At 36.6% G+C, this 72,089-nt stretch overlaps 6 protein-coding genes, 1 long non-coding RNA gene and 1 pseudogene across 8 annotated transcripts in view; 5 read left to right on the top strand and 3 right to left on the bottom strand.

Annotated features, from left to right (window-relative positions):
* Nucleotides 1–790, top strand: part of LOC140957620 (uncharacterized) — a 2,595-nt gene extending 1,805 nt beyond the window's left edge. Inside the window, exon 2 of the long non-coding RNA XR_012171654.1 lies at nucleotides 1–790. This exon is cut by the window's left edge and continues 140 nt beyond it. This is a non-coding gene — a long non-coding RNA (uncharacterized lncRNA).
* Nucleotides 791–14,510: 13,720 nt separating this feature from the next.
* LOC140957225 (uncharacterized) lies at nucleotides 14,511–20,129 on the bottom strand (annotated as a pseudogene).
* Nucleotides 20,130–23,393: 3,264 nt separating this feature from the next.
* LOC140957223 (uncharacterized) lies at nucleotides 23,394–24,286 on the bottom strand. The gene is made up of 4 exons (XM_073414358.1): nucleotides 24,123–24,286; nucleotides 23,888–24,014; nucleotides 23,675–23,796; nucleotides 23,394–23,556 (listed from the first exon to the last, which is right to left on the bottom strand). Exons 1-4 carry the CDS (start codon nucleotides 24,284–24,286, stop codon nucleotides 23,394–23,396), a joined length of 576 nt encoding a protein of 191 aa, XP_073270459.1.
* A 12,363-nt stretch (nucleotides 24,287–36,649) lies between these two features.
* LOC140957755 (transcription factor GAMYB-like) lies at nucleotides 36,650–40,896 on the bottom strand. Of its 2 annotated transcripts, none has more exons than XM_073415132.1 (4): nucleotides 40,228–40,896; nucleotides 38,694–39,050; nucleotides 37,265–38,231; nucleotides 36,650–37,100 (listed from the first exon to the last, which is right to left on the bottom strand). In XM_073415132.1, exons 2-4 carry the CDS (start codon nucleotides 39,039–39,041, stop codon nucleotides 36,826–36,828), a joined length of 1,590 nt encoding a protein of 529 aa, XP_073271233.1. In that variant the 5' UTR covers nucleotides 39,042–39,050; nucleotides 40,228–40,896; the 3' UTR covers nucleotides 36,650–36,825. The 2 variants fall into 2 exon arrangements, with proteins under 2 accessions (XP_073271233.1, XP_073271234.1); XM_073415133.1 differs by having other exon boundaries at nucleotides 36,864–37,100; nucleotides 37,275–38,231.
* A 1,956-nt stretch (nucleotides 40,897–42,852) lies between these two features.
* Nucleotides 42,853–52,497, top strand: LOC140956719 (zeaxanthin epoxidase, chloroplastic). The gene is made up of 5 exons (XM_073413576.1): nucleotides 42,853–43,203; nucleotides 51,543–51,607; nucleotides 51,690–51,750; nucleotides 51,927–52,073; nucleotides 52,204–52,497. The coding sequence occupies exons 1-5, from the start codon at nucleotides 42,969–42,971 to the stop codon at nucleotides 52,287–52,289; spliced, it is 594 nt and encodes a 197-aa protein (XP_073269677.1). The 5' UTR covers nucleotides 42,853–42,968; the 3' UTR covers nucleotides 52,290–52,497.
* A 1,307-nt stretch (nucleotides 52,498–53,804) lies between these two features.
* On the top strand, nucleotides 53,805–56,042 carry LOC140957581 (F-box/WD-40 repeat-containing protein At5g21040-like). Its single transcript, XM_073414896.1, has one exon. The coding sequence runs from the start codon at nucleotides 54,308–54,310 to the stop codon at nucleotides 55,952–55,954; it is 1,647 nt and encodes a 548-aa protein (XP_073270997.1). The 5' UTR covers nucleotides 53,805–54,307; the 3' UTR covers nucleotides 55,955–56,042.
* A 1,251-nt stretch (nucleotides 56,043–57,293) lies between these two features.
* On the top strand, nucleotides 57,294–59,240 carry LOC140957221 (uncharacterized). The gene has a single exon (XM_073414356.1). It carries the CDS (start codon nucleotides 57,294–57,296, stop codon nucleotides 59,238–59,240), a length of 1,947 nt encoding a protein of 648 aa, XP_073270457.1.
* A 496-nt stretch (nucleotides 59,241–59,736) lies between these two features.
* LOC140957220 (uncharacterized) lies at nucleotides 59,737–61,645 on the top strand. The gene is made up of 4 exons (XM_073414355.1): nucleotides 59,737–60,238; nucleotides 60,998–61,069; nucleotides 61,186–61,400; nucleotides 61,502–61,645. The coding sequence occupies exons 1-4, from the start codon at nucleotides 59,737–59,739 to the stop codon at nucleotides 61,643–61,645; spliced, it is 933 nt and encodes a 310-aa protein (XP_073270456.1).
* Nucleotides 61,646–72,089: the final 10,444 nt, after the last annotated feature.

The raw sequence follows: 72,089 nt of genomic DNA, 5'->3' as shown, positions 1-72,089 counted from the left end.
CATCGCAAGCTGGAGATCGACCCATCAAAATTCTGCATCAAGTTGTCAACGAAATATTGTTATAGCTCGTTGGCTCGTTACATTGAAGAGCATGTCTATATCACAGATGATGATAGTCTACAATTTATGTTTGAGTTGCCCACACTGGATTGCATGTACTTGTATGTTGATTCATCTCCAGTGTTACAGAACGTAAGTGATTACGATTTTGATGCAGTCATGCCAGTAATAAAGCAAGGTTTGGGAACAGTAGGTTTGAATGAAGCGGGACCTTCTATGTATCACGTCGATGAACAGTCAGCTCGTACATACTCTGGGATCGACACTGGTCCTTGGGATCACCATATCACGGCTCACACTAAAGAAGACTATGCATGGGGGATGAATACAACACGAGAATGGGATTTTACTTAAGGGGGTTGGGATCATCATATCACGGGTCCATCAGGAGTTGATGTCGCATGGGGTTCTAGTAGAACAGGTCAATTTGATTTAAATTAATGTGCTGATGATGAAAATACCACAAATGTTAGACATTTTGATAGTTCTATTGTGGATGCAAATATTCCCGAATCTATTATAGAACACATGCCTGAGCAAGATGATTTATTTGGGGACAGTTCGCATCATGTCATGAATAGCGATGATGATTTGTATGCTACATCAAGTGACGAAGAAGATGATCATCATGTTGACAATGCAAATGAAGGGACATCGGCGCGTGTGTTAATGTCTGGAGCAACAATTACAGAGAACATTCCTATTGCACCGGAGCAACATTTACATGAAATTCCCCAATTTTTCAATGAAGTCTATGACGAACAAATTCCCGATTCATTTGGTATTCATTCTGCATCACGAACAAACTTTTACAATCCTGAAAGGCCAGAGCTCGGTGTAAAAATGGTTTTTAAGAGAAAAGGTGATTTAATAGCTTCAGTGAAGGATTTTTCTGTTCGGGTTTTGAGACGTGAATATATCGTTGTCCAAATTTCTTCGACAATTTGGAAGGTCAAATGCAAGAACTGGTCCGAAGGTGGCAATTTTGGGTGGGGACTTCGAGCATCGTTAAAAAAAAGTTTAGGCTACTTTATGATCACAAAATATGGTGATGATCACACATGCATGTCTACCCAAGTCGGTATAGATCACCACAATCTTGACGTAAACATGATAGCCAGTACATTTTTGGGAATCGTGCGTTGTGATCCTGCATACGAGATCAAATATTTGCGATAAAGTATTAAAGGAAAATATGGGTTTGATATATTGTATGCTAGGGCATGGCAGAGTTTGAAACGAGCGATGTAGGTAATCTATGGCACATGGGAAAGCTCTGTAACTTTGCTTCCTAAATATATGGGAGCTTTGTCGAAGTACAATCCAAGAACTATTGTAGAATGGAAGCATATTCGACCGTATGACCATCCACATAAAATTTTGAACTTTGTGTTTTGGGCCTTCAAACCATGTATAGATGGTTTTCGACATTGTCGCAACATAATCAGCGTAGATGGTACCCATATGTACATCAAATATAAGCAAAAACTACTCATAGTAGTAATTTTGGATGCAAATAACCAGGTTTTGCCACTAGCATTTGCGCTCGTTGATGAAGAAAATTATGAGTCTTGGCATTGGTTCCTCAGTAATGTTGCACGACATGTTACCAGAGGGTGTAGTGGTGTGTGTCTTATATCTGATAGACATGCGGGTATAACAAATGCAGTGCAAGATCTCCCTGACTTCAAGCCTCTTCATGGTGTTCATCGTTTTTGTTTGAGGCATGTTTGCTCTAATTTCAACAGTAAGTTCAAAAACATTCACTTGAAAGACTTATGTTGGGAAGCAGGGATACAACACCAAGTAGCAAAATTTAATGCGACAATGGAGGCAATTAGAACAAATAATGCAGCAACTTTCACGTATTTGTCAAACATTCCAAAAGAAAAATGGTCATTGGCTCATAATGGTTGATGGAGACGAGGGATAATGACGACGAACATGTCTGAGTGTATTAATGGTGTATTGAAAGGGGTTCGACGTCTTCCAATAACTGCAATAGTGGAGCTGACATTACAGCGATGCGTGCACTATTTCATTCAACGGCGAGCGCGAAGTGATAAGATGCTGGAAAAAAAATCAACCATGGACCGACTATGCATACTCTAAATTTGATATGTGATCAAAAAATTCAATTGAACATCGAGTAGTAAGATTTGACCAAAGGGATAAAGCAGCATCCGTCGCGATAGGAGAAAGACCATGTCGTCAACATCATGTACAAGCTGTCTACATTTCTACGCGTGATTGCACATGTGGTAAATTCACAATATTTGGAATTTCTTGTTCACATGTTATATGTGCAGCGAAATAGTTTGGTTTAAATCCCGCACAACTTGTACAACCATGGTTTACACTGAGCGAATACTTGAACACATACGATGGAAGATTCTACCCTATTCATGATGAACAATATTGGGATGAACCTACATTCCAATTACAACACAATACTGTTCGTCGACAAAGGAGGCAGGCTGGTAGAGATCGCAGGACACGAATAAGAAACGAGATTGATCAACCATCATTGAGGGAGAGACAACGTGGGAGGTAAAAGATCTTCAATAACGTATTGTACCTTATTTTTAAACCATTACATGTGAAGTTATTAATGTAATTACAAATTGTGTATTTAAATTTTGTATGTGTTAATAATTCTTGTTCATTGCAGGTAGGTGCAGGTGAGAAGATCGAGTTATACTGCCAAATACTTATGTTTGTAACGTAGATTTTACAATTTAGTATTGTATTGTTATGACAATTCAATGTTGTATTGTTATGACAATTCAATGTTGTATTGTTATAAAGATTTTTTAATAACTAGTTTGTTAACTTATTTAACTTGATTTAGCAATTAAACTTATGTGTTTTCATTACTATAACTTTATCCGTAAATTTATTAGTAAAAGAATAAAAAATCACAATCAATACATTCCACAATTTTAAAAAGTCAATAATAAAAAAATTGTATACGAATGTTGAAAAAATATGTTGCAGCAACTTCTAATTAAAATAAACCGTATTGAAAAACATACAACAATATGATGTAAGTAACTGTGCATATCTAAATAAATAATTAATGATTATGGTAACGATACCCCCCAGTGCCACACGGTGGTCTTCTGATTACTCTACGTCCACGACCTAACATATGTTCAGCTTCTCTATGCGTACTTGTTTGGGCTATAAATTTACTGGTATCGGCAATGTTCCCACCAACCTCATACCCTTCTGTATCAAAATATTGTTCAAATTGTATGGGTGACGTGTTAAATGTAGGGCGACTCTCACTCATACCCGGTCGAAAGTTACTTTGTAAAAATTGTGTAAAACTAACAGCAAATGGAGTGTAGTAACCAGCGTCATACGATGGAAAGCTTGAAACCACTGGCGGAGAAGTGTATGCCATATTTGAAGATGATAATCCGGGTTCAAACTCATTTCCTGTCCACATCGGTGGATATTGAACATGAGCTGGGCGTGTCTGTGACATAGATGCATATGTTATTTAACATATATTTAATAAAATAAATTATATTCACGTACATATGTAGATAAATTGAACATGTCTTACGATAAATTGTCGGTAGTTTGCATCAACATGATGGTAGCCCATGATGTTTGAAGGTACCACTAGCGGCGAGAGCACTATTTCTGAAATGCGATGATACCAACCAACATAGTCCACTGTGACCTAATATATACTTAGATGATCTTTTACAAATAATGCTCATAAATAAATGACGTAGTCAAATAATGTAAAGTTCAAAGTAAATGACAAAAAATATATGAAAGTTCGAATTCAAAATCCTGCAACGTTTTCCTTTTTCCACTCAAAGAAAAAATACACTAGAAAACTTTGGTTTTACAATTTTGTAACAACCACTTCAGTTAGGACTTATCTACTGCCTAAAATGAAACTCCCATTACACACTTCAATAGAAAACACAAACAAACTGTCTGTTTGAACCCTAGGTATAGACAACAAAACACAACACTCTAACAAATAGCTTTAACAACTTGAGTTGGTTGTGCAACATATGATAAACTTTGATGATCAAATATGGATAATAAGTGTGTGCGTGTTAAGTTGAGCAGATTGATGATAGAAATAGTGTAATGCCCGAATTTTGAAAAAAATAAAATTGTGGCAGTAGTTGTGATGGTTTATGGCTTTATGTTATGGTATGAATGGTAATGAATGTTATAGAATGAAATAGATAATATATGTGTAGAATCAAAGGTGGAATTTGAGCTAAATAGATAATGGAAGTGCAGAAACGGTATGAAAAATGTTGCAGTAGTTGTGTTTTTTAGCATAATGTTTTGTATATTGATCTAATTGATGTGAGGCCACTAGAACTCGAAAAATTACTGCCATGCCTCTTAAATTGCTTGCCTCTAGCCTTGAACTGCTCTCTTATGTTGCCACTGTTACCGCCACTATTACCCTGTCTAAACTGCTGTCGGAATTGTGGCTGTTGGGATCGTTGTGAATACTGAAGACCTCTCTGCCTGATGATTCCGGTTTCAGCTCCCTTGGCTCGATCAAGAGCCTCAGCAAAGGTGTTAGGCCTTCCGGTATTAACCAAGGTAAAGATATCAGGGTTAAGACCATTTATGAAGTGATCGGCCTTAGCTTCTTCATCGGAAGCTACATGAGGAGCAAATCTCAGTAAATTCGAGAACTTAGCAACATAGTCCTCAATATTCAGATTTCCCTGTTTTAAATTTGCAAATTCGGCTCCCCTATCTTTCCTGTAAGAGGTAAGAAAGAAACGCTGATAAAATTCAGTTTTAAAAATATCCCAGGTAACAATCGTATCTCGACCCTCTAAAGCTTTCTTGGTCATGATCCACCAACTCTTAGCAACATCTAATAACTGATGAACAACTAATTTGATTCTACGATCATCTGGATACTCAAGAGATTCAAATAATTGATCCATATTCTCCAACCAGTTCTCACACTCTAATGCATTCTCGGTACCTTTCAACATCGGTGGGTGCAAAGACTGAAATCTGGCTCACAGTATCTCCATCGGAGTCGGAGTTATATCCATCTGAGTATGAGTAGCACTGCCCTGATCTTGTGCCACTGGTACGTTCTGTCTATGTCTACCACGACCTCTACCTCGAGTAGCCATGTCTGATATAAAATTGATCAAACACATATAAAATCACAAAATCACAATCATCTCAATCTTGTATCAATCATCTATGGCTCTCGAGACTCAACAATCTCAAAAATCTCGAATAAAACTCAACAATATAACATCTCAATTTAAATCATGTATTTCACATCATAGCACAATGAAAATGCTAACAAATATATCACATGATCAATCAATTCTAACTGACTCGATCTACCATGTTCCCAAATATTTTACGCTCTGATACCACCTAATGTGGGGCCCCGAGTCCGACATCTGATATTAATAATTATAAATGTAACAAACCAAATGATCGAGTAAAATACATAATTTGTGGTTCACAAATCCACATAAACATCGTCAAAATAATTTAATTGTCTCAAATTTTTGAAATATAATTTTCAACATGCCAAAATAAAGAAATCCCAACATCATAAAATAGCTCCTAAGACCCGAGAATCCCACTCTAACTCGTATAAGAGTAAGAGTTATCGAGATCTTGTTAAAGGTACGTGATAGAATGCTCTACTCGTCTATTTAATCTTGATTCATTGCCTTTATATGATTGAACATTTCCAACGTTCAAATTTTCTTGAACGAACAAAACTCTATGGTCGACACAAAAACATGTCTTTTGTCTGTTCATAGTAAGTCGCAATTAATACTCCTTGGCATGTATCCAAATATGACAAACTAACGTTTTCTGAAAAGTTGATTCATAAGAGAGAAAATTCTGCGCATTTTTTGTCTTATTAGGAGACATTCTTGAACAACTGGAGAAGTTGGACAATGTGCATTGATTGATGAAATAATTTTTTAACATGTCTGGCTGGTATGCATAGAGAATAACTTGATGCACGAGAATACTAGCTGGAGACCAATATGCAGCTTGATTACTCTTAAAAAATCGAAGTTCAATCTTGAAGCAGATCGAGCTAAAGAAGAATTATCCATCATGACTTAAAAAAAACTAATTGGAAGAAATGCAATCCTACTAAAGTTTTGAATAATAAGCAATACGACGTGAGTTCATGGCATCCAACTGAAAACTTGTAAATACAATAAAATAACAATTGGATCCTGAAATTTTTCGATGTTGTTTGTTATCCCCAAAACTATGGAATTTCAGTAGAACAATTTTTTTTTGATGATGACAAAACTAAGCTGCTAGACTCAACAAAATACATCAGAAACAATTCAACACTTAGAAAAAATAAAGAATGCATTTCATCGAGTAAATGAAATTATATTGTTACAAAGATTTGCATAAAATATGTCATATTACACATACAATCCTATGTCCATATTGTCCATTTCCACTACCATTTTTTCCACCACTACCTCATCTCTTTTGATGAAAGTCCATGACCTTCTGTTTGATGATTTTTTACTTCTTCTTCTGCTCCTTGTCTTTTCTTTTCTGTTCTTCCCCATATTTGGCATAACCACGTTGCATATAATCTATCATTTCTTGTAGCTGGCTGCCTAGGGTAAATTGCAAGTTGTCAATCTGGGCCTCTAAGTGTTGCTAAACTTTTTTGATCTGGTCGAAGAGCATACTACAGACTCTTTGTCATTCTTGATTGATTCAATACATTTGTAGTTCACTGTGACAACAGTAGAGAGAGAATAGAGTTCTTTTAACATCTGTTTCTCGAAAGGATCTGCTTGAGCTATATTGCAAGAATTAAGGTCTGGCTAGTCATCCATCTCAGCATTAGCTGCTAGAACTTTCAATGATTCACAAACAATTATAACAATTGGAGTGATATTGTAATGCCCGGTTACTCGTACAAATGATTAATAATGCATTTATATCATTTATTATGTGGTTATTTGGTTCATTATGTTTCATGTGTTGATTGAAGTATCGATAGATTGAATATGGTGACTATATTGAATAGTGACAGTAAGATGTGTGAATGAAATGGTATCATGAACATTGATATTGAAATGCACGAAAAGAAAATGAAAACTATGACACTTCTTACGGTTTTTAGCATAAGTATTTGAATATAAATCATATTAATATGAGGCCAATTTCATTAGAAATCCAATAAGTAGGGATACAACTTTGATGTTTTGAGTTTTATCCAAATCCATTGGAAAACAAGGCCAAAATCGTCCCGAAGTATGTAGTGTGTATCATCGTTCTTGCACTGACACATGTTGGGATAATAAGCATAACTTTTTATCCAGACCTCCAAATGACATGAAACTAATGGGAGATGCAAGACAAGACATAGGGCTACAACTTTCATGTTTACCACATTTTCAAATTATGAAAGGAATAGACGTTTTTGGAGTGATCTTTGATGAAACTGTGTGCAGAGACAGAATGTGTGGCGCCGAGCGGTAAGATATTACCGCCCGAGCGCCCCTGTACCACAAATGCAGTATGTTTACAGAAAGTTCCGCGCCCAAGCGGTAGAATATTACCGCCCGAGCGCCACTGCACGACATTTTCACTATTTTGGCAGAAAGTTCATTGCCCGAGCGATATGATGTTACCGCCTAGTATATGAAGGATAAATTTCGAATTTTCTAGGCATCTTCAACATTTCTCCAATTCACTTCACTGCAAAAACTTGAGAGAAAACAAAGACTTTTCCTCCAAATGCTCTTTTCTTCTTCTTATTCTTCTTCCTCATCTTGAAGCTAGAATTTCATTCTCCATCACAAAAATAACCTAGAGTGGTAAGTATTCAGCTCTTTCATGGTTGTTTCACCTAGTATAGACATAGTGATTGGCTTGTTGATGTATTTGACAGTATAGGAGCGAGAAACATCGTCCCAAACCAGTATTCTTACGCTTGGACTGTAAGTTGAAATGTTCTTGAAGTAATACATGAGTAATATTATGTATTTCAAATGCTTCCCATTGATTATTGCTATATGTACATTTTTAGTATGTTTATTGATGAAAACATAGCACCATATTCCATTGTTATATATTAAATAAGAAAAAAATCCATGAATATTGAAGATGGGTGCTATGTCATGAACATGAACATGAAAGAAAAAGAAAATGATTGATTTTTATATGATATATGAGCTTGTTGACATCATGGATGGTTTTAAGTTCACCAAACCTATTGGCAAATATATGTTCATGGGGCATGAGGTTGTCACAGGGCACCCTGACGTCCACAAAGTAGTAGCTATTTAATAAAGCAAGCACAGTGGTACAGGTCAAATAATGAGTGCAGGTCAAATAAAGCTATTTAATGTTGATTGCGACTTGATATGTATAATTCTTTGATGCATATTGATACGTATAAATGCCAACTTATTGAGTTTTATAAACTCACGTAGCTCATGCATTACAGGATCAGGTAATGATGATGCATAAGATGCCGGTTCACCAATGGATGCTTGTGATGTACCTTACCTCGACAAGAACTTGGACGTCTTGTTGTATAGCTTCCGCATATGTATTATAATTGATTTTATATAAGGGTTTGAAACAAAGTTTATAACTATATGTATAACGACACGGTGTATGTTTGTATATGAAAATATACTTATACGTATGTATAGATGTTGTTGCTTCGGTTTTGGCTTTTACAAAATGTAGGGACATCATGCCAAAATTTTTATAAACAGTCAAATTGATATCCCTTGTCTGAATTGCTTCATAATATAGGTATATCATTCAAACTCTATTTTGACTATGAGTATAAGTAGCACTAATCTTGTCAAGTATAAAAGAAGGGTGTTACATATATCATCATCTACATCATTAAGATCTCCGCTATCTTGAGCTATTGGAGGTGGTGAGCAAGGATTTATTGTAGCGTTTGAGATAGGCTCATCCTCATTGTGAATAATCTCCACCTCAGCCATATCAAAGTTTTGCATTGCACGAGGAGTGGCTAGCTGGGATGCATAAAAAATTCAAGATCATAAATATATAAGATCACATCATCCATTGAGCTCAAGGGAACATCAGGTAAGGGTACCATATGATGTTCAACAGGCTCAGGCAGCGAGGTAGGGGCATCGGTAGACATAGAAACTGTAGAGCCCAAAATCCAGTACACGTAAAACCCATGCACTTATTTAATTGTTAATTCATTTATTTGAATTTAAAAATGAGATTTAGCCATGCATGACTTATTTAAATGCATTATTTTAAATTAATCACGTTTATGTGATGCACGTTAAAATATTTTTCTAGAGTTTCTTGTTTTAGGCGATTATTCGAGGCGGGATCGAGGAAAAGAGACAGGCGACGCTTGTGGCAATTTTAAATGTGGTATTTATTTTAAGTTAATACTTGGGGTGTTTTAATTAATTTATTACGTTTCAGTATTTTAAAAGCCTAAATTATTTATTTAAGTTATTTTAGGATTTTAAAACTTTTAGAGTTGAGCATTTATGCATTTTATTTAAATTAGGGGATTTTATTGGAGTGTGTAGTAATTTACTATTTTGATTAACTTGTTAATTGAGTTAAAATTTTAAATTAGCTTGTAATTAGTAATTAAGCTAAATTTTCTCCTAATTATCACTAAACACACGCACACACCCTCTAACACACACACACATATCGGCTAACACACACACACTTCATTGTCCACTTTCATAATTTTTAAAAGAGAAAACCTAGGGTTCTAAAAGCTATAGAGGCCGCCCCTTTTCCTTCAGTTGTCCAACAAATTTTCGTGAGTCTCTCCAAGAGAAAAATCGAGCCACGAGCGTCCCGGATCAATCCTCGTGCCATCTCCGCTTCGGTATCGTCGGTTCGGTAAATTTTAACATCATAAGGCACATATATTCTGTTTCCTTCTGCGTCGATCATGTCATAGTATGCGTTGTAATGTATTTTGTATGAAAATCATGTGAATGATGTGTAGAAGTTTGAGCAATTATGTTTAGATCACTTTTGAAACCGTTTTTGGATCTAAAATCATGTTTTTTCTGTCTTTCTAAATATTGTGAATTTTTTGTCATGATTTTGAGAAAACTTTCAACACAAAAATCGTATAACTTTTTGATACTTTCGATATAATCGAAAATTTTGGATAAAAATTGAGTGCGTTATGGCGTTTTTCGTGAGACTGCTCAAACTGCGTTTTTCAGAAAATTATGTATTGATGTGTTCTTGAAGTTTATTATTGCAGGCTTCGTTGGAGATCGACGGATGATCACTGCTGCATATAGGTATATTGTTAATGATGTTGGGATGGTTATTGACGTTTCGTTTTGTGTCGTTAGGCACTTGGGAGAACGAGTAGTCGTAAAAACTATTTTTGGTGTCAAAATTTGAGGTTATGGTTTTATTATATTGCGTGAGGTGCGTCGTTTTTTTGGGAATGTTTGGGACGTTTTGTGGAGTCGAGTTAGTGCCATGGTGTCCTAAGATGAGTCTCGAGGCGTTGTTCATTGTCTGTGTAATCGAAGTTGGAGAAAATCAGCTTCTAAGTCGCGGGTCCAGTGCCCTCGGCGCCCGAGCGGTAATATAGTACCGCCCGAGCGCCACTCTTTCTGTCCGAGGGTAGCGTCCAGTATACCTGGCGCTCGAGCGGTAATATATTCCCCCCCGAGCGCGGCTCCATCTGTAGGAAATGTTTGGTTTTCACTTAGTTGTAGGTTCAAATAGTGAGTTCATGTTTTTTTTTTGTTGGGAAATGTTCACACGTCATTTTAGAGTTGTTTCGGGGTTTGATGTCATGGTTAGTATGATTAAACGAGATCAAGTCCCAGGTGATCTAGAATGTCATAAGCTACTTAGTCACTTTGGTGGTGAGCACAACGAATACGTCTAAGCTATGAAATATTAAGTGCGTGAATCATGTTAGTATGTGCAGCAGTGGCCCCAAAGCGAGCTCCAACAAATCCCTCAACGCCAAGTAAGTATGTTCGACGTGCAAAGAAAATATTTTCAAGTTTTTGAGGTATGCTAATTGTCTTGTGACCAAATTATGTTTAGGATTGGAAAGCGTTAAACTATGAACAGAGACCAATCCGCCCGTTAAATTATGAACGGGTTTAGATCGAGATTGGAAAGCGTTAAATTATGAACGTGGACCAATCACCCCGTTAAATTATGAACAGGGATCTCATGTATGTGGCAGTGAATACGTCTTTGTCATCTCAGTACTGTGGTTTAGTCTCATCAGGCGATTATGTTATGGGTCACTTGATTTGAAACATGCCTCTACGCAAAATGATGAAGTTATGTATGTTCTAGTATGTTCAAGTATGCAAGCATGTTTAAGAAAGTTTTATGTTGATGGCACGTCTATGTATGTATGTATGTATGTTCATGTTTTGTTATGCAAGTTCCAGTTTCATGTATGTACTCCTTATTTTAAAGTTGCATGTGGTTTTATTATGTAGTACTTGCTACCTTCCAGTTTATACGTGTTGAGTCTTTAGACTCACTAGACTTGATCGATGCAGGTAATGAGTATGTTGAGGAGGCTAGAGGTGGGGACCAAGGAGCTGGCTTGGACTAAGTTGAAGGCTAGACTCGAGGACCGCCCAAGTTTTTAAGTTTTTATGAAATGTTGAATATCTGATTTCACGCTACTGGATATGAAATTTCAAACAAATATTTTGTCAAACTTTAATTGGAGATGTTTTGTCCACTGTTGAGACGTACGGTTTTACGTTATCAAGTTTGAAGTTTGATTACTCTTTTAAGAAATTTTTAATTTTTCCGCAAATTTTAAGCAGAAAAAGTACGGTACGTTACAGAAACATCCACACCATGTGGACTAGTGGTGGAATCATCAACATAACAATTTTTTTAAAACAAGAAAGAATTTTTACCTCTGGATAGCAAGCTTGATCAGCGTCTTCATTGTTTGGTTGATCATGTATCGAAGAGTTTCCAGTTGAGTGTCTTTCTCAGGCATTTCAACTTCAATCACGAGTTGGTCACTAGCTTGATTTCTATTCAGATCTACCCCAACCCGATCATCATCATCAATTGTAAACTGGTCTTCGAATGTCTCTCTGGCTTGATAATCTTCATCCTCTTCCACATGCAACTCATATTCATGCTTTTTGATTTTGACTATCATGGAGATGGAGAGAGCATCCATCTCCAATTGCTAGATTACGATAGAGTCATCTTGGGCTGTCAGGTTGTGGGGGTCAAAGTTGGCAATATTTTTCTTAATGAACTCACGCAGAAGACTTTCACAAAGCTCCAACCCAATAAATTATCATCTCTCCAATGCCTCAGAGTTAAGATCATTTTCTACCCAACACAAAATTTCATCCCCAAGCTGGGCCACAACCTTTAGCTTCTTATCTTTTTTTATGAAAGAAAAATGGACCACAGTCTTGCAATCCACTCGATCTCTTTTTAACTATTTCATCGGACTGCTGGACAACTATATTGATAGCGGCTTAGGCACTGGTCAGCTTGGAGTCTCTTCAGTCAGCTTACCTTCGCCCTTGTCCTTAGAGTCAATGATTGTGTAGCGCCCTAACCCAACACACCTATATTAAAAAATTATAGCATGCAAATACTAATTGAACAAATCAAAATTAGAGTTTAATCATAACATGTGGATACTGATAAACAACAAGAAACATATATCATAAATGAATCCTCCGTAACACGCGTGGGAAAACTTGAATTAATGTATACAACCAAATCGATCTGTGTATCTAAACATCCAAAATAACGACAAAGGTAAAACCAAATCCTTGGCAAAGTCTCCCATGAAGGCATGGATCTGCAACGGCTCCCACTGGCTCGTCCTAGTCCGTCCAGCCTGAGACATATCTCGTGGAATAAGTTTTTCAATAGGAAAGCAAGGATGTGAGCGACAATTTTCTTAGTACATAATCTATAAGTTTAGAACATATATGCACATGCTTGAACCATGTATCGGTAATCATGGATCCAACTGGAACTCCTGTTCAGACAAGAAGGCACAGAAGAGTATGCAGCCTCGCCGTGGATTCCTCTCTAGTGACTCACATCTCAAAAAGATTTGGACCTACAGTATATGAGTCACCATAGCATGCTCTCTCGTCAAAATTGATTTCAACTAGTGCTTTATTGTCTACAAGGAAGGGGTGAGTGACCCTACCGAACTGATTATCTCAAGGATAGAAGCTCGGCATGATATGAAAATACTGCATAATATCATGACATAAAACATACATGTAATGACAAGTAAAATGAAACACATATGCATGCATAAGTTCGTCCATATCTCTAATCAAAGCTCTGGCCAAAAGGAACTCAACACAATCCCACCATCTCCTGATCAAACGTGAACCAATTATTCGGCACAACACTTCTTGAATGCCACCACCCAATATAATAATACATTGTATGATCATATCCTGCAAAAATATCAACTATATTATCCACAAAAAAGATTGAATCATCGCCTCCCATCACAATCCACCTCATGTCATGGTGTTCCTCCCTGAAAAGCTCAAGAATCCCATGTACCATCCTAAGCATGAGCTCAATACGAGGTTTAGTGTGTCGAAATAGTTAAGAGATGTTGTCGACTATTCGGTAAGTTGGGGAAGTTTGAGGCCATATATGGGAGAATATTAGGGGTCGGGGCCTGTCTTAATAGATGTAGCCTCTTGTCTTGTTTGGTCTCCACCAAGATTTTATTTATCCTCTTCTGTGACGCCATGTTTTCACAGATCCCAATATCCCCAAACCTATGTGGCTGCTATTGGTCGGAGATGGTCGTGGAAACGGGTGAATTATTGCGATGATAATCATTGTATATTTTTTCACAAATAGTAGCGCGATTCATAATAAATATGTAGCCAAAACAAACTGAAGTTAAATTATTTTATGGTGGTGTAGCGACGTTTTGAATTAAAACGTGGCTAAGTAGCGACGATATCTTATTCATCGCTATTTAGCAAAAATTTAAATTAAAAATTGTCGTTACTTAACGACAATATTAATTAAAAACCGTCACTATTTTGTGAAGAATTTTGTCGTCGCCATTTTCAACATTGATTTGTTAATATACGTCACAAATATTTTTTTTTAAAACATGATCTTTTAAATTAAATTTTTATATTTAGTATCAAATAATAATATTTTTCTTTTTTTTAAAAAAATTAATAATATATTTATATACTTATATTGTTAATCATTACTAATTCTTTATATAAACATATATTTTGAATAAATGAATTTAATATATATAACATTAATAAATTAACTAAAAAATTTCAACCAAATGACATTAATTATGAAATATGTATATTTGTCTAAACTAAAATTCATTATACCGTATATATATATGATTATACGATTTATGAAATAACATCGATATATGTAATAAAATCTTAAAGCGACTCCGTCTCGTCGACGTCGTAGTCGTATTCCTCCTCACTATCACTATTCTCATGTACGTCGTTATCTCTATCGTCGTAGTCCAGGTCGTGTGATGATCCGATGTATTGCTGTCAATAATCGCGTTCACGGAATGATCTATGGTCGTATGAGGGTCCGGTGGCAAAGCGTCCGTTGTGCGAGAAGTTGTGTGCGTGGACTGCATGACCGTAGAACTGCACAGATGATTGTATATGTGCTCCTTGAGACAATAATAAAATGTATACACAAAACTAATAATTATTTCCAAACTTAAAAAAATGAAAGTACTTAAAATGTACATATTAATTGACTAAAATTAAATTGTCTCTGCATGTTGGGATCGGGAAAGAGTTTAGAGATCTTATCTAAAATTAGTTTTCAATCGTTTTTTAAGGCGGTTGAAAATTCTTTCTCAAACGGTTGGAAACGTGAACCACTGATGAGTGCGGAAAACGGTTCAAACTTAACAAATTGCGGTTGGAAAAGTAAGAGCTTGCAAGAAGGAAATAACACAAGATTTTTATGGATGTTCGGAGATTGAATACTCCTACGTCATCCCTCCTTCCTTTTCCAGGAAGGATTCCACTAAAAGACTTTTGCTTTACAACGTATTTGCAACATCTCACTCCAACCAGAACTTATCACACTGTCTGTATTGGAACTCTTAGTGATCACTTTACACTTCTGGATATTAAGAACACTTAGTTCACAAGATACCAAGACTTGATCTAATAACCAAAAGGTTACTGATGAAATAAACGATTTGGAGTGAGTAGCACGAAAATGATCCTAAGATGATCAAATAATTTTCTGTTTAAAACGAGCTGATTGAGCGATGAAGTATGTAAACTTTTAAGGGCGCTCTAAGATCTTCTCAAGTATGCAAGCAAGCTATAGTAATTCGGTTGTCAATCGAGCTCTTTGTCTGCTAGCACACTCTTCCGTTAATATACACGATTTTCTTAACGATCGGAAAGGACATAGCAACGTTAACCTGATTCTCTGGNATGAAGAAAGATCTCTACAAGAATATTGGATGTTCAGATTCAAAATCGGACAAATCTATGACATCTNGTTCTGAAGTGCTTTTCCTTTTATGGTAACTGTTTTTAGCATCAGAACAAGAAGTCTATACTTGGTCTCTCTTCTTTGGGATATGATCATAAATGCGGATCATTCTTGGAACAGATATATATACGTTGACTTCAAGATGGTGTAACACTTTGAATGAATTAATTCGGTCAGAGAATGTCTTTGAGCAATAAATAGTACTTCTTAAATGATCCGGTTCTGATAAGCGGTTGAAACTCCTTTGAGCTTTGGCCGGTTAGAAAGATATTCCATTNTTTTGTAACCATGTTACTGTTTGCTTTAACAAAGCATTTACTGTTTATATTTTTAGTTGGAATCCGGGATTTCATGTCCGGCACTTTCATCTATTTATAAGACTATTCTGTGTTCTTAGAAGGAGACGGTCGAGTTTGCTCCCCTCTATTCTTCTCTTGTAAACAACTCTTCTTAATAAAAGCTTCAACCTTTTGTATACAAGTTTCTTCTTCTGGTTACAATTCTGTAAGTTTACTGTTTTATTTCTGTTTTTATTTTCATTTTTATTATATTACTAATATAATCAATATTAAATTATATTACTTAATATTAATATATAGACATAACTGAAAATAATAATAACGTACTTTTAATTATATATAACTTATTACGTAGTAAATATAAATTAATTAAAAAAACTAACATAAAAAAATAGACCATAGTGCATTTAGTTATATGAAAAAACCAAGTTGAAGCGTGGAGTTAAAGTTAAAAACGAGAACCAGACCTGTAATATTAGACAAAAAAACACAAGTTAGAATATAATTAAAATGCATGAAATTTGAAAAGAAGAAGCAAAAACTCAATCATATCAAAGGAAACTAATATCTAACCCGTGCGATGCACATGATGAAATTATTTATTATGCTAAATATTATAGATTTTTAAAATACAAAAAAAATGCTTATAAATTACACAATTAAGAAACAAATTATTTCACGTACTATGAAAAATTTAGTTAAATACAACATTTGTCTTTGATTTTTTTTGCTAATATCATTATCACATATCAAAATTTTTAGAACTTTGGGGTTTATAACTCTGGATACATCGACATACAACTGGCCAGTACTAAAACTACATGAGATAAAGACTACCCCTAACTTTTGTTGGTTGTCATTGCATATGATACAATCAAAGGAAATTGTCTTCGTTGGAAATTGAAAGGAAGTTTTGGATCAGAAGGAGTCGATGACAATCTTGGAATAATAACTTTATGACTCGCATTAGTTCCAGTTAGAATCTCTCCTTCCAAAACATGATTTCCAAGCCTTGTCAAAATCAACCTAGTTCCATTGCATAGTCCAAGAGAATGATCTATGTTCCGTAGCAACATAACCGAAGTTCCTACCTTTAAGTTTAACTCGTGATTTGGTACTCCAGAACACCTTATTGCATTTAAGAACTCAGGGGTATGCACATCATGTAATAAATCAATATTTTTATTTGAATGACACATTGTATCAGAACTTAGATACAATCTTCCCTATGAATGGTTCATTGAAATCATGTATTCATTTACTGACTGAACGACATCAAGAGTCGGGGCCAATATAGCTCTTTGCTGGAAATATGTTGCATCACTGACATTATTTCCAAACAACGGATATGTGCTCTCAACAATTGTTGCAATAGGATCATTGTAATTTTTAAGCAAAAGTTCGTCAGGAATATCAATTGTTGCATAACCATCATTTGCTTCTCCAATTTTTCCATTTCCTAAATTAGCAATCTAATCCGAAATTTTTTTCATTTTAGCATATGCAGAACCCAAATTCCGCAGTCTCATGTTTTTCGTCAATCACAAAACTTTGCAATGCCTCCAAAGGTACGATGAATTAATAGTGGCAAGAACAATATCCTGTCTACTACCTTTTGGAATAACAAGCAATATTTGTCGAAAATCACCGTCGAAAACAACTGTTTTCCCTCCAAAAGGCATATGAAGACTTGAAGGATTGAAAAATCTCATTATATCTTTCATACTTTTATCCAGAGCTTCAAAACAGAACTTGTGCGTCATTAGAGCCTCATTCCAAATGATAAGTTTAGATTTTATTATAAGTTCTGCAAGAGGACTTCCTTGCTTGATATTGCATGTTGATTCCTCAGTAGGATTAAATGGAATTGAAAAGCGAGAATGAGCAGTTCTTCCACCAGGGAGTAGAAGAAATGCTATACCACTGGATGCCACGTTCAAAACAATTTCTCCATTTGATCTCAAGCATGCAGACAGAGTTTTCCAAATAAATGTTTTTTCAGTACTTCCATATCCATATACAAAGAAAATCCCTCCCGTATTCGAATCAACAGCCGTCATAATCGTATTATATACTTGGCGTTGTTGATCGTTCAAATTATTTAGGAGATTATGATGTTCACTGAACAGAGCTCTTCTCTCAAACCGAATCTCATCATGTATTAGGCTATTTCGCGAAGATTGAAAGTATTGATCACTTGGAAATGGCATTGATTGAAATCCACGTAAACTCTTTCCATAGCTTCGCAATAGTTTCTCAATTTCCACCAACGCATGACTTTAATTTCATCCTCATTCAATTCCAATTATACAAAAGAAATTAAATTAAAATATATAAATGCATATAGCTTGCAAAAATATAATAAATTGAAAAAATACAGTGATATATTGATGCATACCTTGATGATGCAGCAAGTTACGTTGTTTGTATAAAATATCATCCGATAAATATGTCCAATAGGACTCCCAAACTACTTCAGGTCGACTGATATTGTCCGATGACAATAGAGTAGCAAAACTCTCAAGGATTGTGCTGAAGCCCAATGACTTGCCTCAATGATGCCATCATTGTCCTCCTTATCATCATTCAACAGCCCTAATGCATAGCAAGCATCACGAAATGTATGGTATTGAACGCCGTTGACAATAGATATATCATCATAGCACGTGGTACCATGAACTACATTGAGTAGACATCTTAAATAGTACATATCACCACAACCTGGAGGAACATAAAAAATACGTCCAATTGAAAATCTCTGTTTTCTAGGAACAAATTCTCGTGTATCTCTGTTCCAAACAAACTTCATTGGAAATTCAGCATATGTTAATTCTCTTGCCTCTGGATATTTCTGATTAGCTTCCATCCATGAAAGAAACATGCTTTGATTAACAGTAGGTCGTTCAAGAACAGTATCGATTTCATCCATATCAGAAAAAATAATATTTTGTTCATTCGGAAGATGAAAGCTCAAACACTCAACAGGTGGGTCTCTGTATTGAATCTCAAATCCAAAAATTCTCCATGCCGCCTCACACGGGGAAATGTATCTGCAGTCGTAATACATATTTACTTCATCAACAGTTTTTCCAAAATTGTCATTATCTGAGCTTTGATAAAACGATGCAGTCACACGATCATGTCCTTTATTTATATACTTGAACAAATATTTGATCGCTCGAGATTGGTTACACCATTTGACATTAATATAAGCTCCATAACGAATCAACAAATAACGATTATAAGGAACAACAAAATTGTTATCTAGATTAACACCATTCTTTAGAATTGTTCGTACATTATCTCTGCGTCTATAGACTGGGTATCCATCCTCATCAATTGATGTCACTTCAACAAACTTTTTCGGAAAATTCTTTGTGCAACGACCATCAGACATGCATGGGGATTTCTTTCTTGCCTCTCCACATGGACCGTGCATCATGAGATCACGTACTACATCGTAATAAACTGGATCATCTTTTTCGTCGGGTATTTCAGCAAAAATGATATCATTGATTGCCTCTGGTGTTGGATATTTGTCTTCTTTACAAAGGCAAAGCAAAATGTGGGTGTGCAGTAATCCTCGCTTTTGAAATTCAACGATATATATAACTGCAACAATTTAAGATGAATAATTAGTTATATTTAGTAAAATATTTAAATTTTCTAATATTCATGATAATAATAAATAATATATAGTTGCCAAAATTTAAATATTTTACCTGCCTTAACATTTCCAAAATTTTTTTTTCATAGATCTTTAATCAATGCATCTAAATTTATTTTAAAAATTCTGCAAACAATATCCGGACGGTCTTCAGGCTTCAACCCACGTTCCTCGACAAATCTCATAATTTCTGGCCATTTTGGGTTGCATGTAAATGTTATAAACAAATCTGGATAACTGTCCCATTTGCATATAGCCATCGCATCTTGATAGTTCTGAATCATATATCTTGCCCCCCCAGTAAACGTAGAAGGCAATATAATACGTTTTCCTTGAGTGGACAGATTTGTTTCACCGCGCAGAAGTGCATCATGAAGACCCTTGTACATCTCACATCTCAGCTGTTTTTGATTCATCAGGATATATGTCAGCCTTGAAGATTCAACCATTGTGTATGCATCGACAACAAATTGCTGAAAAAGCCTTCTTGAAGATAAAATAGTTGAACGTTCGTGTTGGATTGGGTGGCCCGACAGATCACCAGTTATGGTGTGCATCAGTCAGTCACTAATTCCACAATGAGCTGCAATAGCTCGTGTTCTAAGAATAATTACACCGATGAATTAAATTGAGTTTGGTATAAAACCAAGCGGAAGACACTCGAAGTAATCCTTCGTTAAGAAAAAGACTGATCCATTTTATATCTTGTGCAACTGAATAACTGAAATAGTGGAAATTAGTTAAGCTTATATATGTTCAGTTATGGACAGAACTGAACTGATATCAGCCGAACTGATCAACACAGTTAAGAACGAAATAAATAGTTAAACAGTTAAAAGACATAGGATATGTTTATGGATGTTCGGAGACTTCAACTGCTCCTACGTCATCCCTTCTACCTCCTCGGGTAGGATACACTATAAGACTTTGATTTATACAGCACCTTGTACAAACCCACTCAGCTAGGACTTACACTACTGCCTAAACTGAACTCCTAGCTACGACTGAAGGCAGCACCTTCCAGCCAACACTTGTTTAATGTCTATGTGTCAAAGACTACATACACAAGTTTAACGTCTTTGTGCAAGACTGTATTTGAGTGGTTGTGAGAGTGTTTGTGTGTGAGAACTGAACAAGGATGTTCTCACACACTGAGAGAAATAAGCTTCTACACTAAGCTGATAACACGTTGAAGTGTCCCTCTGGGCTGATTGCTTCTGAAAGCTGATTTGCAATGTGCGTGCCCTTTCTTTTCTCTCTTATTCTTGTTGAAGCTTCTTATCACTCTATATGTTGTTTGAATCTTCACTGATCTTCTCTTTATATAGGCGGAAAAAACTGATCGTACAGTGCGACTCATTTATTGTATCCGTTGCATCTTGAATTCGTTTCTTGGAATTTGAGTCTTCTACTTTTCGACTGCCCTTCTGAAACGTTTTGTCTTTAATGCTCTGATGCAACGTCCTTCTATTGTCTTTTGACTGGACAATGGCTTTGTACCTTCACACACAGCTGGAATCCACTGAAAGAGTTTGTCTTCATCTACAACTGAAAGATTCTGACTGATGATTCAGACTGGTCAGCTGAACTGATCTTCAGTTGGGCTGGTGAAATCAGTTGACTCGTCATTTGAACTGATTTAACTTTTCGTTCAGTTGAATTGATATTCCCCCTTGATCATTTTCCAGTTTGACTGATGAACTCATGGGAGTGCTTGCTGTTGAACATGATTCCATGCCAAATTTCTTGAGCAGCTCCTTCGTGTATTTGGTCTGACTGATAAATATACTAGTTTCCAGTTGCTTCACTTGCAGTCCAAGGAAAAATGTCAGTTCACCAATCATGCTCATTTCAAATTTGTCCTGTATCAACTTAGCAAACTTCTCTCATAATTTTGGGTTAGTTGACCCAAATATAATATCATCAATATAAATTTGAAGAAGTAAAATATGATCATTCTTAGAGAATTTGAATAAGGTCTTATCAACTGATCCAACTGAAAAGTCATGATCAGTTAGGAATTTTGAAAGAGTTTCATACCAAGCTCTTGGAGCTTGTTTCAGACCATATAAGGCTTTGTTCAAATGGTAGACATGATCATGAAAAACATGATTGATGAAACCTGGAGGTTGCTCTACATAGACTTCTTCCTGCAGCTGACCGTTTAGAAACGCACTCTTCACATCCATCTGGTAGACTTTGAAATTCTTGAATGATGCATAGGCAAGGAATATTCGGATAGTTTCCAGTCTTGCAACTGGTGCATATGTTTCATCATAATCAATTCCTTCTTCTTGCCTATATCCTTGTGCTACTAGTTTCGCCTTGTTGCGCACAACTGAACCATCTTCGTTCAGTTTGTTCCTGTACACCCATTTTGTACCTATAACAGTTTTTGAAACTGGCCTTGGAACTAATCCAGACATTGTTATGGGTAAACTGATTCAGCTCCTCTTGCATTGCATTTATCCAGTTTGGATCAGCAAGAGCGTCATCAGTTTTCTTTGGTTCCAATTGTGATACGAAAGCTGAATGAATAAATAAATTGAGCATCTGATTTCTTGTTCTTATCGGATCAGATGGATTACCTATCACCAATTCCGGAGGATGTGATTTCTTCCATCTGAGTTCAGTGTTTGTTGTATCCAAGTTAGTAACTGCTTCTGTATCAGTTGGAGCTGCATCAGCTGGTAATTGAATATTCTCAATAGACTCCTCCAACTGATTACCAGGAATAGCTTCATGTTCAACTGGTTGGTCTAATACTTCTGGCTCTGGTGTTTGGAGATTGTTGTGATTGATATAATTATCCTCTTCATCATCATCCTCCAAACTGATCTCTGTAAATCTATCAACTAGCTCAACTGGATCAGTTGGCTTATCAGTTAGAACGTTTTCTTCAAAAACAACATGGATAAATTCTTCAACATTCAAAAAATTTTTATTAAAAACTCTATATGCTTTGCTAACCGAAGAATATCCAAGAAATATTCCCTCTGCAGATTTTGCATCAAATGTTTTTAAATGATTTTTACCATTATCAAGGATAAAACATCTGCAGCCGAATATTTTGAAGTAAGAAACCACACTTTTTCTTCCATGCCAGATCTCATATGGTGTTTTCATATGATTCTTATTAATCATCGATCTGTTCTGAGTATAACACGCAGTGTTTACTACCTCTGCCCAAAACCTTTGAGATATGCCAGAATCAGCAAGCATTGTTCTAGTAGCTTCTTTAAGAGTCCGATTTCTCCTTTCAGCTACACCATTTTGCTGAGGAGTCCTAGCTGCTGAGAGCTCATATGTTGAATCATTGAAAACATCGCTTGAAATCATGGTCTTGACTGTTAATTTCAAAGGAGTTGTTACTTCATCTTCAGATGAACAAATCTATAATTTGAAAAAATGAACTGTCAGAATTTTGATGTTATGAAAGGATTTAAACTTTAATCTTTACCTCCTTTATGTCTCCAATGTCTGCACTTTTTAATTTGAAAAAACATCTGATTCCTATAGAACAATAAATATAATGCTGCATGTATTAGAATCTAGATGTCGCATGAGAAATATAAATTCTGACATGTTTAAAGAAATATCAATTTACCTGACTTTCAAAAATTTGTCCTCGATATTTTTCAATGGCAGTGGGGTCTACAGTGACTTTTATGACAGTATAGGTTCCAAAAAATCCATGAATCTGATTGGGTCGTACTTGTAATTTAAAAAGAACTTTGCGATCCACTAAATCATCAATTTCTTTAGGGATTTTTTTCTAAATTTGATAGCTGAAATATAAAATAAATTTAGCATAGCTTATGTTACATCAAAACAGAAGTAAAAAATAAATATACGAAAACCTCTTCCTTGACATCATTCCTCAAATCTATTGCTGTCTTCCCTATAAGTCCAACACATTCTCGATCCCAAAGTAAGAAAACAACGTTTCCAGTGTTGTCAACAACTCGAAGATGAATCTTAAACCTTTTTTTTCCCAAAATTGAACAGTAATCAATAAAGAATATATTTGGTAAAAAAACATAATTTAATTGAAGATTATTGATCAAACCTTAAATTTTTAGTAACATCGAAACAATCAAACCTTTCACAATAAAATTTATCACCCACTGGTGTCACTTTCTTGGGAAATTTCTTACGTGACAAATATGACCATTCACAAGAAGAATCAACACCTATATTTGCGAAAACCCAAAAACTTCCGACCTAAAAAATTACATGGAAAATGATATTAAATTTAAAATTTATCATTATAACTTTTTATTTTGTAATGTGTATATTTATGAAATTTTCTTACCTGTTTATCTTCAGAAATTTGTCCTATACTTCGAATATTATTTTTGGAAAGCTCCTCTAAAATTGTGTTAGTTGATGCCAATGAAATGGTGCTGATTGTTTTTGGTGTATTGATTTCGTTGACCAACCTAAATGCGTATCCAATTAGTTAATTTCCACGAAGATTTATATTATTGTTTTTTATTTAATACGTAATAAAAAATAATTTAAAGTAAATTTAAAAAATGGAAAAATACCTTTTTCGGAATTCAGTAATTTCATCTAAATCTCCATTGACTACCAAGTTTGTGATATGGTATACATTTGATATCCGTATTTCACCTCGAAGTTTTTTTGCTCGACACATTTGAAGAATAACAATCACACGTTCCTCACCAACATTTTTCAAATAGGTTGTCATTTTATCAACAAAATCTCCCCATAAAGTGCATGGTAACCTATTATTCCAAAATAAAATAGACATATTAGATGGTAAGTGAAAAAGGTATAAATATGAAAATTATTTTAATAATATTTACTCGGTGTCTTCTAAAACAATGTCAATAAGCTTTCGTGGACGTCCTTCGATTTCTTTGTTTTGTGGGGAATCTATTGCCACCAATCGTCCAATGACATCTATCAAAAAATTTCAAAAGTGTAAGAAAATAATATTAGTTCAAATGCACATGAAAATGAAACTATAAATTCTCATACCAAAAAGGGTTGTCTAGTGAGAAACCGCTTTTTCAGCAGCAGCTAGCATTTTCAGTAGCTAGCAATATTCAGCAGCAATGTGAAAATTCTAGCAGAAGATAGTAATTCCAGCAGCAACTAATATTTCAGAAGATGGCATTTTTCCAGCAGACATGTATTTTCCAGTAGACAGAATCCAGCAGCAGAAGAGTTCAGTAGCGAGATTCCAACAGATAGCTACTGATTCTGCTTATGACTTGTAACTGAAACATTTAACATGGATTAAAGGCTGTTAATGGCACATCATGGCAGATTATGGCCATTAATAGGGAGTCCAACAGTTAGAATTTTGCCTATAAATATCACCCTCAAAAATCTGAAATTGTTGTTACACAAATCTTGAGTGATCACTTGAATTTTCGAGCTAAGAGAGTGCTTTATTTGAGCTGTAAAATCCAGTAGCAAGAGCAACCAGATTTCCAGACTTCAACCGAAATCTCTAGCAAATTACGGTAAGTGGGCTTTGTATAAATATCTTGAAACCAGTTTGATGATTTCTGTTTTAAAGCAAAGTATAATTGTTCTTGATTTCTGATATCTGATTTTGAAGCACTGAAACCTAGTGAACTAATGGTAGGAATATATATTCTGAACATTACTGAATTCTGATTACTGGTTACTGGCCTCACCCCTTAGAGGAGAGAACATATAGGGGACTAATATCAGTTTAGCCATGAAATTCACTAACGTGCTCAGTGCTTGCTTACTTGTTAAACTTCTGATTTCTATTCTGAATACTGATTCATGTCCTGAAAATAAGAGTTTTCTTATATTATTTGTATTACTGTTTCTTTTGAAAATGGTTTTGAAAACTGGGAGTTATTCCCGCCCCCGCTTACTGAGTGACAACCATATCACTCACCCACCAAACCCATCTCAGATAAGAACGAGGAAGAAAGGTTAGAAGAAGAGGAACAGAATCAATTCTGGGGCTGGTGAAGAAGATCGTTATTTCTCAGTTCTAATTTATGTTCATTCCGCTGCATTTGTTAAGACATTATTATATTTGTTTTTACATTTCCGCTGTAATATATTATTATTTGAGTTTGTATCAGACAATGAATTATTCAGTATTATGAATAAAAAGATTGGTTTCTGAATTTTGTACTTCTGAGGCTTGTTGTTTTCGAATGTAAATTTGAGAGCAACGCCGATGTCGACCAACCCCGTCCCTGGGGCGTGACATTGAAGTGGTATCAGAGCAAACCAGGTTTCATAATCTGGGGAGGAGGAACTAGAAATAATAAGTTCTGATAGACTTCTGAAAATAAGTTCTGATATACTACTTGAGTTCGGAAAATAAACTACTGTAATAGACTACTGAAACAATAGACTAACTACGTACAGTTGGGAAAATCAGTAGAACTCTGAGTATTTCAGCAATATGTCTGAAATAAGTAGAATTGATTTCTGTAGACCTTTGTTCAGTAGAGATGAAACCAGTAACTCTGAAGTTAATATTTTGGAAATTCAGCAGCAAGTCTGAATCCAAAAAGAGAAGGAGAAAAAAAATTCAGTAGACAAAAACTAGTAGACCAAAACAAGTAGACCGAATAACAGTAGCATCAGAACCAGTAGTCTAAAACCATAACCAGTAGATCTGAATGCAGAAGATTGGTCATTAGACATGGAATGCAGCAGACTGGTTGTAACAGTGCCGAAAATCAGCAGACTTGATTGGAGTAGCATCAGAATTGCAGTAGCAAGTCAATTCCAGCAAGCGCAAGCAGTAGACCTTGCAAATTGTATGGGAAGTTGAGGTGTTTTTCGCGCAAACTTCAAATGGCCATAACTTTTTATCCATGAGGAATTTTTACTATTAAAAGATATCGTTGGAAAGATCTCGATGACGAGAACCTAATCTAGAACGAAACCTTCCTTCTAGCACCGTCAACGAACCCCAAATTCTTTCGTTTAGATAGTGATATCATCATTTTCGTAAAATTTTTCCAATTTTTGAAACTTTGAGGAATTTTCATTTCCAAACGGATCAGTATTTTTGCAACAAATTTGGTACACTTCATGTTCTTGATGTGAAGGATTTTTAGTAAATTTTTCACATGATTCTGAGATCGAAAAATTTTTGAGCTATTTTCTCCTTTTAAATATTATAGACTGTACTGATTTTGTTCATTCCAGTAATTGTCTATAACTCTTGAGATCATTTCTGAACCTTTACTCTCATGTTTTGGATGTAGATCATGGCTGATCAGAGTAGCTACATTAAGAGCTTAGAGAAGAAGATAGAGAAACTCAAGGGACAAAACTACTGTTTAGAGCTGGACAAAGATGAATTACAGCGTAGAGCAGAACACTTGAGATATGATGTTCAACGTTATGTTCACTATCTGCATGAAGCAGAAGAGAGGAATAGGAAGACTCAAGAAGAGTTTGAACCCTCCCAAGAGACTGTTGCAGAGTTGATTGAGTTACGTGATAACTTGGTTGAGAAGATATAAGTGCTTAAGGATAAAAAAACCAACTCATGCACCAGCATAATCAGTATTGTGAGCAGACTGATGCCCAGGTTCAAGAGTTGCAGAACACTGTTGAAGTTCTTAGTGACCAGAATGCAGTTCTGCATGGTCATATTGAACATCTGGAAACAGTAATAGCCAACCATGAAGACGAACCTGAAGAGGATCCCGAAGAAGAAGAAGTCGAAGAGGATCATATGGATTTGGATTTAGATTTGGGAGAAGTGATAGATTAGAACATCAGTAGTATTTCTTTGTAATAACACTTGTTCCATTTGCATTTCTGTTAGAATTTTTGAAGCTTAGTTGTAATTGCACTTTCATGGGAAATCAATAAAATTTATTTCTATCCATTGGCTTCATATTTAATTTTTGAGCAATTACACAATCATTTTGCTTCCCTTGTTTAGTCCATGTTCTGCCAAAAACCTTAGAACTTTCATATGTGTAGGAAATGGACGGAAGACATGTGAGAAATAATCGCAACCCTTGTTATAGAAACCGCAACAACAAAGCAACGATGAGGATGCACAACAACAACCACCACCACCAGTTGGCCTAAGTCAGGAGGATTTAATGGCTATAGCCACGATTATGGCAACCACACTGCAAGGGTTTTTCAACCCTAATGCTAATCAGCCACCGCCACCACCTCAAGCTCAGAATGGGACAAAGCAACACTATGAGTCTCTACGAAGAGCAAGAGTCCCAAACTTCGATAGAAGCTCCGATCCTGAGGTCGGACAAAATTGGATGAAGGAGGTGGAGAACCATCTTCAACTACTGGAGGTTCCACAAGAGATCAAAGTAGATGTGATTACACCTTTTCTTGTGGATAAAGCAGCCAAATGGTGGGAAGGAGTCTCGCCAGCTATGTTAGGGACGGGACATATCACTTGGCAAAGGTTCCGAGAGGCATTTCTGAGGCAGTACTTCCCGACAGCAATTCGAGTACAGAAGCTGTCAGAATTTGAAATCCTGGTTCAAGAACCAAACATGACAGTGGTGGAGTATTCATCCAAGTTCCACTCATTGGGAACTTACTCACCAACCATCATGGGAGACGAGGCCTTGAAGATACATCGCTTCAAGAAGGGATTGAACAGTCGCATTCAATCTGCCCTTGCGGTTATCGAGCCCAATAGTTTTGATGAATTGATGGGAGCCGCCATCAGGGCTGAGAATGACATCAAGAGGCGTGAAGGTGAGAACAAACTCAAATGTCCTCAGTCAAGCCAGTACCAATAGGGCCGACAATTCAAAAGGCCTAGGTTTTCAAGCAACCAATTCACCAGCGATCCAGCCAAAGGAACAACTTCTTCTCAATCAAGCAAAGATGGAGTCAATTGCCAAAATTGTGGATTCACTCACACTGGTGAATGCCGTAAGAATTCTGGAGCTTGTTTCTGTTGTGGAAAGATGGGACATCGCATTGCTCAATACCCTTTTCCATATCCAAGGAATGGTCCAGCAGGTGGAACAATTCCAAACAAGCCTAAGGAGAACAAGCCAAATGCTCGAGTCTATGCCATCACTCAAGAAGAGGCTGACAACTCAAATGATGTCGTAGCGGGTACCATTCTAATCGATAATATACCTGCTTATGTGTTATTTGATTGTGGTGCTACGCATTCATTCATGTCTAAGAGATTTGGCAAGAAGTTAGGAGCTAAGCCTGATAACCTAGAAGAACCATATAGAGTAGCAACTCCTGCAAATCGGATTTTAGAAACTCATACTCTATATCGGGATATTAGTGTTCTCATAGAAAATCAGAATTTCAAGGCAAACCTAATTCAACTAAACATAGTGGAATTCGATGTAATCCTTGGAATGGATTGGTTAGCCAAGAATCATGCTTTAATAGACTGTCATGGAAAGACGGTAACCATCCAAGCTCCACACCAAGAGAAACTTTTATTTCATGGTAAGTCAAAAGAACCGAAGACTATTCTTTCTGCTTCTCAAATTTGGAAGGCCATGAAAAGTGGAGAAGAAGTTTACCTAGCTATGTTAAGCGAGGTAAAGAAAGAAACCACACTTACACTAGAAGAGATTCCGGTAGTACAAGAGTTTCCGGATGTCTTTCCTGAAGAATTCCCTGGCACAATCCCCGACCGCGAAGTGGAATTTGAGATTAATTTGGTACCCAATGCTACACCAATCTCAAAAGCACCATACCGAATGGCTCCGACAGAGTTGAAAGAACTCAAAGATCAACTTCAAGAATTGTTGGATAAGAAGCAAATCCGACCAAGCGCATCTCCGTGGGGAGCTCCTGTCCTATTTGTAAAGAAGAAGGACGGAAGCATGAGATTGTGTATTGATTACAGGGAACTGAATAAAATCACAATCAAGAATAAATACCCACTCCCGAGGATAGATGACCTTTTCGACCAATTGAAAGGAACCAAGGTCTTTTCAAAACTCGATCTGAGGTCAGGATACCATCAACTGAAGGTCAAAGCGGAATATATCCCTAAAATAGCCTTTAGGACGAGATACGACCATTACGAGTTTATGGTAATGCCGTTCGGATTAATAAACGCTCCGGCAGCATTCATGGATCTCATGAACAGAGTGTTCAAACTGTTTCTTGACAGGTTTTTTGTGGTATTCATCGACGATATTCTGATATATTCTTCAAGTGAGGAAGACCACAAAGAACATATTCGTCTCACCCTCCAGACGCTGAGAGAAAAAGAACTGTACGCCAAGTTCAAGAAATGCGAATTCTGGCTAGAGAGCGTCACATTCTTGGGACACATAATATCAGCAGCAGGAGTAGCTGTGGACCCTAAGAAAATAGAAGAAATCTCAGATTGGCCTAGACCAAACACTGTGACAGAAATTCGAAGCTTCTTGGGATTAGCGGGCTATTACCGAAAATTTGTTGAAGAATTCTCTTCAATAGTCATACATCTCACCAAGCTCACAAAGAAAAACTCTAAGTTTCAATGGAGTGAAGAATGTGAGCAAAGCTTCGAGACTTTGAAGAAGAAGCTTACCTCTACGCCAGTGTTGGTATTACCTATGGAAGGCGAAGACTTCACCATTTACAGTGATGCATCTAAAGAGGGTTTAGGATGTGTACTCATGCAAGAGGGAAGGGTGATTGCATACGCGTCAAGACAGTTGAAGCCGTATGAACAGAATTACCCAACACATGACCTCGAACTAGCAGCAGTGGTTTTTGCACTAAAGATTTGGAGACACTATTTATATGGTGTTAGGTGTGAAATATTCACCGATCATCAAAGCCTCAAGTACTTGTTCACTCAGAAAGAGTTAAACATGAGACAGAGACGATGGATTGAACTCTTGAAAGACTACGACTTGACGATAAGCTACCACCTAGGCAAAGCCAACAAGGTAGTAGATGCTTTAAGTCGAAAGAATACGAGTAAGGTGGTCCTGGCATCACTTTCAGCACAACCTTGTCTTCGAGAGACAATCAAGATAAGTCAAGATAGAGATTCCGCTTTGGTGAAACTGAAAGAGCAAGCCAAAGAAGGGAAATCACCAGATTTCGAGACTGATAACAAACGAATCTTGTGGATGAAAGGACGATTGTGCGTACCAGACATCGATAACATTTGACAAGAAATAATGTCTGAAGCACATAAGTCAAAATTTTCAGTCCATCCTGGCAGTACCAAGATGTACAGAGATTTGAAGAAAAATTTCTAGTGGAGTGGAATGAAGAAGGACGTGGTAAGGTTTGTTTCTAAGTGTCATGTGTGTTAACAAGTCAAAGCAGAGCACCAGAGACCTAGTGGACTTCTTCAACCATTAGAAATCCCGGAATGGAAATGAGAACATATTTCCATGGATTTTGTAGTTGGTTTTCCGAAATCGAGACAAGGTCATGATGGAATCTGGGTAATCGTAGATAGACTCACGAAATCTGCGCATTTCTTACCTGTCCGCATGAACTATAATTTGGACAAGCTAGCTACGTTGTACATGAATGATATCGTACGATTATATGGAGTTCCAGCTAGCATACTATCAGACAGAGATCCTAGGTTTACATCTCGATTTTGGAAGAGCTTTCAAGAAGCTATGGGGACAAAGGTTACTCTTAGTACGGCCTATCATCCTCAGACCGATGGCCAAACAGAGAGGACAATTCAAACTCTAGAAGATATACTGAGAGCATGTGCTCTATACTTCAGTGGTAATTGGAGTGAACATCTGCCCTTAATCGAGTTCGCGTACAATAATAGTTACCACGGCAGTATTGGAATGGCACCATACAAAGCTCTGTATGGATGAAAGTGTCGATCACCACTATATTGGGATGAAGTCGGGGAAAAAGCCATCGTTGAACTCGAACTAATCCAAGAAACAGTGGATAAAGTTGCTATGATCAAGGAAAGATTAAAAACTGTACAAGATCGACAGAAAAGCTGGGCTGACCTGAAAAGAAGACCCGTGGAATTCGAAGTTGGAGAAAAAGAGTATGTGAAAGTGTCACCCATGAAGGGTGTGATGCGATTCAATAAAATTGGGAAATTGAATCCTAGATTTGTCGGACCATTTGAAATTCTTGAGAAAGTGGGAACTTGTAAGGCCCGAGATTATATCATTTTAATCCGAGATTATTTAATTTAAGAATTTTGGAATGATGAATTAGATTCCACGGTTTTTGTAATTAATTAGGATTGAAATTGAATTAAAAGATTGAGCGGGGGACGATTTGCAAATAGTGAAAAGTTGAGGGACTAAAGTGCAAATATGGAAATTTGAGTGGGACACTTGTCCTTGAGCCATGCAATTGATATATATATATACAATTCATTCTTCACGAATTCAGAAGCAAGATCAGCGAGAATTCCTNATTACTCATCTAATGCATGCTCCTATAAATCCATAGAACAGGCATTTTAATCAAATCAATAAACACAATAATAAAACATCAGAATAAGTATGTGATTTAGGGAAACTCAAATAGATCCTACTTGAGTCGATCTCCCAATCCACATTGACTTATACCTTTCGTTCGTAGGCTCGGTCTGAAACAATATTAGTTATGAACTCAAAACTGTCTCTGTAAATCTGAAACGATATATCGAGAATCATAATATCAATATTTCATTCTCAAATCAACACTGAATCTGATTAATCTGAATTAATTCAAATCAACGGCATAACGGCACAATCTCGATATCCCCGTCAATACAATATCACCAGATATCAATTACAAATCAGAACCCATTNTGGCTTGGTTACAAAATGTAATGGAAATGGGTTCTGATTTGTAATTGATATCTGGTGATATTGTATTGACGGGGATATCGAGATTGTGCCGTTATGCCGTTTATTTGAATTAATTCAGATTAATCAGATTCAGTGTTGATTTGAGAATGAAATATTGATATTATGATTCTCGATATATCGTTTCAGATTTACAGAGACAGTTTTGAGTTCATAACTAATATTGTTTCAGACCGAGCCTACGAACGAAAGGTATAAGTCAATGTGGATTGGGAGATCGACTCAAGTAGGATCTATTTGAGTTTCCCTAAATCACATACTTATTCTGATGTTTTATTATTGTGTTTATTGATTTGATTAAAATGCCTGTTCTATGGATTTATAGGAGCATGCATTAGATGAGTAATCTTGTGACAGAAGTACCTGATAGTGGCGAGATCACCACGGGCACATTGCACGATGTCACAAGATAGTGTATTGGCGATAGGGCCACAGTCTGTGACGGATAGGTCAGGACACTGAATGTATGGTTATATCGACGTGGATAGAATTGGAGTTTTTTTTCTATTCCTGTTGGTCGATATAGGAATACCAACATCTGGAAACCGGGATCTCTATACTAGGATTGCATCTAGTCTGAGTCGTGGAGTCACGAGCATTATCGACAGTTTGATATGGATTATGTTTCAGATTTTGATACATATTGCTGTTATATGTCCATGCTTTTATGTTTGTCATATGATTGCATGTTTCGTTGATTTATACTGGGATTATATTCTCACCGGAATTATCCGGCTGTTGTCGTGTTTTTATGTGGGCATGACAATAGGTGGGGCAGGTGCAGGGTCGAGGAGATGAGGAGAGATCGTGATTAGAGTGGAGACCACGGACTTGATGTTACTATAGATAGGGTTCGAACACTTGATAAGTAGATGAACCTTAGTTTGTATTGACTGTATGCTGTACAGGACTTGTACCTTGTAATATACTGATATGTATATTAGTATGATTTCCATTACGCATCCGCGTTTTTTTTTAAAAAAAAAATTTAGACCCTGTTTACTAATTGATTAATTAGTCCCAATGATGATTATGAACATGATTAGCGTCCGGGTCCCCACAGAACTCTTGCTTATAGATTATCACTTCCACCCGACATGTCAAGAATTCACAATGTATTACACGTTTCGCAGCTGAGAAGATATATTTCCGATCCAAGTCATATTCTGAAAGCTGGACCACTTCTGGCTGAAGGAAAGCTAAATGAAGAACAGAAGTATGAAGAAATTCCGATTCGGATTGTGGATAACAAAGACCAAGTACTGAGGCGACGGACTATTCCATATGTCAAAGTATGATGGTCCAACCACACCGAAAAAGAAGCTACTTGGGACTTGGAAGAAAAGATGCGAGAACAATACCCTTACCTCTTTGAGGATCAGGTATAGCCAAGTTTCGAGGACAAAACTTCTCATAAGGAGGGAGGGATGTGAGAAACCGCTTTTCCAGCAGCAGCTAGCATTTTCAACAGCTAGCAATATTCAGCAGCAATGTGAAAATTCCAGCAGAAGATAGTAATTCCAGCAGCAACTAATATTTCAGAAGATGACATTTTTCCAGCAAACATGTATTTTCCAGTAGACAGAATCCAGCAGCAGAAGAGTTCAGTAGCGAGATTCCAACAGATAGCTACTGATTCTGCTTATGACTTGTAACTGAAACAATTAACATTGATTAAAGGCTATTAATGGCACATCATGGCAGATTATGGCCATTAATAGGGAGTCCAACAGTCAGAATTTTGCTTATAAATATCACCCTCAAAAATCTGAAATTGTTGTTACACAAATCATGAGTGATCACTTGAATTTTCGAGCTAAGAGAGTGCCTTGTTCGAGCTGTAAAATCCAGTAGCAAGAGCAACCAGATTTCCAGACTTCAACCGAAGTCTCTAGCAAATTACGGTAAGTGGGCTTATGTATAAATATCTTGAAACCAGTTTGATGATTTCTGTTTTAAAGCAAAGTATAAGTATTCTTGATTTCTGATATCTGATTTAAAGCACTGAAACCTAGTGAACTAATGGTAGGAATATATATTCTGAACATTACTGAATTCTGATTACTGATTACTGGCCTCACCCCTTAGAGGAGAGAACATATAGGGGACTAATATCAGTTTAGTCATGAAATTCACTAACGTGCTCAGTGCTTGCTTACTTGTTAAACTTCTGATTTCTATTTTGAATGCTGATTCCTGTCCTGAAAATAAGAGTTTTCTTTATATTTTTTGTATTACTGTTTTTTTTGAAAATGGTTTTGAAAACTGAGAGTTATTCCCGCCCCCGCTTACTGAGTGACAACCATATCACTCACCCACCAAACCCATCTCAGATAAGAACGAGGAAGAAAGGTTAGAAGAAGAGGAGCAGAATCAATTCTGGGGCTGGTGAAGAAGATCGTTATTTCTCAGTTCTAATTTATGTTCATTCCGCTGCATTTGTTAAGACATCATTATATTTGGTTTTACATTTCCGCTGTAAAATATTATTATTTGAGTTTTTATCAGACAATGAATTATTCAGTATTATGAATAAAAAGACTGGTTTCTGAATTTTGTATTTCTGAGGCTTGTTGTTTTCGAATGTAAATTTGAGAGAAACGTCGATGTCGACCAACCCTGTCCCTGGGGCGTGACATGTCTCATCCGCTACATCTGATGCGGTTGATAGTGCAGGAAAAGACTTGAATTCATACATCAAATTGGTAAATGTATTTTCGAAAATTTCACAGACATTAGTGTTTGCAAAAAAAAATAATTTTGTATTTGTTCTTTGTGGTCTTGAACATCATTCCATTTTATGCAACTACCATATTTTTTATGGCAAAAACATGCTCTTCCCTGAGAATTGGTTTCAACCTTTGCATCACCTCATCCTTTTTAATGCTAGTATGTATGCGTGAACCCTGTCATATATGAGAAACTTTCATAATAGCTAATACAGAATAATTTAAATTGATGTCGAATAGAGAAATAAATATTCTTATTTCTCGAACATGAATGACGTATTCTAAACTATATGTGTCCTTTTGAAATACAGGTACTTCATAGCTTCGAACCGATCTGAGTTTAAGGCACCATTGTGTCTTCGTAGGGTTCACCTCAGAGATGGAGCTGAACAATGGAGGCATTTTTGAATTTGAGATTTGAGAATCGTGAGATTGATTTTGCCAGAATATGTAAAAATGACTAATATTTGATAAAATATTTATAGACGTTCTTTCTTAATTTTAGGCTCTTGGGCTGCCTTATTTGAATTCAAATAAAGGAGCCCAAAAGACTGGAATTAAGACTGCTGTCATAATTTATTGATTTATTATTGAAAAAAGATATTTTGTTTGACCTAATCTATTTAACAATGGGAAAGACAAATCATTTACTTTGAATCATAAAGGCTCAAGTCAGTAGTTTGAACCGAAATTAATAAATTAAAATCTATCACTTGTATTTCTTTTTTTAGCTAATCAATTTGGCTGGATATTTCTATATTTGGCAGAAACTGTGCTTTTATATATAGATAGATAGGTGAAAACCGCTGAAAAAATGAGGTGGTTTTAATAAGAGAGTAGCGACAGACTTGATAAAACTGTTGCAACTTTCCATTTGAAATTCAAATCTGCGATGGAAAGTAAAATTTAAATTTTGCTGCTGTTTAGTTGCAGCAATTTATCACAAACCATCGCTATATTTTGCGATGACTTGACCTTTTCCGTCGCTAATTTTTCCGTCGGTATCGTAAAATTGTGGTGATGTTTTAAGAAAATCGTAGGCAAATTCAAAATAGCGGCGGATTTAGAATGATGGTTATTCTAATTATTCTAATTCCGTTGCAAAACAACGCACTTTTGTAGTCGATGCCCATTTGATCAAGAAGCGATGAGGGTTTTGTAAGTTGAAAAGAGAAATGAGGACTTGATAAAGAATCAGGAGGGAAACCAGTACGGTTTTGCTGATGGTGAATAAATCACCGCTTAATGTTGGAAATGCCATTGATGAGATTTGAATCAATGAGAGAGATTGGAATTTGAATGTAAATATATTTTAAATTAATTTCTGCCATTTATAATTCATGTGACGCATCACATGCTGTTCATTTTCTTTCACCATAAACTGGGACTTTCCATGCAGCAAGTTCATCTAGCGTGTTTCGACTTTTTCAAGGAGTACAATCGCGCTGTTACACGAACAGTTGCAATTGTCTTGGGTTTTTTTTTTGGCAGTTTTTGAAATATGTTAAACTAGAAAAGCAGTGCAATCAATGTTTAAGGCGTTGAGTTTTTATAGTTGTGGTAGTTTTGTAAGTACATTGAAATAGAAAGACAGTCGCAAATTTGATACACAAGACAATCAATGGTACATTGCGCGCCCCTTAACATGGAAGCTTTTAATAACTGCAAATGAAATATTATGCATAAATCCAGAAATACTATTGATTCTGCAGAAAAAACTGTCAGAAGGCATGTTGTACAAGACGCAGCCTACCAAGCACAAGAATTGTACACGTGAACCTTACTTTGGTCGAGAGCTGATGAATCATTGCCAAGAAGCATTCCCAACTGCATGTTTTAAGCAAGGAACGGTCCTTGATATGGTTTTTATTAAGACCAAATGCAGCATTTGAGGCAAGTAAGAAATCTGGCCTCGAGAAAATCAAGTCGTTTGTTGTCTGTCCGTAGGAGTCGTGTGTCATTAATGCCAGGTGGGACACTTCTATAACTATGCATCCTTCAAATAAAAGAGAGATTGTTTTAGCACAGCTTAAAGCTAAAAACTGAAAAAAGGAAAAAAAGGAGAAATAGAAACGAAAACGTTAACAGGATATCTCCACGAGGAAATATATAAACTATGTTGAAGCCAAGAAGTCGATGTAAAAAATAAAGCATTGAGACCTGGCATGACCTCAAGAGATTGGAATTCATCCCATGAATTCCCATTGATGGGGGTACTTTCGGTGAACACGGCAGGAGAAGAATGGCCTAAAGGAGAAACTGTTTCACCATATGGTTCCCATCCCGTCTTTTGGAGATCCTTAGAAGAAATATCTACTATATCATCGTCCATGCCAGAAGCATGTGAAGTCTGCTGGTGGCTGTTCTTCGTCGAGATTTTCATAGCTTGTGATTCATACAGTACTGCATCCAGTAAGCCACTGTTTCGCGGTGATAGATTGCATGCCGGAGTGCACAATTCATATGGAGGATTTTGTATCAACGTGTCAACAGACTCAAGGGAAGGCAATGGGGTAGAGGGTGAGCCCCAACTACCCATTTCAGTTTGGAGTGAAGGGAGCTCCAGCTTCGTTGCCCAAGCAGGCTCTGAAGAAGAAGAAGGTTTGCCATTTAATATGGCTTGGCTGTCAGGAAGTGCACTTGAGGATAATCCATTATAAAAACTTGAATTGTATTCAAATGCAGAAGAGAATTGAAAAGAATGGGCAGTTGGCAAATAACCATCATAGTGATGTTGACTAACGTCTGGGGTGATGTTACTAACAACCGGATTTAAACCACGAAACAAAAATTCGGACCCTTGAGGGTGATTACATTGATGAGATGATGAGAAACGAGACTCTTTTGGTTGAGAAAAGTATTGCTCTTGTACTGGCTCGCTGTTGACAGAATACAACTGCTGATTGAGTTCAAAAACTTTGAATTCTGGAATCTCCGTATTAATTGGCAATAAATCAAAATTCGGTGCTTCCATCGATGAGAATGTATTAGTATCATCATTTTGTTGGTTCTCATTAAATGATTCCACGTGCAAATCAGGTGGATAGATTGGTAATCCGGCTCGTTGCCTTCTTTTGATTCTTGTGTTCCAGTAGTTCTTGATCTCATTGTCTGTGCGTCCAGGTAACTAAGAAGGAAAAGAATAGATGACGGGACGAGTAAAAACAAAGAAATCAGTAAAATAGCACTGAAGCTCTTCAGAAATAATGGAGCCATCATACTCAACTCATTTAAGGGAAAACATTAGCATATTAGCATTATCTATTGTATCACAGACAAAAGGGCAGAGTATCTGTATGACTAGAATGAAAATAACATAGATAAATGGATAACATGGCACCGTTACACTATAGCTCATCCAGAAGCACTGATTTATCATATTTTGCTCGTTTAATGCAAACCATTTGCATATTAGCATATATATCACGTCACACGTAGAGAGTAGCATATGTACATGACTAGAATGAAAAGACCATACACAAATAGATAACAGGGTACCATATCATAAACACGCATCAAATGTACATAACTTTAAACACCGGTAAATATTTTGTACTAAGTGAAAACATTACAGAGAACTAATGCATACCTCAGCAGCCATTTTAGCCCATTTATTTCCCATTTTGGCATGAAGTTCAATTATAATGTTCTCTTCCTCTAAAGTAAATGCACCTTTTTTCAAATCAGGTCTAAGGTGATTTGCCCACCTCAAACGACAACTTTTTCCACAGCGGGTAAGCCCCGTATGTTTCTGAATTGCATTCCAGTTCCCCTCTCCGTGCTTGGTAACATATTCAACCAAAATTGCGTCCTCATCAGTAGTCCAGGGACCCTTTTTAAGCGAAACATTTCCGCCCACATTTCCTCCATCATTAGCATCCTCTAATGGTGAATCTCCACCATTCATTGGCATCATGTCCTCACTGTCATTTGTCATACTAATCACCTAAATGTGTAGGGAAAATATCAATAATGGTATGCAAGGCAGCAGCTCATTGCGAAAGCTCAAATTCTAACAGAATATGATGCAATTGTTATAGAAATGTTGGGGAAGATAACAAAATCAAACAAGAATATATTAAAGACCATGAGAAAAATTTACTCCAGAAAAATGTAAAGCAGGCATACATGTTAACAAGATACGGAGATAGAAAGCAACATTTTCGAGTTATTTGACAGTATATCACATACAAAGAAATGTAGTAAAGTCACCAAAATAGCTAATGCACCAATCTTTAAATCTAAAGTCTAAACAAGGGAAACAAACACTTTTGTTTTATGGATCATCATCGAAACTAATCCTTGGAGGTCAAACTCACTATAATGTGGTTGTCAAACAAAGGTGTTACCCGAGTGAACAGATGCACAAGTCATAGAAACTTATCACTGCAAACAAGGTAGGCAATAAAAATTCAAAGCACATTTTGTGTGTGAGACCGCCTGTATATACAACACGAATGACGACTTAACTAAATAAATAAGAACCATCACTTTTAATCCTCAATTATACAACATTGCATAAATCTCACCAAGAATAGTACATAACTGCTGAGCTGCATCCTAACAGTAAGACATGCACGATAATTTGGCAAAATAACTTATACTCTTAAGAATATTACAGTTCACATTTGCAGTTAATTAGTTAGAAGAACAGTTAGCCAGTTGGTTAACCGATTAAGTTACATGCTCTTGTAATCGTAACACAAAAAAAGGAAGAACTTTGTATTGTATTTATTTTCTCAGTTGGAATGAATGAACAATTATCTTCCATATCGGTTATTCTCCCGTAATAATGAAAACACTAGCCTTCATCCCTGTACCGCACAATCGCATCCCAAAAGATGAAATCTCTCGATAAAACAAGGATCATCTACCACAATGACATCGAAAGCTGAAGGAAAAAGTTGGACTACTCGAAATAAGCATATTAATACAGATCAGCCACGCCCAAGATCTATCCAAGAAAAGTACAAATCAATTCAAGAAATTGTTCAAGTGCGGTACATAAACAGACCAATCTGCACCACAAAAATTAGAATGTATTCAGGCATGCAACACTAATCACGGAAATCGAAAAAAGCAATCGCGTATATAATAAAAAGTCTCATTCGTGTTCATTATACCTTGATAGCACAACTCCGTGGAAGGGGAATGCAACGCGCTTCCTCGCGACGAAATCCGTGAGCACAGGTTTTCAGAAATAATTTTTCAAATCAGGAAAAATACTACAACCTAAATCTGAGCCTGAATTAACTCTCACACACAATGAGCTGAAAATTCTACAAGGGCAAACAAATAAGAAGGATATGAGAAAACCAAAAAAAGCTTCGATCAATCTTTCTCGGTTCTACATTTAGATGACCCAGAACGTAGGAAAAACGAAATTCCAAGAACCCGGTCGTTTCAACAAGGGAAAGACGGCAACATCAACTTATCCAAAAAATCACTGATACAGAAACAAGTCGCGAGTCAATCGGAAACGGAAATCGAGAGGGAGAAAAAAAAAGGCAAACTAGAAGATCATTAGGCGGAAGAAGAGAGAGCATATAGGAGAAATTCGAACCCAGTTGCAGATTCATCAGCAAAATCCAAAAAGAGAAACTGAACAATTCCAGCTCCTTCTCCTTCTCCTTCTCCTTCATGAATTTCCTTGATCCGCCATAGTTGCATTGTTTCTGCTCACTCCAGTTAACTTGGCGTGGCGCGTGTGAGAAGACAAAAGAAGAAGGCGAAAACTAGCTCTCAAAACCAGGAAATTTAATTCCAATACTGTTTGATGGTCCTCGAATCTTATTGAAGTTAGATATATATATCGATGATTAATGACTAATATTTGGCTATATTTTACACAAAATGATATGAAGCAGAGAATTTTATTAGAGTTGGCTGAGGTTAGGTGTGTTAACCAGTGGCTGAGCCACATGAACCCGGGTAATCCAATTCTTTTTTATAAAATTTATATATAAATTTTGTATAATTTTGGAATAATATGATATTAGTCCGGGTAGATCAATTTAAAATATTAAAAGATTTTATAGTTTAAAATTCTAGTCCGGACAGAGCCATATTTCTGACTCCGTCACTGGTGTTAACGGTTCCGGGATTCCAGTTCCAAGACGGTCCAAACCGATTTTAGATCCACGGTGTTGGAACTGTTCCCGTTCCAAGATATATATACCTTGGAATCAATTCAATCCACTACATGTTCGATAGTGGATGGACAAGTTCTTTGCCGATTCCAACTAGTTCAGATTTCTGTTTAAATTTTAAAAATTGTTTTCATTTTTTTAAAAAACAATTCTAACCTGTTCTGATTTCTAATCGATCTGGTATCGGTCCACCCGGCTTCATAAGTGATGAGCCTATCTGATCCATTCACTAATGGATTCGGTTCGATTCAATTCGTTTCCATTCCGTTTGGATCTTTTAAACAGGTCTTTGTCTTGCTATGTTAAATACATGTACTCAGGCTTGTAAATTTGGTGGATGTACTTTTTAGCCACGTACGTGTAGTCTAATTCTAACTCCGGGGGGCCGTCCAACTGAACTATCAGTCAAGTACTTCAATTATTTACTTTTTATTGTCTCTTTTTATAATTTTAAAATATAATATAATATAAATATTTTGCAATGTTTGGGCCAAACGCATACGGTTTGGGCTTGATGAATTTAATTTGGAGCCCAAAAGAGTAATTTTAAAGATTGGATTCATAATGTCCCATGCTGAATACTCCACTGTTTAGGACACAAAATGCCGGAAAGCCCAAATCCGAAGGAAGGTTGGCTTAAATTTTTAAATTTCTAATAATAATGATATTATTACAATATTGATTATTATTCCTATAAATATGTTATTATTTTTAAAAATAAATAAATATGACAGTAAGTTCGATGTGTTGTTAAAGTTTCATAAATGCCTCCATTTTGCTATAAAAACAGTTTTTATAGTCAGTGGCGTAACAACATTTTATCGTTAAGCTATGCAAATTAAATATTAAAACTCATTACTTATTTATTTTTATTTTTTTAAAAAAATGCTTTTTTTAGATGTAGAATTAGTATTAAGATTTTGAACGGTTTCAGACAGTTGTGGTCGGTTTACGGTTTTTTTAATGAAAAATATTAGAACATATATTCTAATTTATTTGAAAACAAAAATAATATAGTGTTTTCAAACATAAAATATAGTTTAAATCATACAAAGATAAAACAATAATCAAGATTCAAAACTAAGTTAATAATTTAATATCACAACACACTCACAATAAAAATGACATTTACACTATTTTATTTTTTTTTTTTTAATTTCAAACTTCAAACAAAATATTGTAGACTTGTAGCCAAAGAAATAAATACTGTAATAAAAGACTAATATGAAGAATAATTAAGAAGAAGATAAGTTTTTTTTTAAAAAAATAATAATTTCGAAGAGAGTTGACTTATAATAAATGAAGACTTCTTTAATTGAATATGTTGTTTACAAATTATTAGAATCATATGCCAAATATTATAGCAAGCGGTTTAGGCGATGCGGTTTGATGCGGTTTTTGGCCAAAAAAATAACCGAACTACTTATGTGGTGCAGTTTATGATTACTATTTTTAATGATGGTTTTTATAAAATATTAAGAAAAATGGTGTTGTGTAATTCGGTTAGGACGATACGGACCGTTTATTAAAAAATTTGATCACTCCTAAGCAATATCATGGAAACAAGATTTTTTAAAAAAAAGTAAGTGCTGCGACACGTACGGTACACATGTGCCCATTCATCTATTTCGACCTCTTCTTCTATCATCCTCACAAAATCACAGCCGAGATATTTCTTAAGCTGATCTTCCTTGATAACCCAGAAAGAAGAGAGAATGGAAATGACTACCCAATGTTTTTCATATGCAAAGTCTAAATCTTTATTTCCATTCATACCACCCCAACCAACTGTTTTATCCCACAAGCCTGTTAATTTTGTGGGCTACAATTGCCTACCAAGAAAGTTAAAATGCAGCGCAAAACAGTTGAGGAACTTGGGTGCTGTAAGTGCTTCTGAATCTGATACCAGTCCAACTGATGATTCTGTACGATGGCTTCTTCAGCCTATAGGTTAGCAAGCTACCCGATTCGAATTCTTGTTTCTAGATCAAGGTTTTACAGTTGTGTTTTAATGTGTTCTATGGTTAGATTTGGTTAAGCATCAAAATTAATTGGACGGATGCAATATAAGGGCAATGCCGCCTGGAGTATATCATATATGTTCTGGCCAAGATTTTGATTTTTCTTAGCCATACGATCTCCCTTTAGACTTTGAACTGTGAATTCAGTCTTGAATCTTGATGGGTTTGCTACAATGAATTGTAGCATTCATGTAGGAATAAAAAAAATTTAAGTTTAGGCCGATGCACAGCATAATTCATGAACAAATCAACGAAGGTCGGGAGCGTAAAGATTATGCTTGTGAGTTATAGAAGATAGAGACTAAGTATGTATGGACCGTTTGATATAAACCTTCAACTAGATCACCATTGAGAAACACCGTTTAGCATCTATTTGTTGCAAGTCATGGTCAAATGTGCAACTAATGTCATTATTTGAAGAGAATATTTCTTAGGAACCGGAGAAAATGACTTAGTCTATTCATTCCCTTTGAGTAAATCATTTAGCAACGAGTTTTGCTTTATATTTTTCATTATTATCTGATGAGTCTCTCTTTATTTGAAGACTTTCTTTCATCCAATGATCTTTGCTCCATCTGGAAACCGAACAAGATCCCAGACTCCATTTATGTCATCAAATTCATTTCTTCCTTCATGATATCATATCATAATTTCGATTCACTACAACTTACGATTTGTGAAAACATTTCAAGATTATTTTCAGCTTCTATGTTGAAGTATGATTCTTGCAGATACACAGTATAGTCTTTAGGTATTGTTGATTTTTTTATTCTAGATCTTCTTAAGTTGCCATCTTGGGGAGTTTCTTGATCAATTGTTTGATCAACAATTATTTCTTGTTCCCCATTAACTGTTCAAGTGTTTTCAACGGAGCCGCTATGTCCCTTCTCTTTATGATGTGCTCTCGCACGCCTTTCACACTTGTGAGCCTTAATGAGGAGAACTCCATTATTAAGGGGCTGACAATGACTTTTTCCGGAGTTGCAAGTTGTCCGTTAATTGCCTTAAACAGGTCCTTGACTTTTCCACACCCTTCAATATAACCACGAATACAAATACAAATATCAGTCTTTATGGCCATAACGCAGATACGATTAGATCGCTCCGACTTTTCATAAAGATCAATCTCATTAGGTTCGCTGAATTCGTATATGGCAGGTGGTTCGTTTTTCGTTATGTCATAGTCAATATGTACCCACCCTAATTGAAGGAGAATGATTTCCTTCCAGACTTTGTAATTGTCACCCTTGAGTTCGGGGATATCACATTGCATATCACGAAAATTAACGGGTTGTACTGCAAATTTTAATAAACATGCTTATCACTTAAAATATTTTGAGGAAAATGTCATGCTTTACAATATATTAAAAATTTAGTGACATAAAACTTGTCTGCGAACTAAAGTTTTAATTCAATTAGCTTTTAGGCAAATTTATAATAAAACTATCAAAATAATTTTTCTTAACTCCTATGATTAAATAAAAAATATATTTTGAAATTTTATTCTAGTTAATCATATAAATATAATAAAAGTCCTCGTGGGTAAAATTTATCTTATTTACATAATTAATCATATTTTTTTGTCCATGTTGTGACCCAAATCCACTTGATGTATACTTTTGCATATTTAAGGTTTTTGTGACTAAACCTCAATTATTTAAAATTATACGGTGAACTGGACAAAATTTTACATAATTTTGAATATAATAATTATTAAATACACAATCAACATTTTACAACAGCGCTCCCAACCCGATCTGACCGAACTCGAAAACCCCAAACCCAAACTTGATTTTTTTCGGATTGAACCGTGTCGGGTTGATGGGTCGTGTCTGATTTTGACACTCCTAATTTCAAAGTTATGGTTTTTTTTTTAAATCCAATTTTGGTTGAATTTTGAATTTCGAAAATTAAAGAAATTTTTTTAAAAAAGTGATTTTTCTAAAATTTTTGCTGAATTGTATCAAGATAGAGATAAAATTCGTTCTGATACCAACTATATGAATTTATTCATGTTTACAACTTAATAATATGATACTAAATGCGGAAAATTGATCGAATCGTTACTTCCAGCTATTGAGTTTGGTGAACGCCTTAAATACCTCGTTGGATATCTTTAGTTGTTTGAGAGTTTTCTAAGTACTCCAAACCTTACTATAGAGGGTGTTTTACAACTTTTTGTGTGTGCGCATAGGGATCCTAAACGCCACTATTTATACAAAACTTATACCATCATCAAGTAAGTTTGAATTTATTATATCTAATCATTATGAGATATTTTGTATATCAAAAAGATGATAAATTTTTCAAGACAATTTATCAAAATATAATTTTATCGATGCAAAATTTTACGCATCTAGATCTTTACAAATCTATGGTCGATAGGTAAGATAAAGTGTGCGCATAATTAAATATTTTAATTATCATTGTATGGACACTTAATAGGATAAGATTCGATATCTTAATAAATCTTTCCAACAATACATACAAAGAGATCTGTTTTATATGTTGGTCTCACGTGCGATAATTTGAGATAATAAATATGAAAATAAAGAATAAACTGGACATCGAGATTTACGTGGAAAACTCCTAAAAATTATTAGGGTAAAAACCACGGGAAAGATAAAAAAAATTCCACTATAATATTTTATGGTGTACAACCCAATCACTGTGTTACCAAAGATAACACACTCTCTCTTAATACAGAAGAACAAACCCCTCACAAATATTATACAATGTTATAAGATGAGAGAAAACTCGAAGAATGGATGATTTCATATTGTCCGTGTCGTCTTCCATCTTCTATCTGAAATTTCCGCGAAATTTCCGCCAACCCACGTTTTTTCCGTTTTCAAATTATTTAGTCAAATTAATGCACCACACATTAATTGCATGTCAAATAATTTTTCTTTGATTGGCCCATTTTGCCGACATTTCTCCCACTTGGAGATTTGATTGAGAATCAAACACATCTCCACGCATCTTTTCAATTTTGCCATTCCNACTTGGAGATTTGATTGAGAATCAAACACATCTCCACACATCTTTTCAATTTTGCCATTCTCAGCTGCTTACGTTTCTGCTAGGCCACTTGAGGATATATACTACTCAAACTTATCAGTGTTCACTGGCTTGGTCAGAAAATCAGCTATGTTATCCTTTATATGGATCTTCTGCATATCCACGCTTCCTTCTTCTACTACTTCCCGTACAAAATAAAATTGGACTCCAATGTGTTTCGTCCTGGAATGAAAGGCTGGATTCCTTATAATGTGCAAGGCATTCTGACTGTCACAAAACAAAGAAACATTCTCTTGTTTGTCTCCGATCTCTTCCAATAACCTTTTAATCCATATTGTCTCCTTANAAAGAAACATTCTCTTGTTTGTGTCTGATCTCTTCCAATAACCTTTTAATCCATATTGTCTCCTTACAAGCTTGAGTAGCTGCCATGTATTCTACCTCTGTTGTAGATAACGTCACAACTGTCTGCAGTTTTGAAACCCAGCTTACTGCTCCCCTTGCAAGCGTAAACACATAATCAGTAGTAGATTTACTCTTATCAGGATCACCTGCATAATCTGAATCGACATAGCCTCTGAGTGTAAAATCCGATCCTCCATAACATAATGCAGCATTCGAGGTACCCTTAATGTATCTAAGGATCCTCTTGACAGTGCTTCAATGCTCTCGTCCAGGATTCGCCATATACCGACTAACTGCTCCCACTGCTTGAGAAATGTCCGGTCTTGTACAGATCATAGCANCTCTCGTCCAGGATTCGCCATATACCGACTAACTGCTCACACTGCTTGAGAAATGTCCGGTCTTGTACAGATCATAGCAAACATCAAACTTCCCACTGCTGATGCATATGGTACTCGAGACATCTCCATCCTCTCTGCTTTACTGTTAGGACACATTTCGGAGGATAACTTGAAGTTAACAGGAAGAGGGGTCGATATTGGCTTACTATCTTGCATGTTGAAGCGTTGCAAGACTTTCTTCAAATAATTTTTCTGGGAAAGCCAAATCTTTCTGTTACTTCTGTCTCGGTGAACTTGCATCCCTATAATCTTGTTTGCTGGTTCCAAATATCAAATTCCCTAGCTAACTGTGCCTTCAATCCTTGGACCTGATCTTTGTTGGGGTCTGCTACCAACATGTCATCCACATACAATATCAAAATGATGTAATCATCACCAGACCTCTTGAAATACGTACAAGGGTCTGCACTCTGTCTGTTGTATCCAAGGCTCGTGATATAGGAATCAAATTTCTTGTACCAACACATCGGCGCCTGTTTGAAACCGTACATAGATTTGTTCAACCTGCAAACTAAGTTCTCTTTGCTTTTTTCCGCAAAACCTTCTAGCTGGAGCATGTAAATTTCTTCTTCAAGATCTCCATGAAGAAATGCAGTTTTCACATTTAGCTGTTCTAGATGTAGGTCAAACACCACACACAATGCCAGCACCACTCTGACTGTTGTAAGCCGAACCACAGGAGAAAATATCTCATTGAAGTCAATGTCTTCTTTCTGAGCATACTTTTTTACTACCAATCTAGCACGATACCGCTCCACTTGGTTATTGTCATCACGCCTGATCTTATAGACCCATCTGTTTCCAATGACTTTCTTTCCTCGTGGTAGTGTAACAAGATCTCAAGTTTTATTCTTGTCTAAAGCCTCCAATTCTTCTTGCGTTGCTATCATCCACAAGGATATATCCGATCTTTGAGTAGCCTCGTGGAAACTCGATGGCTCACCCCTCTGATAATAAACAATATGTAATATTACTTTCAGTGACATAATCTGAAAGCCAACCTGGTGGTCTTCTGTCTCGAGTTGACTGTCTTACATTGGAAACCTCAAACTCAACATGTTCTTGTTTTTCGTGCTCTGGTATCGCTTCACAAGAAATTTGACCTTCGTTTGTCTTATTTTCCATCTGAAATATTATAGTTTCTGAATTCAGTGTGCCTTTGTCTCCTTTTACTTTATCTTCCTCGAAGATAATATCTCTGCTGATGACAAGCTTGTGAACAGTAAGATCCCACAAGCGAAACCTCTTTACTCTATCAGCATATACCAAGAAGATACATTTTCTGGATTTCGAATCGAACTTCGATTTTTCTTGCTCATTGTACAGAACGTACACAGGACTTTCAAATATATGCAAATGAGAATAATCTGTCGGCTTCCCAGTCCACATCTCCATCGGAGTCTTCAGATCAATCGCCACTGAAGGAACGATTGATAATATAACAAGCGATTTTGACTGCTTCCGCCTAAAATGACTTGTCTAGACCCGCAGTTCTCAACATAGCTCTTGTTCTGTCCAACGAGGTTCTATTCATACGCTCCGTCACTCCATTCTGTTGAGGTGTGTAAGCCGTCGTGAATTGTCTTTTGATGCCTTCATGTTGACAATATGCATCAAATTCGTCACTTGTATATTCTTCTCCATTGTCAGTTCTCAGACACTTGATTTTCTTTTCAAAATCAAGTTCAACACGTGCTTTGAAATCTTTGAAGATCTGGAAAACATCTGATTTCTTCTTGATTGGATACACCCAACATCTCTTAGAGAATCATCAATGAACGATACAAAGTATCTCGCTCCTCCTAGAGATACAACTGGTGCTTGCTAAACATTCGAATGGATCAGCTCCAATATGCTTTTGCTCCTGACAGTAGAAGTGCCAAACTTTAATCTGTGTTGTTTACTGGTAACACAATGCTCACAAAAAGGTAGTGACACTTTTGTAAGTTCCGGCAACAGCTTCCGTTTTGAGAGAATTTTCAACCCTCGTTCTGACATATGCCCGAGCTTTCTATGCTATAACACTGTTAATTCTTCTCCTGAACCAATTGATGTAACAGTTAGTTCCGCCTCTTTGTGTGTTTCTCCCAAAAGTACATACAGATTTGCAGCAACTTTTTCCGCCTTCATAACCACGAGCGCACCCTTCACACTTTTCATGATCCCGTTCTTGATACGAATTTTGCACCCGATATCATCCAATTGCCCCAAGGACAAAAGATTCTTCGTCAGTTCTTTCACATGCCGTACCTCATGTATGGTGTGAATGGTGTCATCAAACATTTTAATTTTGATAGTACCGACCCCAGCGATTTCCAAGACATGATCCTTTCCCATGAATACAGATCCTCCTGAGACTGGTTCATAATAATCAAACCATTCTCTCCGAGACGTCATGTGCCACGTCGCTCCTGAATCCATAATTCATGTGTCACAAAATTTGTGTCTGCCTTCTGCAATTGTTACTGCTTCGCTTAATAATATTTCACCACCGCCTGAAGAGAACTTTTCTCGATACTCGTACACTCTTTCTTGAAGTGCCATTTACCGCCACATTTAAAGCAGTAAATATTTTTCTTCTTACCTCTCGACTTTGATCTACCTCGTCTTTGGCTCCCACTGGAGTCACAGCCCATAAATCTTCCTCTTATCATCGGCAAAGCCTCTGTCTGCTTCGAAGTTACCGACCTATCTTCCTTGTTCTTGCGTCGGCTTTCTTCTCCGAGAACCGCAGTTAAGACATCGTCGAATCTTAGAAAGCCCATAAGAATATTGTTGGTAATGTTGATGATAAGTTGATCATATGAATCTGGTAGACTTTGAAGTAGAAGCTCCGCACGTTCATTTTCCCCTATTTTATGCCACATAGAAGTGAGTTGGGCAAATAGAGTATTTAGTGTGTTGATATGGTCGGTCATCGATGAGGATTCCGCAATCCGAAGAGTATAAAGCCTTCTTTTTAGGAAAATCATGTTGTGTAGCGACTTGACCTCGTACATCTTTGTCAGAATATCCCAAATAACTTTTGCTGTTTTTATCTCAGAGATACTTGACAATAATTCGTCTGCTATAGCCAAGTGTAAATTGGCAACAACATTATCATTCATCTCATTCCACTTCCATCATCCGTAATTTCCACTGGTCTATCTCCAATAGCCGCCAAGCAATTCTCTTTTCTTAAAACTACTTGTATCTTTATTTTCCACAGCATAAAATTGCTTCCATTGAGCTTTGCTATCTCATACCTGTCCGCCATTATGTCTACAACAATTTAGTAGACTCGACAAAATAATCCCGCCTTAAATAAAAAATCTCAAAAAAATCTTTTCTGATGTGGAAGATCAGTCTAGGCTGCAACCACATAGCATACTCAGAATTTTAAGATATTTTAAACCAAGGCTCTGATACCACTTGTTGGTCCCACGTGCGGTAATTTAAGATAATAAATATGAAAATAAAGAATAAACTGGACACCGAGATTTACGTGAAAAACACCTAAAAATTATTAAGGTAAAAACCATGGGCAAGATAAAAAAATATCCACTATAATATTTTGTAGTGTACAATTCACTCACTGTGTTTCTAAAGATAACACACTCTCTCTTAATACAGGAGAACAAACACCTCACAAATATTATAGAATGTTATAAGATTGAGAAAAAACTCGAAAAATGGATGATTTCATAATGAAAGAAGAGCTCTATTTATAGAGCCCCTTGTCCGTGTGGAATCTTTTATCTGAAATTTCGCGAAATTTCCGCCAACCCACGTTTTTTTCAGTCTTCAAATTATTTAGTCAAATTAATGCACTACACATTAATTGCATGTCAAATAATTCTTCTTTGATTGGCCCATTTTGCCGACAATATATGGTTCAGCTTTGCATGAAGGTCCAATAAAATAATGTAGTTCAATATAAGAGTTAATTTATACATGGCCAATTCCACTTGGAATTTTTAATAGAGGCTGACGTATTTAGTCTTGCGGGGCTGAAGCTAATAAACTTGAATTCAAAACTTGGACTCGTCATCTTTGATTTTATGAAGGACTAGCATCCAAAACCAATTCAAAGCCTTTGCAGAATGTCGTTTAGACGACGTAAATTTTGTTCTTTCAGTCAAGCCAAGATCTAGCATCTAGGCCATGATTTAATCTCGTGAAGTTTGTATTCAACAGAAAATGCCCGAGAAAATTGTTGGGGGATTCATTTAGGTCCCTTCATCGGAATTTTGTCAGATGTTCTAGGCAAATTGTCCCAGTAAATCAATAATATATTTGGTAGATTAGATTCTCATTTGAATACTGTCAACAATATGCCACTGTTGGCCTCGGGATGTGAAGTACTAATTCAGAGAGTCTCTGATCTAATTTTGAATTACGTTAGCGACTGTGTTCGTGCATTCATGTACTGAAATCTGCTCTAATATTGTGAATGTTTCAGGTGATGGAGACACAAAGCGCATTGGTTATAAGATTGCAATGCCTGGTGCATTCGAAATAGCTTCTGTACGTAATTCAAGATTTTCTTGAAAGTGCTAAATCAAGATAATGTTGAATAATAAATACTAAAATATTTTACACGACTTAGAGTGTAGTCACTGTCGGACGAGATCGTGAGAAAGCAGACATCGTGTTACCAGTTCCCACAGGTGCCCAATTTTATCTGATTATTCAGTTTGGAAAGTCTCGTATCAGCCTTCTGGATTTTCATTTCTTTGTTTGCTTAAGTTTCATGGTTCAGATTCGCGGTTGAAACTGTATTAATACAAGCATTCATATCATTTCTTGACATTTTTGTTTCTTCACCTGGTCGAACTCAATACAGTATCTGCTTTGCATGCTCGGATTCAGAAAACGGAGGATAATCTCTTGATAACAGATTTGGAAAGCACAAATGGCACATTTATTGGCGAAAAACGGCTTCAACCTGGAGTTGTATCTGCTGCATTACCTGGAAATCTTGTTACGTTCGGTACGCTAATATAAATTAATATATACACTACTGTACGACTGCGCTTGTCACCCCTTCAATCTTTCCCGATTTAAATGAGCTTTAGTATTGCTACCAGCTTCCCTTATTTGGCTTTCGTGATGATCACCAGGGGACACGAATTTGGCGATTTTCAGAGTTTATAAGCTCGAGAAAGAGGAGTCTAGTACCGAATCCGAGGAATCTGGAGATAAATAAGAAGATTGGCCCATAAGCAGATTAGGCTGCGAGATGTTTCTTGTATATTATGTAATGATGGTTTCTTGTAGGTCGCCAGTCTTGAACCACAATGCATGTAATAAACCAATACTATGATTGGTGACTCAAAATAAACAAAATGTAATGAAATTATTTATGTTGACAAAATAACCTTTTAAGTTAAATTAATGAAACAAGAAGTACAAAATGTATGTTCACTTTATTTTTATGATTTTTTTTTCTTTTTAAAAGTGAATATATTCTCAAAATGTGTTTGATAACGACAAAAAAGTTCAACTAAATATCAAATAACCAACATATTTAATAATGTACTGTTTATTTTCATAGAACAAAAATATAAAATGTTTCTAGTCATCACCCAAAATATGAGTCAATTGCTCTTTTATTTTTTCAAAAACTTCAGATATCATCATTGATAACAGCTTGAACAAACTGATTTTTTCTACTTCCAACATGCTAAAAAAACACTTCAATTAACTCATGAGATTTAGCTATATGACACACTGCTTTCATAATTTCTCACGTGCTAAGATTGGGAATATTTCTTACTTCAGAATTAATTTTTTGTCGCTTTTCTGAAATTTCGACATCAAATACAAAGAACGTCATTTAACACACACAGATCGTAAAGTACATAAAATTTCAACAACAACAAAAAATGAAGAAAGAAGATTTTATAAAGAGGAATTTAGGTATTAAATTTTAGAGACGGGAGGAAAAATAGAGAAAGTGGAGGCGGAGAAGTAAAATTTGATCATGTAGGAAAGATGCCGAAGATGATATAGATGATAAGAAGAAAATTGTGATTTTATTATGTTAAAAAAATAAAATCATGACGATAATTTTGGTAGATAAAAAAGGAGATAAAAGATGAAATATAATGATGACTCTTGATATCAACAAAGGAATCACTATTCCTATTTTATGCATTTAACAAGCATGCGATATGGAATGAGGTTTGGAATACTCATTTCATTCCTACATCATTTCGTCACACCAAGCATGATCTAAATTACTATTATATTTTTTGTTAACTTTTAGTTCAAAAAATAATTAAACATGTGTCTTGTGAGAAGGTCTCACGAATCTTTATCTGTGAGATGTGTCAACCCTACTCATATTCACAGTAAAAAGTAATACTCTTAGCATAAAAAGTAATACTTTTTCATGGATGACCCAAATAAAATATACGTCTCACAAAATACGATCCGTTAGACCATCTCATACAAGTTTTTATCTATGAAAAATGAGGTACATGTCAACTATCAGCTGATCTGTAGTTTATCTAGTACCAAAATTTATAATTTAAGACAAAATCTCGAATTTGAGATATTTACTTAATAAGAAAATGTTACTTCATTAGTGAGAAGGTATACCAAAGGTCCAAAAATATGTATTCCACATATTGACCCGCGAACCCTATCCAAAACTACACGTGGATCGTTCTAATATATTTGTTATTCCAGTCAAGCCCTACGAAATTTCCAATTTTGGAAGAAGTTTGTGATTTGCAAATAAATCAGATTTTTTTAGGTTTTCCTTTATTTCAGTCACACCCCAACCATTGAGGTATTAAAACTATTTTTTTATCTGAATCTTAGTAACACCTTAGCTTTTTCTGTTCCTTGCATTTAGGTTTTGTCAGATTTCATCTTGGGTACCTATAAATTTCCGATTTTTTCACGAAAAATATTTCCACTTCAGTTGAATTCAATTGGGTTATCATTCTTTTAATTTTACCCCTTCTTGAAGTAGATGAAATTTGTTTGATTTTTACTTTTGCGGATCTAGGGTTTGAATTGTTTGACTTGCTCTCTTGTTCTTGAGGGTGTGATTGAATTGGATTTTTCGTTATTTTTACGAGTACTTCTCCAATTTTGTCCCTGTTGTGCTGCCGAATTGTGCGTTTCTATCCTTGAAATAATAATTTGGGTTTGGTTCTGATAGTTCGATTTCTGGGTTGACTATCCTGTTATCAAATTTGGGAAAAGTATTTTATGGCATTTGAATGCCAGAAGGATACAGAAATTTTGTTGGAAGACACTTCTACAAGTTGCTCGGATAATCCAGTTGTAGAAAAAGGTGACTCAGATCAATTGGTCGAGATAAACAAGAAAATTTTTGGATCGTTCGACACTGAATACTCAAATACTGTGTCAAAATATAATGCCAGAATCGACACCCCTTTCGGTGAAGCTTTGCTGTCTCATAGTGGTTCATTTTCTGATCTACCTCCGGCACTAATTTCTGAAATTCTGAATTTTCTTGATCCCAAAGAACTCGGGATTGTTGCTTGTGTCAGCACATCTTTGTACAGGCTCGCATCCGATCACCAAGTGTGGAAGGATTTTTACCACGAGAGGTGGGGACATCAGATATCTCCTGTCAATTTAGGGCCAGAATATTCAGATAAGAAATCGTGGAAGGAACTCTTTGTGGAGAGAGAGTTCCGGAGCAAGAACTTTATGGGACGCTACAGCATTGACACCCTGTATGGGCATGCTGAAGCTGTTAGGACTGTTTTTCTGTTGGTTTCTAAAAAGCTGCTCTTCACCTCAGGATATGATCAGGTAGTAAGAATGTGGGACATGGAAGAAGGCCTTTCAATTGCATCATCTCGTCCTCTTGGTTGCACTATACGTGCGATTGCAGCTGATACTAGGCTTTTGATTGCTGGTGGTACGGATGGGTTCATACATGGTTGGAAGGTGGAAAATGGGAACCCTTACTTGTTTGATATTAGGTCACCTCATAATCAAAACATGGAATTTCGAGTTTGTGAACATGAGGGGCCTATAACTTGTCTTGCTTTGGATTTAGTTAAGATGTATAGTGGCTCTTGGGACATGACTATACGCATATGGGATCGCTCTTCTTTAAAATGTATGAAGGTCTTGATGCATGATGACTGGGTCTGGAACCTTGCTCCTCATGATACTACAATTGGGAGCACTGCAGGTTCTAGTGTTTACATTTGGGACACTATATCTGGGTGCCAAGTTGCTGTTATTAATAACACTCATGTTGGTAATGCATATTCTTTGGCACGAAGTCACACAGGGAAGCTTTTGTTTACTGGAGGAGAAAACGGTTCTATACACATGTTTGAGATTAGGAGTGTCAAGTGCCGTGCCCTAAAGGTTGCGACGTGGGTTCCTCACACTGGGCCTGTTTATTCTCTTGCATTTGAGTTCCCTTGGTTGGTCTCATGCTCCAGTGATGGCAAGATTTCACTTATTGATGTGAGGAAGTTGTTGAAGACAAGTCGGAGTTACTTTTCTGGTAATACTTCCAAGGGTTACTGTGTGCACCTAAATAATGTAGAACCCCCACAGAGAATGCTGCATGGGTTTGGGTGCAATCTGTTCTCAGTGGGAATCGGTTCTGATCGTATTGTTTGCGGTGGTGAAGAAGGTGTTGTCAGGATATGGAACTTTTCACAAGCTCTGGAGATTGAGCAGAGCGTCCGTGCTTTGAAGGGTATAAGGCTTGAAAACAAGATTAGGCGCCGTAAGCTCCAAACCGAAATTGGAGGTAAAGGTAGCAGAGGTGAGCAATGTTCAGTTGCTGCAAAGAACCAGATGAACAGCGATAAAAGTGGTTGGCATAGCAAGCGTAGAGTAAGCGGCAAGCTGAAAGCGTAGGCTGTAGATTGTAGTATCTAAGTGTTCCTTTTTCACAGTTATCATTTTAGTATTAATCGGCCAATCGTGTATGGACTAATCCTATATAGTCTTTATTGTTCACATGAAATTTTAATGTCAAACGAATATGGATCTTGCTTAAAATGTGGTCATTCTTCTATTCAGCATTTTCTCTGTTTGGCTATCACCTTTGTGCTCGTCTGCGTCTCTTTGAACATGTGCATTTGAGAATAGTGTGTATATATATATATATGTGTGTGTGTGTGTTATATATTTGCCCCTACTTATCTACAACAAATCAAAACTTAAAATTTACTTTTGACAATATTTATTTACCATGCTGAGGTTATGAGATACGCGAGCATTGTGAGATTCATGCAATGTAAAAGATGGTTTATAGAATATCATTTTAATTTTAATAAGTCAAGATAATGTTAACATCGTCGTCTCGAGAAAAATCTTCTGTATAATTCTTAGTTGAGGAGCGATAATTTCTTTAATTTTTCATAATCATACATAGACGATAAATTTCTTCTTACCGATATTTATATATTGTCAAAATCAACATTTAAATTTCCTAGGAAAAATTTAAACGGAAGATTTTAAATATCAATTTGAAAAAGTAATATGTTATTAATATTTCAATATAACTTAAAAGAGAATTATTAATTAAATTATGAAAAAGAATAGTACTATAGATACCGTTTTGTTCGTGGTATGAGACAAATAGTATGAAAATAAGTAATATTTTTTAATAATAAAATTTATAAAAATGATAGTTAATATAATGTTTGATTTGATTGATTAATTTGATATAATGTAATATTACAGTTTTGTCTTTTTGAACATATTAATAAAATATTTATAATATTTTTTATTAAGAGTAATATCGTAATTTCAATTCAATGATTTGATTGATGTGAGATAAATGATTGATAGACAGATAAATAATATAATCAAACATGATATTAAATTAAATTGAATAAAAATATGAATAAATAATATAATGAACCAAACTATTAATATTTTGTTAGTAAAAAAACCTCCCTTAATTTACAAATTAGAAGTGAAACATTTCAATCGAAAGGCAAAACCTGCCCGACCCGGTTTCGGGAAAACCGTTTCTTCCTTCTGAGACAAGCTATCCCTAACCCACAACCGCGGAGACCTTTCCTCTCACCAGGTACGGAAAACCCTTTCAAACTATCTCTTCAGACTCGCGTGCGTGTGCTTAGGATTGACTGATCCGATTTTTAGTGGATGAGATATTCTCTGGGTGAAATTTAAATGATTGAAACTGGGATTTCTTGATTTGGATGTTTTATGCGAGGTTCGATTAATGGGGGTTGTGGTGGAATATGTGCAAAATTTATGGCCCTTCTCTGTGTTTGTATTCAATGACTTGAGAGCATCAGATGGAATAGTTAGGAAGTTGCGGATCCCGGAAACCACGAAGCATTTTGTTTATGCGATTCCCGAACCTGAATCTCAGGCTGTGATATATGTGCTGTCTGTTCAGAATTTGTCTGAGAGATCAGCTTTGGATGCTGAGTGTCTGATTAAAGAGATTAAACCTGACGCTGTAGTTGTTCAAGTAGGGCTATCAAATGGTTTAGGTGGCAATGGGTTTTCGAATGGTGGAACTGAGTCAACGAAGAGTAGTAGTAGTAGTAGTAGTATTGTTGAGAATGGTCTGACAATTGACGAATGCAGTGTCCCAACATCGTCGTTTGAGGTGTTAAAGAGATGTTTTTTACATAAGATTAACAAAGAAAAGTATGAGGATATGGCAGGGAGTGTGGTGTTGAGGGAAATCTTCGGGGTGAGTTTTAACCAGCATTTTGTGGCGGCCAAGAAGGCAGCAGAGGAAGTTGGTTCTTCATTTTTCATTCTTGAGTCACCTTTTGCAAAATGCAGCACAGGTGGAGTTAGTGAGTGTGGTTTGGACACAGAGAACGAGGTTGCAAAGTCGAGTACTGGAATCCAAAATTCATTCGGTCTACAAACAAGTAACTTGGTTCCTGGAAGAATGGTGAGTTCGGTGGCCTCCGTGAATTCAAGGGCCTTTTGTGTCACGGATGATATTGAGTCTCGGATGGTTAAGTCGTTATCATCACATTTGGTTCACTTAAGTCCTGTTTCAAAGGTTGGTAGTGAAGTTGTTCAGCCTTTAGTAGATTATGATGTCCCGGAATTCGCAAAATCAGTCTATCCTTTACTTGTTGATTTGCATGATATATTTGTTGAAATTCCATCTATGAAGACGGCATTGGCATGTGCACAGAAAATGCTTTGTGATGTGAAAAAGGGGGAAACTATTGAGACTCGACTCCTTTCAGAAGTTTATGCATTTCAGATTGCAGTTGAGGGGCTGAGAATTGCCTTGAATAATGCAAGTCGAGTATCATTGGGCAAATTAAGAAATCCCATCTCTCCAAACACCAAATTTTCTGAACTTCCTCTGAAGGACATGTCACATGCTATTCTTGCTCAGGCTCTTCGAAGTCATACTAAGCAGTACAAATCATTAGTTGCTGTAGTTGATGCTAGTGCATTAGCTGGGCTTAGGAAACACTGGAAAACTGATGTACCAATCGACGTAAAAAACATGGTCGAACAACTCATCACTGATCTTGGAGACGAGGGTAAGCTCGATGACCATTCTTACAGAAAGCGGTTATTGGCGGATAAACCTGTGGTAGCAGTTGGGGCTGGTGCAACAGCAATTTTAGGAGTCTCTTCCCTCACCAAAGTTATTCCGGCATCAACACTTATCCACATCCCAGCTTCGTTGAAACTCTTGTTTGCTCAGACCCAAAAGGCTATTATTTTTGCTATTGGCAAGGCTTTTGGTCCTAGCAAAGTGATTGCTCATGGAATGGCAAGTTCTATGTTCAAAAGCTCCACCGTGAAAGCTGCTGCATCTGCTGAGAAAATACGTTTTGTGGCTCACAGTATGATAGCCTCGGCAGAAAAAACCAGCCTTTCTGCCATGAGAACAGCGTTTTATGAAATAATGAGAAAAAGAAAAGTTCGACCAATGCGAGCTTTACCCTGGACTACCTTTGGGTGTAGTATTGCAACTTGTGCTGGTTTGCTTGTCTATGGTGATGGAATCGAATGTGCTGCCGAATCATTGCCTGCGGCTCCATCGATAGCCAGTTTGGGCCGTGGAATCCGAAGCTTGCATGAGGCATCTCAGGCCGTCAAGCAAGTGGAGAGTTCCAGAATACAAAAATCAATAGAAACACTTCTGTACAAATTCAAGAACTTAAAAACTAAATAAAACAAACGTTTATGCACAATCTTAGTGGCTTCGTGGTCCATGACTCCTCGCTCAGATACTCGAGTCTGGTAACTCTCTCTGTAAATAACCCGAAGATATTACAGATTAGCTTGTGAGTTTCCTTGAATATTTTCCGTTACCCATTAGGAAATGGTATTTCTAAATCATTTTCTTTTCAAGTATTTCTTTTTATATCCACCCGATGTTTGTGTATTTTTTTATCAACCCATATTCATAATATGGCTGGTGGAAACCGAATATGTATTAAGACTTGTAATTTTCAAACTGCGGCATATGGTCTTCGATCTTGAGAAGGATGTTTATGGAAACTTTAGATGTTTCTTTTTGTTTAAGATTATCCTAATTCAATTTGGTGGTTTTATTTTACTTTATGACCCATAGTTTAGTCATATGAGATTTGAGGTTAGATTTCTCTTGTTAAACTTCTACTACATGGTCCAGGACATGCTAATGTAAGCTTGAAACTTGTATACTAATGAGCTCCAGATTAGAAGAAGACAAAAGCCTGCAGCAATGTCGTGCACGAAAGGCATTTATCAAACACGCACTTAACGGCAGGTGTTCTGTAGCATCAGCTCGTATTGCTTATATAGAAGAACTTAAAATCTTGGGTGTTGCTTTAAGGAGATTTGTGGAACTTGATACTCAAGTTGAATCTTTTGCCTATCCTTCAAGAAGTTGGACTCCTGAGCCGTCACAAATTGATGCCGCTGCGAATATGTCGCCATCTCTTACACCTCAAATGTCGAGTCATCGCAATTCTCATCATATGAAATTTTGTACTACATTGTCCAAGAAAGTTGAAGAAGAGCCTCCTGTGCCTGTTTCAGTTACAGTTACTCGACGTTCTACTGATGCATCTGAAACATCATTTGAAACTCCACCATGGGATTTTTTTGGCATTTTTAATCCGGTTGATGTTCATTTTTCATCTCAAGAAGGGAGAGGAATCGATGGAGGTTTAGACTATTCTGATGGTATGAAATAAAATTTTTTTGTCTCCTCAAATAGAAGAGTCTCAAGAATCAGAAGACAAATTTGAGGAACCCTCTTCAGCTACTCTTGTTCGTCGTTTCAAAAATATAACCAGGGAAGTGATAAATGATGTCAATCTTGATTCGCTACAATATGGCACCAGAAGTACCAGTAAACAAGTTACCGAGTTTTGATGTGAGCAAGGCCAAAGAATTCCTCGTCAATGAGGATTCAACCATTCCATCATCAGAAAGAGTAACATTAGAAACCAAATTTGTGAATGGGGAGAATAATTACTCTTCCGATCTATCACAATTTAAACAGATAACTTCAAGATTTGTCCATTTGAATGATGTAAACTAACACCTGTCAAAAGTGAATTTGAAGAAAAGATGGTAACTAAGGACATATTTTCTATCATGAAAAATATCGAACATCTTTTCTTCAAGGCATCTGAATCCGGTAAAGAAGTTCCCCAAATGCTTGAAGCGCATAAATTTCATTTCAGTTCAGTCTACCCTGGGAAAGCAAGTAAATATATATGTGTTCCTCTTACACATTTTTACATTTGCATGTTAGAGTGATAGTGTTATTTTAGGACAATAATGAGATTTCGATAGAGTTTTTGCAATGGGGCGATCATATATGTTGATCTTTGAGATATACTTGAAGCATAGAGGATCGTTAGTTCTTCAACTTTCTCAATGATTCATCTATGATATTATGGTGAAATTCAAAAAAAATCTTCTTGTATTTTCCAGGTGGAGCGGTTGCCTCTCCATTAATAACATCCTGTTTCTCTTGTGGGGATAATCCAAGTGAGATTCAAAAAGGTAGTTCTGTCCAACTTTATCAATTCATTGTAGTTTTTCAGGCGGCCCAGCATTAGGAATCTTGTAATTGTCATTAACTTATGGAATCGTTTCTCGGTTTTATTTCTTTTGTTCAGAGCCTCTTCAAAACTCCATGAAGTACTTGACATGGCTCCGGACAGCATCAGCTCATTATGTTTCATCACAAAATCTTGTAGATGCAAACTCCTTTGACAATACGGTTTATCTTAGTAAAAATATTTTTGACAATATCTATATGGTATCTGGTAGTCATGCCTCAACCTTGGGCAGTCTTTATGCATGGGAGAAGAAGCTTTATGATGAAGTAAAGGCATGATTTTCCATATCATCACAATGTCTATTTTTTGATGTTATATCCTATTGAATAACTGCTGCTACTAAATCTCTTAAGAGGATATTTCACCTTTTCAGGCTGGACAAGTGCTTAGAAGTAATTTTGATCAGAAGTGCAAGTTTCTCCTATTGCAAGAATCACGAGGACAAAGTACGGAGAAAGCCCGTTATGTAGTCAAGGATCTACATTCAAGAATTCGAGTTTCTGTTCATAGAATTTAAAAGGGACAGTTGCATAAACGTACAGGAAATAAATATATTGTGTGTATCAGAATTTAGTGTTGTGCTGTGATGTTGTCAACAGTAGAGCACAATATGCAGCAGAAATTAATTTTTAACACACTCGTAAATATTAATAAATAAACCCCAGATTTAAATCATGCACAAGTACGAATACTTGTGCGATGCCTCATGGCAAAAACTTCACTAGACAAATATGTAAAACGTTTACACAAACCAATACTAGTGATGCATAACAAAACTAAATTCCTTGACACTCTAAGGAATTAAAATGCATCAAAACAAACAAATACTAAACACTAGATGCATAAAATCTGAACATATTGCTTAAAACAAACGAAACCACTCTTCGATCAACACTCTGCGTCAGTTTGTTCTTGAGTGTTGGCAACACCAATCAGCAATACGGTGATTATGTGAGTCAACGACACAAACTCTTCATGCGAATCTTCAACACTGAATTTGTGCGGGTTCAACAAAGCTTCGCGCGGCAGTAGCAAATCTCTCCCAGTACGCGCACACCAATTATTCTCTACATATCTCTTTATATAGATCTCCCTCTTAGCGTTAAATATCTTTTCATAGATACTCAAATCCTACACACAAGGAAAACAAGAGTTTAATAGGAATAAAAATCTATTCAAAGCTGGTATATCACCTTATAGATAAGTTCCCAAATTATATTGAATAATTCTCAAGAATAAGATTATATATATCTAGGAAAACAAATCTTATTTAATAATCAAGTTAATTCAAATTAATCTAGAAATGCAAAATTAAATAAAATACTAATTGATTAGGAATAAAATATTCCTTTCAATCTCTCTCTTTTTGCATTTCTGGACAAAACTTCCAAAAATGATGACCGACGCTCTTGTAGTCAGTTTAGCTCCCCCTGAGTTTTAATGTGCATCTCCCTGAATGGAACATGTTAGTTTATTGGTGCTGTGAACAATGTTGTCAACACTATCCCGCAACACCAGACATTACGTCAAGTCAAATGAAGACAAAGGAAATAGGAGTTCATTACTTCATCATTTGAATCAGCAAAAATATAAAAGCACATGAACTAAACAGCAACAAGACCACAGGAGACACTAAAAAAAAAACAAAACAAAAAACACAAGTGAGAAAACACAGGGGCCTAGTCAACTGGGTCATCAGTATCATCTCCTTTAGCATCTCCAGTTGAGGTACCAGTACCATCATCTCCCATTTTTGGCGGCTCATCTCCCTTTTTTTTTAGCAGAATGCACGTCGACTTTGAGAAGTAGGTGATAGTCAGCAATCTGATTTTCGTAATGAGCGATGAAATCCTTTGCCTGTTTAATTTGCTGAAGCCCACACTCAATTTGGGCATGGATCTCGGCAGTAGTCAGTAAAATAAATCCTTCGGGAATGGAGAAGGATGAGGAGGTAGTGTTGCCAACATCTGGGGCAACACCAGTAGCAGACCAGGGAATGTCCAGTTTCCGATTTCCCTTAAAATAAGCTGGGGCAATTTTCAGTGTCTCCCCGATGCTTATCAGTTGTTCATCGTCCTCCTTGGCAAACCCCTGAGACTCGAGGAGCCCATATATTAGAGAGGGGAATGGGAGTCGGGTAGACTTGAGCCCTCTTCAGCAAATTGAAGGGCTATCTGAAACACCAGCTTGCCAAAATCAAAAGGACGACTTGTACCAATATCAAACAAAATAAGGGCCTACGGCCTAGTGACCATTGTGGTGTTCGTGGAGGGTGTCCAATTTCGGATTGATGTTTTGTGCAAAACAGAATAGAAGGACGTCAAATTTGCAGCAGCTAGGCGATGTGGGCGAACAGGGAACTCAGTGATGACACCTCCAGCCAGCACGGTAGTGACTTCATCAATGTCAACCGGGGGGCTGTCCTCAGTAACACTCGGTGTGCTGTAGTGTTCATTGATGACAGCAGGGGAGAACTGATAAATAGCATCACGCAGAAATACTCGACCAAAGCGTACTGAATTTTCATTTCTGACTGCAGCAGTGAGATTGCTATTGAATTCTCGCACTGGCCTATTTGAATAGGGCAGGCTCGAGCTCACAGTAGCGAGCAATCTTCAATTTTGGAGGAACGTGATTAAGTTGTGTCTCTCATAGGCCTCGACGTCCACGTTCCGCTCCTCCACAAATTCTTGATGCGCATAGAGAAGCCATCGGCCCACAGCATCCTCAGTATAGAATGCATTTGAAAAGGCAGAGTCAAGATCATAGTCATCATCAGGGGTGTTGTCCATGGTGTGGTCAACACCACTGCCAACACCAGCAGTATCTGAATCATCATCGGCTGAGCCGGAGTTAGCATCAGGAGATTCTCCATCAATATCTTCCTCATTCTCAAAATCCGAGGCGGATTAGGGACTTGAGACGGGAGCAGAACGATTTTCCTCAAATTCTTGAGCCGGTTTTTCATCAGGCTCAATATCGGAATCTTTATCATCAGTAAGAGTTTGCTTTGCAGCCTTTTCTTCTTTTATGCGATTGAGAAACTCAACCAAAGATTCCTCATCTTCCGAAGAAAAGTTGGGCTCACCCGGAGCTTCCTGTGGTTCAGTCACTACTGTTGGTGTTGTTGTGGAGGAGGAACCAGTAGTAGGTTTAGCAGCAACAGAGGGGCACGGTCTTGCTACCAATTCGAAATTTTCATCATCTGAGTCATCCCCAGAAGAGAAGTCAGGGTCCAGAACGAACGAACCAGTGCGGGGATTCTTCGCAGGTTCAAAGTTTGGGTCATACCCAGCTTGTCTCTTGGATCGTCGCAGTATAGTTCGAGGTCGAGGAGGAAATGCTCGTCGATAAGCCTCAAAGTATGGAGGATTTTCAATGTCATGAGGATTTCCTGGCTCACCGGGAGCAATTTCCTCCAGTGGAATAGGCTCTGGAGCAGCAACCACCAACTTTAATGGATTCTCGATAGGGTTCACTATTGGTGGTGTTGTTGCAGAAGGAGGAACACCACGACTCGCAGCCATTTCACAGCGGATATCCATGGGATCAAAACGATTCTCAGCCATTTGTATCTCTCGAACATTTAAAAAAACTGTGAAGAAATTTTGCACAGAGGGTTCAATTTCGTGAAGGATTTGAGAGTAAGGTGTGGAATGATAAAGTAATTTCAGGAAAAAAAATGCTTTCAACCTAAATAGATAATGTAACGGTAAAAAGAAAACGTAATCGTCGCAGTCCCGTAACAAACTCCCTTGTCTCCAACGGTAACATTTCTGAAAATTAACAGAACCTTCAATCACAATTTTACCCCTAAGTTAAACGGTCATATTGATTCAATCCTGTGTTACAACATTTTCAGAGAATTATCCTATGAAAACCCACGTCGATTATAACCCACAGACATAAGTAGTCATTTACCTTCAAAAAATGGGTAAACAAGTTTCCATCAACTGTTATATCTTAGATATTGATAGGTCACTGCACATGATGAATTCACGACACAAAAATCAATATGAATATCCTAAAATATGCCTTCAATATGATGAATTATCGAAATATCAGCCAATGTATAAATTGTTTTGTGTCTGAACGTGGTGTTGGCAACACCTCCTGACAACACCGCTGAGTTTTAGTCAAACTTCCATAAAATTTTCTTTTGATTCAGAAATGGTAGCTCTCATACTAGAAGAACGGTCTTCAATGGACTCCCCTAGGTAGCTTTTTCCATTTTCTTCTAATTTTTTTTTATTTACCTCTTTTCTGTTTTTCTCTTTTTGCTCACATTTTTAAAGTCACTTTTTCATATTAGACAAGATCACGATTTCTATGAATATCCTCAACTACTCGATGTCTTGGATTGAGCATAATTTCTTCTTCAATATTTGATTGGAAGTATGAACACTCAGAGAGTACCTTTCGGAAGTTGCCTTCACTGTTCAGACTTTCCACAATTAAATAGGATGGTTATGATTATACAATATGCCTAGTATCCTAAAAATAGACATGCAAAAATGGTGTTGTCACCGATGTTGGCAACACCAATGACAACATGTGTGTGTGATCATTGTACGCACATGCTGAGAGATTTTCGAAAATTGAAAAATCTCTCAAAGTCTAAAGATTTCGTGAATATATCACCTAGCTGGTTTTCAGTCCTAACAAATTCCAGTCGAATTATGTCTTTTTCAACCAAATCTCAAATAAAGTGATTTCTTATATCTATGTGTTTTGTTCGAGAGTGTTGAACAGGATTCTTAAAAATGTCTATAGTACTGGAGTTGTCACAATATACCATCATGATGTCACTGTGAAACCCATAATCCTCAATCATTCGATTCATCTAAACAAGTTGTGAGCATCAACTAGCAGCAGTTACATACTCAGACTCAGCTATGGACAAGGACACAAAATTTTGTTTCTTACTGTACAAAGACACAAGGTTATTCCCTAGGTAGAAACATCCATCCGATGTGCTCTTCCTATCGTCTAGGTCTCCGGCCCAGTCTGCATCAGAAAAACCTACCAAATTTGTTTTTGTTTTTTGTGTGTACCACAATCCTAATTCTAGTGTACCTGCAATGTATCTAAGTATACGTTTCACAGCTTTTAGATGTGATATTTTTGGATTTAATTGGTACCTAGCACACAAACACACACTGAACATGATATCGGGGCGAGTAGCAGTTAAGTACAAAAGACTACCGATGATGTTGCGGTACATGGTGTTGTCAACATCGTCGGCAACATCATCTTTAGACAGTTTTTCACGTGACCCCATGGGAGTTTTCATATGCTTAGAACTATCATTTGAGAACTTTTTAACCAGATTCTTAGAATACTTGGATTGACACAGAAATATACTATCATGCAATTGTTTAACTTTCAATCCAAGGAAGAAATTCAACTCTCCTACCATACTCATTTAAAATTGTGATGACATGCATTCAACAAATTTATCAACAAGCTTTTGCGATGAAGCACCAAAGATAATGTCATCTACATAAACTTGACAAATCAGAATATCATACTTCAATTTTTGAATAAAGAGGGTTTTATCAACCTCGCCTCGTTTGAAGCCCAAGTTAATCAAGTAATTAGCCAACCTATCGTACCATGCTCGTGTAGCTTGTTTCAGTCCATATAGAGCCTTTTTCAGTTTGTAGACATGATCCATGTGGTGAGGATCTTCAAATCCTTTAGGCTGACTAACATATGCTTCCTCATTCAAAATTTCATTCAAGAATGCACTGTTTTACATCCATTTGATACAATTTTATGTGCATGTGACATGCTATGGCAAGCAAAAGTCGGACTGACTCAATTCGGGCTACAGGAGCGAAGATTTCATCAAAATCCAGCCCTTCAACCTGCGTATACCCTTGAGCTACCAACCGAGATTTGTTCCGAACAATGTTACCAGATTCATCTGTTTTATTCTTGAAAATCCATTTTGTTCCAATAACATTGGTATCTACGGGTCTAGGCACTAAATCTCATACATCATTGCGCACAAATTGTTCAAGTTCTTCATGCATTGCATTGACCCAGAATTCATCTTTTAAAGCATCATTAATATTTTTGGGTTCAATTTGTGATACAAAACACGAGTGACTTACCTGAGAAAATGTAGAACTCATACAAACCAATCCAATCATTTTGCGGTAGTCAACTTTTTCTTTCCTTCTTGTTCGAACTTCATCATGCACCTCACCAATGATATGTGATGATGGATGGTTCTTCTGAATCTTGCTTGGAATATCCTTCCCTTCAGAGTTAACCCCATCATCACTGTCTTCTTCATTCTCCACTGTTTCTGTTGGTGTTGTGATGGGTGTTGCTTCACTGGTCTCAACACCAGTCTCAACACCGGTTCTGGTCAGTGGGTCACTTGCGTCTAGCAGTCCTTCAGTATTATCCTCCTTGGTTTTTCCTGTTAGATCTACAAAATAATCAAACACAACGTTAATAGATTCAATAGTTGTCCTGGTTCTCAAGTTAAACACACAATAATCTCGCTATTCATTGAATATCCGAAAAATAGGCACTTATCACTTTTAGAGTCGAATTTTGCAAGATGGTCTCGATCGTTTAACATGTAGCAAACACAACCGAAGATATGAAAGTATTGGAGGTTTGGTTTCCTCCCCATAATAATTTCATAGGAGGTCATGGTGGATCCATTTCTTAGAAATATACGGTTGGAAATGTGACGAGTTGTATTCAAAGCTTCTGCCCAAAAACGTTTTGACACACTTTTTGAACTTAGCATGACCCGAGCCATTTCTTGAAGGGTTCGATTCTTCCTTCGGCTATTCCATTTTGTTGAAGAGTTTTAGGAGTTGAAAATTCATGAGTGATTCCTTTCTTGTCGTACAATGAAGTAAACTGTGAATTTTCAAACTCCTTACCATGATCAGTCCTTATTTTAATCACCCTTACATCATGCAAATTAGTTATTCTAGCATGCAAATTTTTAAAGACATCAAAAGTGTTGGATTTTTCTCTAATAAAACTTACCCAAGTGAAATGTGAGAAGTTATCAACACATTCGAAAGAGTATTTCTTACCACCCAAGCTCTCAACATCCATTGGACCCATTAGATCCATGTGCAAAAGTTCAAGACATCGTGTTGTCCCGAAGTGTTGCAACACCGGATGTACAACACGGGTTTGTTTACCTCTCTGACAAGGACCACAGACATAGGTATTACCTGAACTTAAATTAGGCATACCTCTCACAACATCAAACTTACACAGATTCTTCAAAGTCTTGAAGCTCACATGACCCAATTTTTTTATGCCAGATATCTAGATCACTTACTTGGCACTTCGACAGTCATCACCTTCTCTCAATTTGTAGCATTGTCAGCAGATCGAGCACCTGACATAATACACATATTGGCATTATTGTAAACTTCACAATTATTTTTATTGAATCTAATATGTAAATAATCATCACAAAGTTGACTTATGCTTATTAGGTTTGAGTTAAGTCCTTCAACATGTAAAATATTGTGAAGTTCAAGAAGCCCATCAACATTCAGGGTTCCTTTGCCTACAATTCTTCCTTTGACACCACCACCATAAGTTACACCCCCACTTTTTACTTCAACATAATCTGTGAGGTGTTCTTTAAATCCGGTCATGTGACGTGAGCACCTGCTGTCAAAGTACCATGCACCTGCGATGTTAGTTTTCAAAGAAGTATAAATGACATTGCAATGAATAACAGTTTTGGGTACCCATATTTTTCTTGTGGGAGGTTTCTTGACTGCGGTGTTGTCCTTGGTGTTGTGCAACACCTTGTGTAACACCCGATTTGATTGCCAATTCAAGTAGTCCTTTTTGAGTTTGTAGCAGAAGGGTCTGATATGTCCAGACTTGTGGCAGTAGTGACAGATAAAATGTCGCTTTCTTGGTTTAGGTTTCACCGGCTTCTTGAATTGTGACATCTTCACTGAGGAGTGAAATTTTGAAGGTGAGGAGGAATAACTGGTTTGTTTCGACTTTTGTTCAGAGGCCGCCTTTGAGACTGACCGAGTTTCTATAGGAGAGTTTCTAGTTAAGGGGACAGGCCAATCTTCACTTCCCTTTACAAACACTGTAGATTTTGGTCCAGAGTGGGACGTTTCACCATGTTCATATATACTTTCAACATATCCAAGGCCAGTTCTGCCGTCCTTTCCCATAGTCAGCATTGTGTCAAGTTTTGATTAACTTGAGTTGAATTTAGCAAGAGTCTTTGAAGCCTTCTCAAGATCATCCTTGACTTTGCATAATTCGACGTCCTTCCTACTCAACAACACTTTAAGACGAGACAAATTGCTCTTTAACTCAGTGTTTTCTTTTGAAAGCATGGAGTTTGTCTCATTCATTTTGAGCCAATCATCATAAAGTTCCTCGTACATCATCTGGACAGTCTCCATAGTAAGCTCTTCTTGTTCAGATCTCTAGTGATCGTCAAGTTCGTGGTTTCCAAGAGATTTTGCATTCAGACACAATACTATTGAAGCGGTGTTGCGGTCTGGTGTTGCAACACCAGTGGCAACACCAAGTGGATTGACTTGCAGTTGGTGTGTGCTCTTCGAAATGGCAGATATAGAGGTAAACCCTTCTCCTTTACTAGATTCAAGTTCTTCATCACTCAAGGACACTGCCATGCTTATATTTTTGCGAAGCCGATTAGCACACTCATTTTCATAATGCCCATATCCGGAACACTCCCTGCATTATACGAAATCCATTCTTTTAGTTTCTGATCGAGTCATCACTTCATCACTTGGCTTAAAATTCCCTCGAGTAGGGGTTGACACCTTATTCCTCTCAAAAGGGACAAAAGAGGGATTCGGTGTTGACACGCTTTTCTTCTTATCTCTCATTCTCTTTAAGTAATCGCCGAACTTCTTGGTAATCAAGGAGATTGACTCCTCACGGAGATCAGATTCATTTGCTTCTTGAATTAGATTATTCACGGAGTCATCAGTGGCTTGTAATGCAACAGTTTTTCCTTTATCTCGCTTCTGAATATCCAGGTTCATCTCAAAAGTTTTGAGAGAGCTCATTAGATCTTCCAGATTTAAAGTAGAGATGTCCTTTGATTCGTCAATGGCACAAATCTTAATGTTGAAGCGCTCAGGAAGAGAGCTTAGTACCTTACTGACAAGTATTTCATTAGACATGGGATCGCCAAGGCTAAAAGCTTCATTGGCAATATCTCGGAGTCTCCGATCATATTCAACAATCGACTCATTGTCCTTCATTCTCAGACTCTCGAATTTTGAGGTTAGCATTCTTAGTTTGGTTCTGCGAACACTTTCAGATCCTTCGCAGTGCTTTTGGAGAACGTCCCATGCTTCTTTAGCAGATATGCAGTTCGTGATGAGACTAAACATGTTTTACATTAACCGAAGTAAAGATGACATTGAGACTTGAGTGCCTTAGAGTTGAAGTTTGAGGTCTGAACTTCATCATTTGTCCAAGCATTCTCAGGCTTGACTCGGCTGTCACCATCATCATCAACTGTTCTCTGTGGAGACCGACCATCTAGTACCCATTGTCAAGCTCTTTCTTCGATGGATTTTATGAACATCCTCATCTTGACCTTCCAAAACGCATAATTCGATCCATCCAAAACTGGTGGTCTGAAAGCATCACTAGAATTCAATGGATCCATCAAGCTATTAATATAATTCCTGTAAAAGCAACAAAAGGCCAGAATCAATCACTTAGTGTATCAAGCGTTAGCTCTGATACCACTTGAAAGGGACAGTTGCATAAACGTACATGAAATAAATATATTGTGTATATCAGAATTTAGTGTTGTATTCTAATGTTTTCAACACGATCGCACAACATGCAGCAGAAATTAATTTTTAACACTCGTAAACATTAATAAATAAACCCCAGATTTAAATCATGCAAAAGTACGAATACTTGTGCGATGCCTCATGGCAAAAACTTCACTAGACAAATATGTAAAACGTTTACACAAACTAATACTAGTGATGCATAACAAAACTAAATTCCTTGACACTCCAAGGAATTAAAATGCATCAAAACAAACCAATAATAAACACTAGATACATAAAATCAGAACATATTGCTTAAAACAAACGAAACCACTCTTCGATCAACACTCTGCGTCAGTATTGTTCTTGAGTGTTAGCAACACCAATCAGCAATACGGTGATTATGTGAGTCAACTACACAAACTCTTCATGTGAATCTTCAACATTGAATTTGTGCAGGTTCAAAAAGCTTCAGCGACAGTAGCAAATCTCTCCCAGTACACGCACACCAATTCTTCTCTACATATCTCTTTATATAGATCTCCCTCTTAGCCCTAAATATCTTACCATAGATACTCAAATCCTACACACAAGAAAACAAGAGTTTAATAGGAATAAAAATCTTTTCAAAGCTAGTATATCATCTTATAGATGAGTTCCCAAATTATATTGAATAATTCCCAAGAATAAGATTATCTATATCTAGGAAAACAAATCTTATTTAATAATCAAGTTAATTCAAATTAATCTAGAAATGCAAAATAAAATAAAATACTAATTGATTAGGAATAAAATATTTCTTTTAGAATTAACTCTATCTCAAAGAAAATCGAAGAAATTAGAGACGAGGAGCTTCAGCCCCAACTCGAGGAGTTAATCGACGGGTGAGCATTTGTTAATATTTTCATTGATAATTATACACAATAACTTTTAAAATAGTGAAACTCGTTCCTCCTCCCCCTTGGGTAAAACAATATGCAAAGTTTAAAGTGTCATTGTCTCCAAATATAAAGTATGGCGCCTCCCCATCATTTTCAGTTCTATTCTGAATCACATATAAATTCAATACAACACCTTTAGTCACCCAACTAGTTATCTGTTTCCGTGGTGCTGACCCCTACAGAGGGCACTATCTGATTAATCATTGGGATGCAACAACTATTGCTACCT

This window comes from Primulina huaijiensis, chromosome 14 (assembly GCF_012295235.1).
Source record: "Primulina huaijiensis isolate GDHJ02 chromosome 14, ASM1229523v2, whole genome shotgun sequence".
NCBI lineage: Eukaryota > Viridiplantae > Streptophyta > Magnoliopsida > Lamiales > Gesneriaceae > Primulina > Primulina huaijiensis.
This window is presented reverse-complemented; position numbering and strand designations above follow the sequence as displayed.

Coding starts and splice junctions, on each gene's coding strand:
- LOC140957755 (XM_073415132.1), bottom strand. CDS start 39,041: ATGACAAATGACAGTGAGGACATGATGCCAATGAATGGTGGAGATTCA. Junction 38,232..38,693: donor GGGCTAAAATGGCTGCTGAG/GTATGCATTAGT, acceptor TTTCCTTCTTAG/TTACCTGGACGCACAGACAA. Junction 37,101..37,264: donor ATCTCTTGAGGTCATGCCAG/GTCTCAATGCTT, acceptor TTTTATTTGAAG/GATGCATAGTTATAGAAGTG.
- LOC140957581 (XM_073414896.1), top strand. CDS start 54,308: ATGGCATTTGAATGCCAGAAGGATACAGAAATTTTGTTGGAAGACACT.
- LOC140957221 (XM_073414356.1), top strand. CDS start 57,294: ATGGGGGTTGTGGTGGAATATGTGCAAAATTTATGGCCCTTCTCTGTG.
- LOC140957220 (XM_073414355.1), top strand. CDS start 59,737: ATGAGCTCCAGATTAGAAGAAGACAAAAGCCTGCAGCAATGTCGTGCA. Junction 60,239..60,997: donor AGGTTTAGACTATTCTGATG/GTATGAAATAAA, acceptor TGTATTTTCCAG/GTGGAGCGGTTGCCTCTCCA. Junction 61,401..61,501: donor AGCTTTATGATGAAGTAAAG/GCATGATTTTCC, acceptor TCACCTTTTCAG/GCTGGACAAGTGCTTAGAAG.
- LOC140957223 (XM_073414358.1), bottom strand. CDS start 24,286: ATGACAACCTATTTGAAAAATGTTGGTGAGGAACGTGTGATTGTTATT. Junction 24,015..24,122: donor ATTACTGAATTCCGAAAAAG/GTATTTTTCCAT, acceptor ATACGCATTTAG/GTTGGTCAACGAAATCAATA. Junction 23,557..23,674: donor GATAAATTTTATTGTGAAAG/GTTTGATTGTTT, acceptor GGGAAAAAAAAG/GTTTAAGATTCATCTTCGAG.
- LOC140956719 (XM_073413576.1), top strand. CDS start 42,969: ATGGAAATGACTACCCAATGTTTTTCATATGCAAAGTCTAAATCTTTA. Junction 43,204..51,542: donor ATGGCTTCTTCAGCCTATAG/GTTAGCAAGCTA, acceptor TGAATGTTTCAG/GTGATGGAGACACAAAGCGC. Junction 51,751..51,926: donor CGTGTTACCAGTTCCCACAG/GTGCCCAATTTT, acceptor AACTCAATACAG/TATCTGCTTTGCATGCTCGG.